The sequence below is a fragment of the Nuphar pumila genome, chromosome 5, assembly GCF_984573655.1.
Source record: "Nuphar pumila chromosome 5, dmNupPumi1.hap1.1, whole genome shotgun sequence".
In the NCBI taxonomy this organism is placed as follows: domain Eukaryota; kingdom Viridiplantae; phylum Streptophyta; class Magnoliopsida; order Nymphaeales; family Nymphaeaceae; genus Nuphar; species Nuphar pumila.
Window position 1 is genome coordinate 129911799 of NC_143253.1, and position 70758 is coordinate 129982556.

At 36.8% G+C, this 70758-nt stretch overlaps 1 protein-coding gene across 2 annotated transcripts; it reads right to left on the reverse strand.

Annotated features, from left to right (window-relative positions):
* Positions 1-8691: 8691 nt before the first annotated feature.
* On the reverse strand, positions 8692-55793 carry LOC149838703 (uncharacterized). Of its 2 annotated transcripts, XM_090006752.1 has the most exons (7): positions 55363-55793; positions 41488-41587; positions 41215-41389; positions 23860-23922; positions 15700-15899; positions 10429-10597; positions 8692-9220 (listed from the first exon to the last, which is right to left on the reverse strand). In XM_090006752.1, the coding sequence occupies exons 1-6, from the start codon at positions 55710-55712 to the stop codon at positions 10472-10474; spliced, it is 1014 nt and encodes a 337-aa protein (XP_089862878.1). In that variant the 5' UTR covers positions 55713-55793; the 3' UTR covers positions 8692-9220; positions 10429-10471. The 2 variants fall into 2 exon arrangements, with proteins under 2 accessions (XP_089862878.1, XP_089862877.1); XM_090006751.1 differs by lacking the exon at positions 8692-9220 and having other exon boundaries at positions 10281-10597.
* Between the last annotated feature and the right edge of the window lie 14965 nt (positions 55794-70758).

Below are 70758 nucleotides of genomic sequence, written 5' to 3' on the forward strand. Positions count from 1 at the left end.
CGGCACCGGATATCGTTTCCCCCAATAATAAAAAAATCCCCCGCTTTTCAAGATTCTTTGGAGCAGGTAGGTGCCGCGTCTCCACTCCTCTTCAAAATATTAAAAAACAAAAACCGGATTTTAATATCTCTTGTCGATTCCGAAAAATATAAAAAAATCATAAAACGAAGAAATTTCCCAAACCATCACTACCTCCCGTTTCCGGATATGACCAAAATGCCCTTATCCTTACCAAGGGGCAGCTTCGGTATAAAGAAAAAAGACGGAGGAAGCATATATATATATATAGAGAGAGAGAGAGAGAGAGAGAGATAGCGTCCAGCAAGGAAGGAATACATGTGCGGGCGTGATGAAGACACGTGGATGGGATTCCTCAGAATCAGTGGTTGAGATTCTCTTCGGGCAGGCTTCTTTTCTTTGCGTCCCGGATTCCTGATTGACAGGGTTGGATAGTCGACACGTGGCGTCGGCATCGTTTTTGAGATAAAGACAGAGTTTTCCCATTCGGTGTATTTTGGTAGAAAACTTTTGGAGATAAGGATTCCCTTCGTTGGTGGGGCCCGCGCCATCAAGGGGACAGAACTTATAGATGCTCCGCATCCGCAAAACGACAAGCGACTCACAGCCCCCATCAGATTCCCAGTATCTTCCCCGGTACGTTATTCCCTGTTGCCCTTTATTATCCATAAATGACTTTCATGTCCCTAATATTTTTTCCTCTACCAAAACTACCCTTCCCTCATCGTGGCTAGCCAACCACAAGGGAATGTGCAATATTTAGGGATCCAGATCCAGTTTCAAGCAAAGCAAAACATCGTCTTTTTCGGATCTGGGGCTCGAGATTTAGACCAACCCTTTTTTACATAAACATTCTCATGCATTGCCTTGCTTTGTCACGTTATTTTCAATCTAGAATTCGATTCAAAGGAGTTTTTTTTTTTTTTGCGGAAATTAAATCGGATCCAGATCTTTTTTGCCAAGATTTGGATGGATAGGCATCTCCAGACTGTTTTTGTCGCTAATTGGTCATTGGTTTGCCTTTTTGCAGTTTTAATAAAGTCATAGAGAAGCTTTTTGAGAAAACCACATACGCTCTTTTACGACGGTCGCTTTAGAAGCTTGCCGAAATTTTATAAGAATCTCAATTATTTTGAATAAAAAGTTTTTTTTTTTTCAGAGAAAGCTAAGGTTCGGTCGACCCCTACCGGTTATACAATCATACCATTGGGATTCGAACTTGCAACGTCCCAACAAAACATAAGGTGAAAAGCTTCTTTTTTTTAATCATTAAAAGTTTTTTTGATGTCGAAAACACAGTTTTCATGTTAGGAGAATTATTTCTTTTAAATAGTTACAAAAGCCAGCATGTAAATGACCATGCGTGACCAAGTATATAAAATTCATTTAAAAAGTCATGAATCCGCTTAACGTTTCATCAATGGCCAAATACGGTGGCCCGAGTTCTTGTTTTGTAGGGCTAACTTTGAATATATTGATATTTTTTCTGAAAAAAAAAATTTTTGTTTCATTTACCACGAGAATTTTCCTCTGAAAAAAAAAAAAAAACAGATTCTGCCTTGCAAGTGTGCTTCTCTGCAGGGCACGTGAGGTTCCAGCTTTTGCACGTGATTTGAGCGTGGGGGGGGGGGGGGGGGGAGTGGGCTGAGGGATTCGGGTAAGAACAAACGTGTCATGCACAAAAAGGACTCGCTGGTTGCAGTTTTTTTGTTAGACAGAGTTGTGAGCCCCCCCGCTGGATCAATTCTAAAAATACCCATCTTATCCCCAAAAGGGTATTCTGGTTATTTAAGGGAAGAAAGTTCGAAACCCTCACGCCTGGGGATAAAGGAGTAATTTCGAACGAAAAGTGAGGGTACGATCGTCAAAAGAGAGGAAGGTAAGGGCTAGTGGGGCGATTTAACGGGAACAAGGATGATATGGCGGGGTTCCACGCTACGCCGCATACGATCGGAGATGCTGATCTGGAGCACGAATATGGCGGGGCCCGCACAGGATTCTCTTCGTCACTGTCTTCATTCTTACACGGGTTTTGATTTTAACCTCAATCATCGGTTCATTTCTCTATTAATGTTTTTGTATTTTTTTGGTCCGAAGCTCACACTACTCGTTAGAAGAAAGAAGCGAGATTCCATAAAGAGTTTTATGTAATAGTTAAGAATATATATAATTTTATAATATGTATAAAAGTATAATAATAATTTTCTTAACAAAAAACTAAAAGCAGATTGAAAATAGATTTAAATAGCTTGAAGTTAGACCCTTAGACATGACCAATTATGGGTCGGTTTTGGGTCATGACAGTCACCGGAATCTTGTGCAATTTTGGGATACTCGATCATAGATAGCTTGATCTGAGCTACGTGAACTCTCTAGGGATGATGTAGAGTAGGTTCATTTTAACTTCGATACCGGATTCATTCTTCGCTTCATGCCCTCTATCTTCTATCCAAACGGGACGAGGTGGGGGCCTCGTTTCTCTCCTTAGCAATAAGGCCGTGGAATCCACGTGTCCCCTCCTTAATGCATCTCAACCTCCCCCGCGACAAAAAAAAAATATAGTGTGTCGTTTACCGTCGTCTTAATCTCAGTCGCTCTCACCGCTAACTTAATTCAATAACCCTCGGTTTGTTGGTTCCTATGTCTTGTCGGCCAGAAACCGATACGGTGGAGAGGATCGGTGTCTCGTATTGGAACGGACACTCGAGAACTCGTGAGGGTCCGGTTTTTTTTAATTTGGATCAGATACCCAATTTGGTTAGTAGGCATTTTGTTCACCAGCCGGGCCGAATCGGCGCCAACCACGGTCCCGATATCCGCGAGTCAGTGATACACTAACCCGATGCAAGCACGCGGGTGTAATTAGGGAGAAGCGCAGGGATACTTTGGGTAACATCGGAAAAGACAACGTATTAGGCGAGACGGCGAAGGCAATCGAGGAGAGGGTATTTCTGTAAAAACGCATTCGGAAGTGGACGACGTGGCCGTTCGATGATGCTGACTGTGACGTTTGAACAGGCCAGCGTCGTCCGTTTTGAACACGAAAATCAAAGAATTTGAAAAATAAATAAATAAATAGATCTGTGCAATCTTATCTGCAAACGAAAGGGATTTGACTTTTTCTACAGACGTTAAACAATCTTCTGCACACTCTCATGATTGCAGTTCTCTTGAAAAGATGGCCCTCTTTTTTTAAACCCCATAAATTTCCACTTTACACAAAGAAAAAAGTAAGTGAAAAACTTTATAATGTATTTTATCGCGTTTATATAAAGATAAAATTACCATATTTATCACGTGCGAAAACCATTAGGTTAGCTTCAAGGAAAGGTTGGTGAGAGAGAGAGGGAATCTTGGTGATGGACCTTGGATTGTGGATCTGGTGGGTGGGTTTGGTAAGGATCCCATGAGCTTTTTTTGTCATTTTTTTTTGGTCCGTTTTAGTGTGGACCTACTTGGAATAAGGTGGCTAATGGGTTTGGGTACCGTGACTGAACCTAGACCCATACTGCACTGGTGAACCGGATTTCATTGACAACCCCATTTAGGACTTTTTTTTCTTATTTCTTGCAACACAACATATTCAATCCCTCTTCCAAATTTTTGACATAAAGCAAGATTTTTTTTCCTTTTTCTTGTGATAACTTTTTATTTATTTTATAGCCGAGCTGGGAGGAGAATGGGCCTAACTGGGATTCGAACCCCAAACCACTATTTTATGAGAGTGGTATTGGCCATCGGGTCGGGTGTCCAACAGGCTGTCAAGTTACCCGATTACATAATCGAGCCTGATTCAAGCCAGCTCCATCTGGAAATTGCACAGGCCCTGACAAGCCCAACCCCTTAACTGGGACGGGCCTAAAGGGCCGATCCCAACCTAAGCCCGAGCTCGAATATAACTGGGTCTGGCCGGGCTGGTCCGATGGCCACTTCTCGTGTGCTTGTTATCCATCTATTTCATTCAGAACTTTGCCTTTCAATTTCTGTAATTCAAAAAAGCATACCATCTTTTTTAGATATTTACACGGACAAACCGCTCCCAAAATCATAGACCTAGCTGAATTGGCTCTACCTGCCATACTTATTACGGTCACTGTCCTGACAGCGTAAAACTCCATAGGCTTACCTCTTGCCCTTGGAGAGTCGCAAAAGCCCTTGGAGAGTCGCAAAATCATACCATGTTTAATACACTTTTTAATATAACTCTTATCATTTTCTTATTTTTGCCCCTACAAATGCTGCCTCAAGCTTGAATAATAGAAATAAATGTTGGTAACAGGTAGCAATTGACAGCGAAACTTTTGTCATATCTTATGAAATGAGTCACAAGGAGAGACAAAACATGGAGGTGACCTCACATAGCAAAGATAATGTTTGTTGTTGTTGCTGATGATGAGGAGGAGGTCCAGAATGTCAAGTGAGATTAGAGAGGGGATCCAAGGAGGGCTTAAGTGCCCCGGGTATATATATATATATATGTGATGCAACCAATCACATGACAGCATTCAATGGAGCCCACAGCAGCATATTGCTGGTCTCACATTGAATGCTGTCATGTGATTGGCTGGTCACATGCGTGGGGCACTTAAACGCTCCCTGGATCTCCTCTCAGTGAGATTATGCCCCTAATGAATAATCGGTAGGGTTCCTCCTATGTTTTCCATTCGTGTGATGCATGGCATTCCAAACACCATGTTTAGACTATATGCTCACAATTTGTTTTCAGAGCCATTGATGCTCTAAATGAAGCGAAAAAAGCATATAAAATGAATGATTGAAAACGGCATCAGAGGAATCCTTATTGCATTAGTGTCTAGGTGTTGCACACAAAGTCTCATAGAGCCTTGTAGAATAGGGCTGAGAAACAATCCTAGTCCGGCTCATGTTCAGCTAGTAAAGAGCTCATTCAATCTTGTAAAATAGGCTCAACAAGCTGACTATAAACAATAGGTATTCAGCTCAGCTCGACTCGACTAAGAAATATATTTTACGAGTATTGTTTTGAAATCCTATTGATTTCAGCTCTAAAACATTGCACTTTTCCTATAAACAAGCCAGCTCGAACTCGCCTCATTTAACTCAAACTGATTATGAGATAGAACTTGGCTTGTCTCACCACAAGAATGACCCAGCTTGAATACTCAAAGATTGTCTCATTCAGCTCGATTACCAACCGTAGAATTGAGTTACCAAACTTCATCTTGAAGGGTTGCCCTAAAGGCAAAGATCAGGTACTCGAGACTATTACCTCGGCCACCTATCCAGCCAATCCAAAGAGAGTTTCGAATGTGGGGCCCATCTAAACATGAGGCCCACAGCCAGCACATAGCAACAAGGATTGGTCGGATAAGTATTTGAGGCATCCCCACTTGCAAGGGTCTTGAGCACAGGCTTATTAGTTATTATTGGTAGGTAGGATGATTCTATGGTGGCAATGCGTGAACAGGACAAGCATGATCCTAGATTTCTCTAGAAACCAGTATTCGACTAAAGCCCTATTAAACTAAAAAAGTACCAAAATTAGTGGGTGTGTCCTTAACTTTATCATGGATGGGGCATGTAAGGCAAGATGCTTTTTAAGTGTGTTAACATGTAAATCTCCATTTTTTGCAAAAACAAAATTAAAGACATAACAAATGGGATTTTACAATTTTTTCCTAATTCCCCTCTTTTTCTTAAGTATTTAATATAAAATCTTTTTCAAAGCAAAAACTTTATATTCAACCTCATTATTGCACTACACATCTGACAATCCAGGAATAAATTTTTATAAAAGCAAGCATGTAAAACACATCCGGTTGGTCATATTTTAAGGAAAATATGAAAAAAAAAACTTCAAAAGCCCGGTAAGCTGGTAGTAGGCAAGCAGCTACCACCTTTTACAGACACACTTTGATACGGATGTATCATGGTTGGAACCATTTGTATGTCGATAGATTGATTGAAGTTAAGAACAAAGGACGTTTAAATACAATATACATTGGCTTGGCAGTGTCCCCAATGAGTCAACTAGTACATCGTTTGGAATAAAAAAGGATAACCATGCGTTGATGGGTCGCGGAATCACTTCCAGCTAAGAACGCACTTGAGCACCTGGAACGCATGGGACAAGATGCAGTTTTCTTTAATAATATATATACAAGTTGAATGATATATATGAGAGAGAGAGAGGGAATACTTGCCGTTTTGCACCATGAAAAATGTGCTAGTATGCGTTTGTTGAATCTAACCACCAGGAGCCAGATCTAGTTTCTTGGACTCATATGATATAGTTTAAGTTACTGCTGTAGTAAGTGCTAGATGGTGAAGGGATTCGTAACGCGTTAATATCGTCTGAAATTTTTGCTTTCTGTTCATCACAAACTGAAAGTTCACAGATTAAAGACCGATTACCTCTGACATACCTTACAAAAAGGGGGTTCAGATTAAGTTAACAATCTAAGATGAAGAGGTAAAAACAGTAATCAAAAATTTGGAAAGGCCTATCAAGTATGCCAAGACGTGACCTCATTTATTAGTGCTGCATACAGTACTGTCACCATACTAACCTGAGGCATGACCTGAGCTCTTCACCCAAGTCCCCTATCTACTAGCCGGGTTTATCAACCAACTGTTGTCATCACATTTTTTTTATCTTTATCGAGAGGAAATCCTGGTTCAGGTAGCGGAGCCCAGGAGAGATTGATGCTCTGCCATATACAGAGAGGATCTGGGGGATCATTTTACTGATCTCTTAGACACCTCCCTTATGTGACACCGGCATAGTGACAAAAGTTAAAAAAATAAAATATCGTTTTTCAAAAAACGCTCACGAATTCAAAATTTTTCATAAGTCTCGCTTTTTTTTTGGCAAAATCTAAGCAGTAAAAAATATTGTTTATAAGAAAATATTAATAACAATTATTTTAAAACAAAAACACAGTTTTGTCACAATAAATAGCTGTTTAAAACCTAAATATCGTGTTTAAATTGTGGTATTTATGTTTTTCATAAATCTCATGATATTTTGAAAATCTCACAAGAAATTGCTGTTTTAAACTTTCAGGCAATTTTTCATGATATTATCGCGATATTTTCATAAATCTCACAATATTTGCCACCATGGACACCGGGCGATCACATGACAGCATCGGGTAGACCCCACAGCAACATAATATAGGCCCCACTCAAAATGCAATCATGTGATTGACTGTGGCACATAGGGGCGTTTGATTTGCCGACTGGGAAGGACAAGGATACACCCGGCGTTAGGTGTTCATACTGTCATGTCCTTTCCTGTACCAGGGGGCAAGGCACAACAGAGTGGGACAGCAAAAAGTGTCCACACAGGATGAGTGGGATGCAGTGTCCCCATGCAGTGGGCATTCCGCGGAATCAAACACCCCATAAGGGATCAGTTAAGAGATCTCTTGATTTCAAATGCTGCCATATGGAACCCCTCAGGCAGTTAAAACCTCTTGGCAGATCTTTTTTGCCTGCCAAATTTGTTTTTTGTGTTTACCGTGTTGGAAGTTTACCCTTTTGTTTCAACGGGCTGTGAGGGAAGTGCCCTTCATATGAAAGGCATGCCCATCGAGAAAGCACCGTGCTCCATGGGAAATCATTCCATGCAAGGAGCCCTACGAAAGGGTTCTCATACGAAAATGTGCTATTAATATGAAAACATTGGCCCCACATGAGCCTAGAAGTGTTGTTTCACCCACATGTGACATTTTTTTATATTAAATGGAGGCCCTTAGCGCACCCATGTACAAATTTCCAAGCACCAAGACCTGGTTATGAGTAGCCTTAAGTCTTGTGCTACGAAGCAACCTGTCTGATATGTGGTTTTATCAGGCCAATGCCTACAGTGACCTACCTCCCACTGGGAATGCACAGTTTGGATCTGGAACAGCTAAATGCTTTGGGAGTTCGAATCGGAAACAGCCAAAACTTGCAAAACCTCAATCCTGAATCCAACCCATTTGCATCATTATTGCCCAAAGGACACCTATAAGATATGTGGAACCTGATCTCCTATCTGATCGTGTGCCTGTGTACATCAGATCAGGAACTTTGACAGTGTCATATACTATCCCCCTAACTAACCCGAGGCATGTTTTTGAGCCTCCAAGTCAAGTCGCCTAATTGAATGGAAACTTTTATATTCATCTGATACTTGACCAACTATTCTGTAGGCAGTTGCAGTAATATCTTAGAACGTTTATCCAACAAAATGTTTAGTTGGGAAACGGAATTATGCTCCATTTCCATCCCAATTCTGATCATGCTGGTTGCGACATCCAAACCATGGTTAACAGAGTAGGAACCCGGCAAGCTCAATAAAAAAAATCAGCACCTTTAAAATTTAAAAGGACTCAGGAAAAAGAAAAGCTAGAAATTAACGAAAAAGAAGTTTAGGAAATAAAGATTTGTGTGAAGATATGGAAAAACGGGAAGCAGATCAGGTCATGCTGTTTGCATTTTGGATGAATGCCACGTGGTTTTGTTGACTTTTGAGCAAATCGGATTGACCACGATGTCGGCATGAGCAAAAACGCTCATGTTCAGCATGACCTGATCTGCTGCATGAAAAACTTAGGAAAAAACTATTTGATATGTCGATGTCGTAAACTATAAGCCATTTTAAGATAACCTACCACACTTTTAAAAAAAATGAAAACAAGCTTGCAATTTTTAAAATAAGTTTATAAAATAATTGCTTCAAGAATCTCAAATTCTTAATTTAAAGAAACACGCTACTTGAATACAATGAATCAGGAATCCTCATATTAAGAATCAAGATTCCTTACTGCTATCTGCTCGGCATTCAAACTGAGCTTCCTGGAAAATGGAATTCCCACTAGGTGCTTCCAGTAACTATGGTTCAAACTCAACAGTTAGACAGCAACATCAAACATAAATACCTGCGGATTGAGGTCTTGCAATCATTCTTGTTGTGCTAGTAGAGCTGGCATTGCCTTGTGCAAAGGAAAAGGTTCTGCCTTCTTGCATCATATGGATGTGATCAAATGCCCTTGAACATACCTCCACATATCATCAATCATACTACCACCAAGACAACATGTGGAGTGGTGCTTTTCCCCTACTTATTTCATTAAAGAATCACGGCAAATGGCCATCACCAGGCACCACCTTTTTCTATAAGAGGGTCTTTAACAGAAATGCATCAACATCAACAGACCCTACAAAATTCCCCAATCTGGGAAAAAAACATCACATGACAATGGCATCATTTGAAAGTCCATTATCTGACTATGGAATCCAAATAAGAAACAAGTTCAAAAGAGCCAACTTGGTGGTCAGCATAATGTATTTTCCACCAAGCAGGACCAACCTGGATCATGTGGAGCACCTACTCCAGTTTTTGTGTTCCAGGAGGGTTGAATCAGATCAAATCCTTTAGGTTAACCTACTACCAACCACTAGCACATTCTTGTTTTTTTAAAGCTTGTTCACAATTACCACAAAAGGAAAATTAGGAATGAAATCTTTGAAAATTTGTATCCGCCCCCAACCAGCCAACCAATCGAGCGGTTGGTTGTTTTCAAAATTTACGTATATGACCTGAAAAATAAAACTTATCCAGCATTTTTTAGAAGTCTTGGTCATTCAAGTGTCCGAGGGGGTTGTGGAAAAAAAAAGATCTCATCACCCTAGATACTTTGATGAAATTATATAAAAAATAATCCTATTATGCTTTTCCTTTGTTATAGGCAAGCTGAGGGATCAACCCCTAGGGTTCAAACCGGAGAAGCTCAATTATGACAGTGTGACCTAACCATCCAGCCATCTCATTCGATTTCTAGAATACCTTATTATTCATCTTTTGCTAGGAACTGGATCATCAGACATTAAGAAGACCAGACCAAAAATGAGGACTGATTGCAACAATCCAGAAGGCCAGACAGAACCATTGGAAGGCAACCAAGGTGGAGAGTACCCATGGAGAAGTAGGTGAGCAAGGGGGAAGCACTCATTGAGTCAGAGCCATCCCCAATGTGTCACCCTCAACCCTAAACGGGATGTCTGAACCATAATGGTGGTTTCTACTCAAAGATAAAACTAAGGCAGAAGAAATGTAACCTATTAAATGGACGAGGACAAGGTCAACCTGCACTATATAATTCCAAAATTCTAGTAAATAGGTATAGGGCCCATTATTCAATATAGTGGGTAAAAGTCAGAGCCAGAAACATGAAAATGTTGAGCAAAATTGGGAGAGCATAAACAATTTTGCGTCAAACTAATCTGACAATCATGGAGAAGAATGTGTATTTTTTTCATTTCATTTTCTTTTTTCCCTTTTTTGTTTTCACATATGTGCCGCGGCCCATTGAACCTGAAAAAGATAGTAGGCAAGGCCAGAGCAGTACACCTACTTTCACAATCTCCAAAATACAAACTTACCAAAACTTTGGCTTTTGCCAGTAATTGGTTTCTCTGGAGCTCTTCAATGCCCTGTCTTGACAAAATGGGCAGAAAGTAGCTTTGGAACGGTGAAACCGGTGAAAGAATCGACCTCAAAGAGTTCCTTCAACTTCTCATCGCAAATAATTCTCCTCTTGTCAGCAGGATCCTTTGAAAAGGGACATTTTCAGAGAACGAAATAAATTCAAAACAAATAGAGGAACAAAAGCAACACCAATTAGTGGACAATAGAACTGTATAATGCCTAAGCAACCATCATAGTTTAGAAGTTCACCAAAATAAACAATTCAAAGCTCGTGTAATGAAGCAACAATTCCCAAATCTCCAAGGTTTCATAGCTGCATTTCCTTTCCTTTTTTACTGATGATGATTTACCTTTCCAATGGAATATAAACAATTAGCAGATTTTGGTCATCATTTCAGTTCTAAGCAATGCCCAGGCACTAACCCATGCCTTAAACCGTGTAGGTCAACGCACAAAAAAATGCAGTGGCATTGGCACTTAGCAGTACCAAATGAAATTCCTAGTCTAAGAAAACCTCCTCCTTAACGTTCTATCATAAACGATATGCTTATTGAAAATAGCATCCCATCCAGATAACCCCACAGAAAACAAAAGACTAGGTTCATAGTCCACCAACATAGGGTTGTCATATTTGTTCATCTTAAGCCAAAGACAACAATTTTAGCTTGGCTTTGACCATCCTATAATTGCCCCAGACACATCCCAATGAATTGAGTCAAGCAGTATGGAATCAATCCCATGGAAAGCGTGCAAATTCTTCTGCTAGTAGTAGACAGACGATAGCTCTGAGTTATGTTAGACACGCCACACAGTTGCCTTGCACCAACTTCATGTGTCATCATTGGAGACAGAACATTTGATACAAGCAAAAAAAAAAAAACCTGCCGAATATGCATCAACATGAAAATGATTGTAAGCACAAAATTGCATCACACTGGACATTTGGTTTAAAGGCTTTTCTTCTACCACAACATCTCACACAAATAAAACACATTCTTGAGAACTGAAATGGTCTCAAACTGCTTCAGACAATTGACTAACGTTTTTTTTTTCTAGACGAAGAACGCTGGGGTAATCTCCCCTATCAACTAACATTGTTCCTATAGGAATATACTGTAAATTTTAACCACTTTTCCAATAATAACTGTGATATTTAGTATGAACTTCTAACTGATCTTCATAAAATACCAATATTGGTTTATCATTCATAAATGTCAAAAACAGAAATCATATAATCTAAACTTAACTACTTCAATAGCTGCATGGAACTCTGCCCTGTGGAACAAATTATAATGTTAATCTCCTATTTAACACCGATGGCATAGCTAGACATGGTGCTTTTACTCAAGCATCTCAACATATGGATACATCCTTGCAGATTCAAGTTTGAACCACATTAGTCTATAGAGAATGTATTAGTCCCTTTCAATTATTTCAGTGTGCACATAGTGCGCTACTACATAAAACTTCCACAATACCTAGTCTGCTCTTAGATTTCCATTTGCACCCAAGTGTCTTGTTACTCATAATCAGTAACTTCCTCATATTTGTTATAAACTGAGAATCATTTTGAAAATGATATATCATATATTCAACTAACCGTCTCAACGATACTGGAGTAAAGAAAACGAAAACCACCATCATCCACATTGGTGACCAACATACAACAGCAGTAAGCAACATAGGAGCATAAGCATAAAAGCATTAATGCAGAAAGATTCCTAATAGTGTTGAGGCTACACCTGAAGCTCAGGTTGCTAAATCATTAGCATACACTGCAGAAACGCGATGAATGAGCTACTATCTTCTGGAATCTAGTATTTCCCTGCTTTTAAGTTTTAACCAACAAACTCTTGCTAAAAGTTCACCAAAAGGAGCTTCAATCAATTCACCTTATACAAAAGCTGTCTCTCCAACTTCCACTCCGCACTCCATTCATGATGATACAAGACATTTTAGGCACAATCAACAGCTAGCATGGTAAGAACACTTTTTCCTTGGTTACCAAATCTCCAACGGAAAGGCCGTATGTAAAAGCTATTTTCATGTATAGTTGCAAAGTGAAAACACAATGTGGTTTGGGTGTAAGCTGGAAAGTCAGTCACATGGATACGGATGCAGGAGCGGGACAAGATGTGAATTTATCTGGTACAATTTAATAATTGTCAATAATTAGGACACATGCACGCACATAAATGTATGTATGTATGTGTATGTATAAAGTAACAATTTTTTTTATGATGAGGAACCCTCGCCGAAGCAAGGAAAACCCCGAGTGGGGCCCCATGACCACCCTGCCTTTCGTGGCCCACCTCTGAAAGCTACGGACACACCCGTGTGCCAGCGGGGTTGGTGACAAATTTTAAAAGAAAAAGAATTCAAGTGAATATAAAATAAGTAAATAAGATCATAAAGAAAAATAGATAAAGTTAATGACACAATGTTTGATTGTCCATGAAGTGTCATATCATGTGTAACGCCCCAAAATCCCGAACTTGTAACTTTTTAAGAAAATTTTGAAAGCTTTGTAATGAATCCTTTTTCGGAGTTTAAAATGGCAGTTCAAGAAAGAATGGTGTTTGAAATAACAAGTCAACGGACCTTGGGCTCATTACAGGCGAACTTTTCTTTACAGAATAGTTTTGCATATCAGTATGAGCATTGAAACCACATAGATTCAAAACAAGGCTTTTGATAATTTAAAGTTTATACAAAAGAGAAATTTTCAAAGGAAACCCTTATGCAAAATTACAAAAAAACGTGCTTAGGAATGAAACGTCAGAGAAAGAGTAGGATCTTGATATCATCACGTCATCGCGCCATCGCCTGCCGTACCGACCTAATCATCACATGTACCCCATAAAACCAGTCAGACTTATAAAAATCGGGTAGGTGCATAGATATCAAAATTCAGAACAAAACTAACATATGTGTTGTTCATTTCGTGATGTGCAATTTAGAATAAGTAAAATAAGCATGATAATCATGTTTCGATATTAACTGTACTGAGGGTACGCACAGGAGAAACGTAGAAACAACTAAGACTGCATGGGGGTTTGTTATTCTATGTATTTTGATACCTCGGACAACTAGCTAAGTTTGTTCCTAAGAGAATTCCCTAGAGTCATTCATGGCAAAGAATGCATCCAACTTCTGCAGAAGTCCATGGGATCTACTACCTAGGATAAGTTTTGGTAGCCCCATCCACTAACTCCGATGACCGGGGACACCGAGTCAATTGCTACGCGAGGTGCGTAGTTAACAACCTGTCTATCGGAGTTTTTGTACCATCTCATTCTCCCCCTTGACGGAACCAAAGAGACGAATGGGTATGCCAGGTTCTATTTTAACTGATGACCCATTCTACATGCTCTGGTATTTCAAACCAAATCGAGCATTTTGCCTGTGAAGGCGATCATCACCATTTATGTGATTTTTCTTTAATCATCGTGCATTTTCACGCTACGAGGTTACCATAAACCTCTCATCCAATCATTGTAGTATTAACATGCCATGCATGTCTGATAGTACCACTACGATGAGAAGGATATCGGTTTCTCAGAAAAAAAAAAACCCAACATCATTTAGAAATTTAAATGTTTTGTGCTTTAGATCGGAGAATATCTGAGTCATTTCAGATACCAAAACAAAGGACTGAACGTACGTACCACTTAGGGCTACGTAGTTGAAGCCTTTCCGTTATGCAGGTTTAAGGCAACGACTCGGTTCTGAATACGCAAACGCAAAATACTTGTTTTTCCTTTTCGATACAACAAATTTTACAAGCTTTAAAATCTCGCATGTGAAAACCTTTTAAAAATAAAGACTTGGCGAGGATGCGCAAATCTATATCTTTTAATGCAAGCGTAATACAAAGTAGGCAAGAGTACGCAAAACAGAGTACTTCATAAAGTTATATATATAATACATAATAATACATATATATTAAAGCATAAGCATGTGTACATTACAGTGTGGCGACAAAGTAAATGACATAAAGCAAGACCCGATGTGTGAAACCACACATCGAGCTAAATAAACTGCATAAGCAATACACGATATACGAAATCGTACATCGGCTAATTAAACTGCGTAAGCAATGCACGATGTACGAAACCGTACATTTGCTAAATAAATAGCGTAAACAGTAGCCTGTGCACATTTCAGCGCAGCGGCAAAGTAAATGACATTAAGCAAAACCCGATGCGCAAAACCACACATCGAGCTAAATAAATTGCGTAAGCAATGTGCAATGTACAAAACCGTACATCCGCTAAATAAACTGCGTATGCGATGCACGATCTACGAAACTGTACATCAGCTAAATAAATATCGCAAGCAGTAGCCTATGCACATTATAGCGCGGCGACAAAATAAATGGCATAATTTAAATGGACAAGAATATGCAAAACTGCGTCCTTGAGTTAAAAGCATATAAATAAATTTGTGTGTGTATATATATATATTACGTATAAGTTAAAAGTATTCCGTCATTTGTTCTCATAAGCAACTTTTCCCTACCATCAGAGATGGTCGGATTCACTGACAATGACCAGCATCTGAAAATTATGATGTTGACCGAACAATACAAACTGCAAGGGTAGAGATAAGTGCTCCTAACAATCACTAAGTTTTCAACTATGATTAAATAGGCGTAACTTATGTCACAACGCAGAAATTCAGTTACAGAGACAAGCAACTAAGTTTGGCATTTTAAGCAAAAAATGTAAGATATAACATATTTTATCACAATTTGGATTGGATAAGACATGAACATGAGAAATGGGTGAAAATACTTGCACCCTGAAGGGTATGTACCCTATAATGTTAAAAATGAAAAGAGAAGACGCACACGGGCCTATAACGAGTAAGACACTTGATATTAAGATCAGTCTAATAGAAATCAATCAAACAATTAATATATCTTACGAATCAGCTCATAAATGCAAGGAAAGAGACTTAGAACACCTACTACCAGTAGCATAGACAAAACAACCTTACCTTTGCCTGTTGATAGTTGACAAGGTTAGTCATGCATATCTAGTATAAGCACATAATCAAAGAAAAACATATACTGAAAGCCATGGATCATCCATATACCTAGCATGATAGCATCTACACAAAAAATTGTCCAACAAGCTTCTAATATTACTTCAAGTATATGGCTAGAAACATTCAGCAAGTTTGTTCTAATTAAGCACTTTAAAAGAGAAACTTGAAACCACCTGCAGTTCTTTTTCCTTTATATAAGCCCAAATCCTCTTAACAACCTCCCCTCGTGATAAGGCATCTTCACCAGTACCAATGAACTTCACAAGAGCATCTGAAAGAGGTAGAGGAGCGAGCAAACCTGTACTTCTTCCCTTTCCAGCTTCTCCTTTCTCTTTTTTCAGCCGTTTTGCTTTTGGTTTAAACTCATCCCTACCTAAAAATGAAACATTACAAAAGGTTGAATCCAGCATGCAAACCGAAGATCATAACAAAAAATAGAAAGATGGGATGTAAACAAAAACGACAAAACAGGCCCAACGTGGTCATGGCAAGGGAAGTGCTTGTTGTATTCAATCAAGTGTTTCCTACATTTCCTGCTTGCAAACACATATATGCCTACTTGAAAAAGCTAAGTTAGAATAAAAATAAAGAAAAATGGTAAAGATAACCAAGAAAAGTTGAAATTCGTTCAATATTCACACACTATCTACATCATGCAGACACTTAAAGAAATGATACACACAACCATATACATGGACTACACAACATAACACCTGTTATTAAAAATAGTGACCTTCAAGATGGATCAGAAGTGTTAATCATGCCCAGCATGCTCATAGAACCGTCTTTATCAGATTGTTAACAGATTTATTTAAGATTCTTATCAGTCAGACATTCAATATGACATGAAGAATACAAAGTAGCTATGCTCAAGTTGTTTCTGTACAGTACCTAAAAATGCTTAATCCTATTCTTTAAGGATGATTCTAGAGTTATTGTTACTCATGTCTCTATTCCTTGGATCTGGTAGCAACCATAATTTACATGTAACTTTTGCCCACATCTATCATACAATATAAAAAAGTGGTGTATTTCTAAATCAGCATCTCCATAAGGTTTAGTTACTTTAGTACCATTTCTTCCATGGCTGGCACAAAGAATGTTATTTGTTGAGATTTTATCTGTTGAGATTTTATCCTTAAAAGAAAATCCAAGCGTTGCCAAATATTACTTGAAAGGTGAATGCATGAATCAGCCCACAGAGCTGAACAAAAAATACTTTATTGACCCAATTAAATGCAGATTTAATCCACACGCCCAGACCCACTCATAAATATACGTATATCAGTGATTACATACAATTTTAACAATATATGGGTCAGATATGCATCATGTTGCATCAAGCATGAACTCATTTCTCCATCTAACCTATCCAGTCCTATGACCTCTTGGTGGATCTGGGAAAAATATTTGATCTGTATAGAAAAGAGTTGGGTATTTTAGCAGTCCATTAAAGACTGAAATGTAATTTTTCTTTTTTCTTTTATTTTTAGTAATCATGTATAGCTGTTGGGGGCTGTCAGTCCAACTAGTCGTTGGACTGCACCTCCAACGGTCATAATTTTGAATGTTGGAGGCAGTCCAACGACTGTTGGACTGCCTCCTTTTGAGCATAAGTGAGGCTCCATAAATAGAGCCTCACTCTCTCTTGTAAAATATGTTTTTTGAGAAGCATTTTGAGAATATATAAAATCCTCTTTTATTATTTTAGGTTTTGTGCCTTTGTCCTATTGTAAAAGAGATATTTGTCATCTCCTTTGTGAGATTGTTGTAGGTCCATTAGTGACCATCTCATATTTGTGCACTTGTGTAGCCTTTCAGTGGCATTGTAATAGTGCATTATTGTTTCATTACATGGTATCAGAGCAAGGTTCTTGAAAAAGCTTTGTTGAGGAGACTCTTCTACACTTGTGGTGGTCCTCTTCAAGTTCATGTTCTTGAAAAAGCTTTCTTGGTGTTCTTACTTGTGGTGGTGCTCTTCACGTTCGTGTTCATCATTCTTATTTTCCTACTCAAATTTTTGCAAGCACTTTGAGAGAGACTTTGGAAAAATCTAGTGAATCCAAACTATCTTGTATGTGAAGACTGTATACTTGGAAAAATGCAAACGATTTCTTTTGGATCAAGAATCTCTTCATCTAGTGAAATTTTTGAATTGGTGCATTCGGATGTATGGGGTCCTGCTCCTGTCATATCAAAAAGAGGATATTCATATTATGTTACATTCATAGATGATTTCAGTAGACATACTTGGATTTTCTTCCTCAAGCTTAAATCAGAAGTTTTTTTGTGTTTTAAAATTTTTCATAACCTTGTTAAAAACCAATTTAAAACAAATATTAAAGTCTTCCACTCTGACTCAAGGGGAGAGTTTCTTTCGAATGAATTTCAAACATATCTAAAAACTGGTGGTATTATACACCAACAATCTTGTCTAAGGACTCCTCAACAAAATGGTATTTTCGAAAGAAAGCATCATCACTAGAACCCTTCTTATTTCAAAGGATATTCCAAAACAATTTTGGGTCGAAGCTACACTCACAGCAGTATACTTAATAAATAGAATGCTATGTCACATGGGTGCGGGTGTGGGTGCTGTTGCGGGTGCGGCGCAATTTCAAAAATTTTGGACACGGGGCCTCGGCTATATATATTTATATATATTTTTAAAAAAAGTGCACAGTCTGTGACTGTGCACAAAGCACATTCTGTGACAACTGTGGCACAGCACAGTTATATATATATATATATATATATATATATATATATATATATATATATATATATATATATATATATATATTAAAAATGTAAAAAAAAATAGTTTTTTGTCCTAAAAATGGACGAATATAGACTCGATCAACATTGACCGAGTCCAAAACGTGGACGGACTCGGCCCCGATGCGTTGACCGAGTCTGACTCTTCGTTGACCTTGTTTGCCCCGTGTCTGAAGCCGCACCTGTGTCGAGGCGTGTCAACGCGGGTGCATCGACCCCCTAGCCGAGTCCTTGTGACATAGATAGAATGTCTTATCAAGTTTTGAAAGACAAATCTCTAAGTGAAAAACTTTTTAAAATTTCTCTTGACTTGAAAAGACTAAGGGTATTTGGATGTAAGTGTTTTGTGCTTCTTGAAAAATATAACAAACTCTCTCTCAAAGCCATAAAATATGTCTTTTTTGGATATGCCGAAAATAAAAAAAGGCTATCGATTTTATGATCAAACAAATGACAAACTTTATGTTTCTAGAAATGTTACTTTTCTTGAAAAAGAAAATGGATTTGATTTTAAAAAATCCAAAGAAGAAACCGAGTATGGCTTTTTATTTGATTTATAAACTAAATCAAATAATAAAATTATTAATGACACTAGAAATTTTGAGTCTATTAATGACTCTAATGAAGAAAGAGAATCATCCCAAAATATCTTACAATATTCTAGACGAGATAATGGGGAGCATCCATGTGCCTTTGAAAGATATAATCAATCAACAAATATTGAGGAAACTAGTGCTAGAAGATCCAAACGAATCCATAGGCCTCCAACTAGATTTGTGGCATATGAATATTTCTCTCCAAACTATAGGGCTTGCCTTCTAGCTATTCATTCATACCATGAACCATCTAACTACAATAAAGCTAAAAACATAAAAGAGTGGGTTGAAGCCATGAAAATAGAATTAGGTGCATTGCATAAAGCTCATACCCAGACAATTCAACATCTTCCCAAAGGAAGGAAGACTATAAGGTGTAAATGGATCTTTAAAATCAAAACAAAAAGTGATGGGTTACTAGAAAGATATAAAGCATGATTAGTTGCAAAAGATACTCTCAGGAATGTGGAATAAATTATGAGGAGACATTTGCCCCAGTAGCCCGTATGACCACAGTTAATACTCTAGTTACAGTAGCGTCTATTAAAAAATAGCTTGTATATCAATTAGATGTTAAAAATGCATTCATAAATGAAAATTTATATGAAGAAGTGTACATGGATCATCCTCCTTGTTTGACTATTGAAAAGGGTATGGTTCTTCGACTTCGAAAGATTTTGTATGGGCTTAAGCAAGCCCCTAAAGCATGGTATGATCGGTTTAGTAATACTATATTGAACTTTGATTTTAAATCTTGTTACATTGACACCGCTCTATTTGTAAGATCTACAGGTACCTCAGTTATTATTCTTCTTTTGTATGTTGATGATATGATCATCACTGGAAATGATCGAAAGTAAATTGAAGAAATTAAAATTATGCTTAAAAAATTTTTTGACATGACTGACCTTGGTTTTTTGAGATATTTCTTAGGAACTGAAGTAGCTTACTCGCCAAGATGATACATTTTATCTCAAATCAAGCTTGCAACAGATATTGTTGCACGTTCGGGAATCACTGACACAAAAAGTACGGATACACCTGAAGTGATAAATGCAAAAATGAGAGTTGAAGACGGAGTACTATTAGATGATCAAACTCCTTATAGGCAACTTATCGGATCACTAATGTACCTTTCTATTTCTAGACTCGACGTTACGCATGTTGTACATAATGCAAGTCAGTTTCAACATGAGCCCACATCAATTAACATGAGTGCGGTGTTGAGAATAATTCAATACATTCAGAAAACTATTTCTAAAGGGTTATTCTTATCATCTTCCTCACCTTTAAATCTTATTGCTTATCCTGATTCTGAATGGGGAGGAAATCCCAATAACCGTCACTCAACTACATGCTTTTGTGTCTTTTTAGGTGATTCCCTCATTTCTTGGCAATGCAAGAAACAACAAAAAGTATCTTTCAGATATGGGAGTTAATATTTTTGAACCTTCAAAACTATGTTGCGACAACAAAAGTGTCATATATATTGTCAGCAATCACACCTTTCATGAGCGAACAAAACATATTGAGATGAATTGTCACTACGTTCGTGAAGAATATTTGAAAGGGACAATTACTCTGCCCTATGTTCAGTCTGAGTTTCATATTACAGATTTTTTCACCAAAGCTCTTCCTCTACCAAGATTTTTGTATCTTCTTAGCAAACTTTCGATGATCTCACCGTAAGTTTGAGGGGGGGGTGTTAAAATTGTATGTAATCACTGATATACGTATATTTATAAATATACATATATCAAGGGCATTATGGTTATTTTATGTATAGTATTTTAGCACAGTCCATTAAGGAGTGAAATATAATTTTTCTTTTTCCTTTTTTCTTTTATTTTTCATAATCATGTATAGCTATTGGGGGTTGTCAGTCCCACTAGTCGTTGGACTGCACCTCCAACGGTCAGAATTTTGAACGTTGGAGGCAGTCCAACGACTGTTGGACTGCCCCCTTTTGAGCATAAGTGGGGCTCTATAAATAGAGCCTCACACTCTCTTGTAAAATATGCTTTTTGAGAAGCATTTTAAGAATATATAAAATCCTCTTTTATTATTTTAGGCTTTGTGCCTTTGTTCTATTGTAAAAGAGATATTTGTCATCTCCTTTGTGAGATTGTTGTTAGTCCATTAGTGACCATCTCATATTTGTGCACTTGTGTAGCCTTTCATTGGCATTGTAATAGTGCACTATCGTTTCATTACATATATCCCATTCTCTCTTTTCTTTTCCTTTTTTGGGTAATGGAGGGAGGAGGTCAAGGGGGAACCTCCAACTGGTAAAACCCTTGATGTCCCCCAAGCACACTGAAAAAAAAACATCCAATTTTGATCATAGCCACTGATATCGTCAATATTTTGACAACATCGCGATCAGTGTTGTGAAAAGCGTTGAGGCGTAGCGAGGCGCTCCACCAAAAACCGAGGCGAGGCGTAAACCTCGAGGCGTAAAGCGTAAGCCTAAAAAAAATTGAAAAGTTTTTAAAAATTATAAAAAAATATCTAAAAATACAAATAAATAAAGAAATGCTTTATTGATGAAATACCAACCAATAATAAATAGAAAATCTCAAATAAGTACTAAAAAATATAAGATTAACATATAAAAGTAACTAAAAACTGATTACATAACTAAAAAATATATGAGATTAGCCTACAAAAGTTAAAATATATGAGATTAACCTATAAAAGTTAAAATATATGAGATTATTCTAAAAAATATGAGATTAACATATAAAAGTAACTAAAAAATTGATTATATAACTGGAAAATATATGAGATTAACTAATAAAAATTAAAATATATGAGATTATTCTAAAAAATATGAGATTAACATACAAAACCTAACATCAAACCATGACAGTATATCATACACCTAACATCAAACCATGACAGTATATGCTTAATATTTGTCGATTTTCTCTTTTGTTATTTGTGTTTGTTTTTTTATCTATCGAGTGATCGATCAAATTATCTCTTCGCTCTGATAGATCTGAGTTTTTCCATTAGATGATAGCCAAACCGAGGACTACAAGCCAGTATATCGGCATTGTGATTCGATCCATCATGCGCAAGCGATCCTAATTATCGATTGTGCTCATTCGTTGTTATTTCCACTTCGATGACGATTTGGATGTGCTTAGTTTTATATCTTTTTTTGGTTTGATTCTTCCACGGATGTTCTTGTTTAACTGATCCATCGAGTTTTCTTCTTCCTCTTGTTCTAACCTTCAGATGAGCTCCTCTTCTGCACCCCTGGCACCCTCCAGTACCTGAGCGGAGGCATCCTCTTCGAGGAGACCCTCTATCAAAAGACCGCCTTCGGGAAGCCCTTCGTCGAGGTGCTTAAGGAGGGCGGAGTCCTCTCGGGCATCAAGGTCAACAAGGGCACCGTCGAGCTCGCCGGCACCAACGGCGAGACCACCACCCAAGGGCTTGATGGCCTTGGCAAGCAGTGCGCAGAATACTACAACGTCGATGCTCGCTTTGCCAAGTTGAGGGTTGTCCTAAAGATCGGACCCAACGAGCCCTCTGAGCTCTCCATCCACGAGAATGCCAACGGGCTCGCCCGCTACGCCATCATCTACCAGGAGAACCGGCTAAAAGCCTAGAGGGAGACGTACCTGTTTCGGCTCCACCACGAGAGAGGTGTGCCTGTTTCGGCTCTACCATGAGAGAGACAGAGAGAATGTTGCAACTGTGAGAGCCAGGAGGGAGAGATTGTTGTGAGAAAAAAAAAAACAAAAAGAGAGGCGTTCGAAAAAACTAAAATCAACACATAAAGGGTCGGGGGTAGTATGTTTATGCCCTAATTTTTGGTCAAATGAGGGTTTTGACCCTCATTTGACCAAATGCTTTGAGGCGTGTACGCCTCAACCTAAGGCATGCCTCGCCTTGAGGCGTGCGCCTCAAGGCCTATGAGGTGTGCGCCTCAAGGCCTATGAGGCGAACGCCTCAAGGGTTTTGCGTTTTACACATGCGCCTCAATGCAAAAAGCCTCTCGCCTTGAGGCGAGGTGCGCTTTTTGCGCCTTGAGGTGCGTTTTTAATAACACTGATAGCGATGTTATCTGTTTTTCAACATAAGCTAAAATTATCGGCAAAATATCACTAAAAAGATATATCGTGATATTTTCCCAAGAATTTTGAAAAACATTTTTATATATTTTAAGCCTATGTTTTCTTTTTCTTTCTTTTGTATTTTAAGAACTTCTCTAGTTTTTCCTTATATTTTAGCAAGAAAAATTAATACAAAACCTTTATTTCTTATTTTTTATTATTCTTATACTTTTATTTTTTCAAAATTTGGAGATATTCTTGAGAAAAAAAACACTTGATAAAAGACTTCCAGAAACACCCTTGCTGAGAACAATACTGGTGACTGCATGAAAAAAGAAAGAAAAGATCAAAAAAAGATATCAAAAGAGAATAAACTGAGGAAGAAAAAATAAATAGAAGATTAAAACAAAGAAAAGGGTGAGAAACCTAAAGAAAAGAAACTGACAAAAAACAGAGAAGAAATAATAAAAAGGTTAACAAAGAGAGAAGAGGCACAAGGAGGAAGAGTTGAAGAGATAAAGGTAGAGAAGACTAGATATTTAAGATTTAGATGTAGCCAAAATTGTCAAAGTGAATATACAACTTTGATACCATGTAAATCTGGCACCAACACCAGTAGGAGAGGACAGAGCAAGGCAGAAGTCTGGTTGTGGCCCCTACCACTCGCAATAGAAAGGGACAAAGTACAACTGTTCCACAAGTAAAATAAAATAAAGCATCAAACAATATTACTTTTATAACCAATATTAACAGACTTCACAATCACATGTAAATCAGAACAAACGTTTTGCTTTATTATTATCTTTTTGTTTTTGTTTTTTCAGTCATCATTGTCTTTCTTCTTTCCATCAACACAAATTTTACCTCAAGTAATAGGTGCAAGAGGACTTACTTTTTTCCTTCATAGATTTCTCCATTTTCAGAGGCATTTTGTTTGTTACCAACTCCTCATTACCTGTAAAAACACAGGAAACACTAATAAATGTTCTAAATACAGGTAATACCACCATGTGGGAATAAAATAGTGCAAAAAGAAAATGAAAACACATCTATTTTAATTCAACCAGTATACAACATTTTTAACATTCCAAATGCAATAAATACATGTGGCAATAAAATAGTAAAACAAAACATATTACTTTAGTTCCACAAGCAACAGTTCAATGCTAATCCCAATGGTTCACATAAGCACAATTTATGAAATCATTTAATAGCATTAATGCAATGCAAGGAATCCCAGAAGAATATGTTGTGTCTTACAGAAGATGGTGAACTCATTAACACTAAACAGAGATAACACTTAAATGCTTCAAACAGGTTGCATCTCCTCTCTATCCAATCATGCATATCTACCATAGCTACCTAAGTAGCTGACAGACAGCTTAATTCAAAAGAACAATCATAATATACGTCATTTAGAAGACTTGATGACAAGAAAACTTCTCATTTTGGCATGACTTGGAAGACTTGGTGATCAACTATGAAACAACTCATTGTTCCACGAAGATAACTCAAAACCAAATCCCCCGGGTACAGACAAGTCTACAAATATGCTCCAAGATCTGCCACTTTTGTTTGCTAATTCTCTACAAGGCAAAAACAATGATAGAAAGTTAAGTCATTCAATTGGGAAATGAAATAGTTCATCCATATGGTCATACTAAGCTGGTTCAAGCAAAAAAACATCCACCAAACATTTGTATTCACATCTTAAGTTTAACTCCTTCAAAGTGAAGACTAACTATCCTGTGTCTTATTTTGGAACTTAACCGGAAACTTTGGGTTTCTAAGCAAAATACTCCCACAATGATTCCAAAATTTTGTGCATCTTGTAAGAGGTTGCTGTTAAATTATGTAATCAACCATGTAATCTAATATATATATATATATATATATATATATATATATATATATATATATATATATATATATTTTATATATATAAGGTAACACATATACATATATTATATATATGTATATGTATATGTATGTACTTATTATATATATAAAATATACATATTTCCTTATTTTAGTTATAGGGGTAGTTTAGTCATTTCCACTATTTTACGCACATTCATTTTCATGAATGTGATTGTAATTTATTCTTTATTTTCTTTTCTTTTTATTTTTTCTTTTCTTTTTATTTTTTCTATTCTTTTCCTTTTTGTACCAAAAGGTACCTTGGGGGCCCACTCAAATAGACGTTGGGCCCCTCCAACGGGCACATTTGTGACCGTTGGAGGGGCTCCAACGTCTATGAGTGGATCCCCTCCAAGGCTGCTTTATGGTGGTTATAAATAGGGGTTCTCCCCTTGTATCATGCATGGCTTTGGGTCAAAGTCAAAGTCCAAGCACTCAATAAAGCTTTTTTATTCTTTTAGTGCATTTGTGAAATTTGTTTGTGCTTTTGTGCATAAGTGTTCTAAGTGTTCATATTGTGCATGTGTGCACGTATTTGTTATCAAAAATATTAAGGTCTAGATCTTAGTATCTTGTTGGAGATACTTTCACATGGTATCATAGCCTCATTGAAGAAGAAAGATTGTGCATTTCTTCATTTTTTGAGTGCCTCGAAAAACGTGCCTTCAAGCTATTGGAGTTTGAAGTAGATCATCTTCTTCGGGCAATATTTTAGAAGTCTCTTTTGTCAAGAAAGACTTGAAAATCTTTTGAGGTACGTGTTATTTTTCAACTTCTATCATCTCTAATAGGCGAAAAGGACTCCCACTTCTCTCTTGGGTTTAAACTTAATAGTTCAAATTATCATGTTTGGTTTGGTAATATGGAAGCTCATATTAAAGGAAAGGGGCTTTGGGGACATGTTCAAGGTTCGATACCGGAACCTGAACCAAAAAATACAATCGTTGAAAAGGTGGATATTAAGATCCTTGAAGGAGAAGAAAGACAAAAGGCTCTTAAAGAGTATTCAAGAAAACATGACGAATGGGAGATGAAAAACTTCAAGATCTTGTCTTGGATTTTTTCATCCGTTAAAACCAAGATAAACGCCAACATCATTAAGTTCAAAAAAGCTTCTGAAGCTTGTTTATATCTTGAGAAAATGTATACTTCAAGAGATTTGTCACACAAGTACTATCTCCAAAAAAGGGCATTGACCCTCCAACAAAAAAAGATGACTATTCGGGAATACTTTGCCGAATTATCTTCTATTTGGGACGAGTTAGCCATGCTTGAACCAAAATAGAGTGGAGAAGCAATTGAATTAAGGCACAAACAACTAGACGAAGATCGGTTCTTCAATTTTCTAAATGGTCTTAGACCTGAATTTGAAGAAATTAGGTCATCCCTTCTCTCCGCCTTCACATCTCCCTCAATTGAAGATATAATCACTAAGTTAAGTGGTGAGAAAACCTGTATGGGGATTAGTAAGAGTAATCCTAGCATTCTTGCTATCTCTTTTACTCAAGAAGATTGTGAAGGGGTAAATGTCGTGTCAAGACCGGGAAATAATTTGAAGGCCTATAAACCTCCTCACTTCAAGAATCAAGGTCAAGGAGGAAACGATCGATATGGCAAAAGAGACTAGCAAATTAAATTGTCATTTTTGTAAAAAACATGGGCATATTAAACCCATTTTCCCTAAATGGAAAAATTTTATTGTGATGGCTATGACATCCCAATCGGAGGAACGACCATCATCATCAAATGGGTCTCTTTCTCTTCAACAAATAATGGAAACTTTACAACCTCTTCTCAAGGGAGGCATTTCCGGAGCCGCTATGTCAACTTCTTCTCCTCCTGGTAAGACATCTTGGCTTTTAGATTCCGGTGCTTCTTTCCACATGACTCCAAGTGCTTCTTCTCTTTCCGATTTTTCTAAAAATACACTTCCATCTTTTGTCTCAACGGCTGATGAATAGGCAATTTTGAAAAACAAGATTTCTTTGTTCCAAAAATTAGTCTTATACCAAAATTAAATTTAAATTTACTTTTGGTCTCTCAACTCTCAGATCATGGTTGCGATATAAAATTCTCGTCTAATAAATGTTGGATACAGGATCGTCGGTCCGAGAAGTTGATTGAGGAAGGCTCTAGGAGAGGAGACCTCTACTACGTTGATTTTCTCCAAGTTCCCAAGAATCAACTTTGTAATGTTGTTCAAAACAAAGATATTCATGTATGGCATAAGAGATTGGGACATCCCAACATTATTAAAATCTCTTACTTGCCTTTTATTAAACATTTTTGTAAAGGAGATTTCTTTTGTAATGAATGTATTCTTGGGAAGATGAAAAGTCTACCTTTTTCTCAAAGATCCATGCTTACGACAAAACCCTTTGAAATTGTTCATTCCGATGTATGGGGTCTGGCTCCTGTGATATCCAAAGGAGGATTCTCATATTATGTGATTTTCGTGAACGATTACACTAGGTTTTGTTGGATATACTTTCTTAAACATAAACATGAAGTTTTTTCAACATTTAAAATTTTTCATATGATGGTTTTAAATCAATTCAATGAAAGTTTAAAAATTCTTACTATGGAGGTGAATACCTTTCAAATGAATTCAAGGGTTATCTTGAAAGTTTTGGTATTCTCCATCAAAAATCTTGTCCAAAAACTTCTCAACAAAATGGGTTAGCTGAACGAAAGCATAGGCATATCATTGAAACAACTAGAACCTTGCTCATTTCGCAAAATATTCCAAAGAAACTCTAAGCTGAGGCAACTCTTACTTCAGTCTATCTCATAAATAGACTTCCATCAAAAAATTTACACAAGATTTCCCCCATTTGAAACATTATACGAAAAAGAACCTGATTATAGCAGATTAAGGGTTTTTGGATGTAAATGTTTTGTCCTTACTGATAAAAATGACAAACTTTCTCCAAAGACCATTCATTGTACCTTTCTTGGGTATTCTGAAACCCAAAAGGGTTTTCGTTGTTATGATGTTAAGAATGACAAATTGTATGTTTTCAGAAATGTGAGTTTTTTGGAAAATCTAAGTGGCTTTGAAAGTCTTGAATCTCATGATGAGAATGTAGATTATTCCTTTCTATTTGATCTACTAGCTAAAGACGATGATACTAGTGATGATGAGTCAAATCAGAATGACTCAAGTGATATTGAAACCGAGAAAATCATTCCTCTGATCTTTCCATCTCATCAACAAATTGATGAAGGACCACCTAGAGATCCCATCACCTATATTCATAGAGATAGAAACACCTTTAGAAATGCTCTTGAAAGATATGATAATGCTAGTAGGATTGTTCCTCAAAGTGAGGAGAACCTTCGTAGAACCAAAAGAAGTAGAAAAGCTCTCTCTAGGTTTGTCTCATATGACTCTTTTTCACCTAAATATAGAGCATGTCTTAGTGTCATTCATTCTTACATAGAACCTAGAAACTTTGAAGAAGCACGTAAGTGTCCTGAATGGATAGTTGCAATGGAAAATGAACTTGGAGCTCTGAGAAGAGTCAAAATGTGGGAATTTCAATATCTTCCTAAAGGTAAGAAAACAATAGAGTGTAGATGGGTATTTAAGGTTAATACTAAGAGTGATGGATCTATTGAGATATATAAAGCTCGATTGGTTGCAAAGGGATATAGTCAAAAATATGGGATTGACTATGAAGAAACCTTTGGTCCTGTAGCTCGAATGGTCATTGTCCGATGTCTTATAACTATTGTCTCAATCAACAAGTGGAACATCTATCAAATGGATGTTAAAAATACATTTTTAAATGAAGATCTAAATGAAGAAGTTTATATGGATGCTCTACCAGGAATGGAGACTCCCAAAGAAAAAGTGTTTCGTCTTCGAAAAGCACTTTATGGTTTAAAACAAGCCCCCAAGGCTTGGTATGATAGGTTTAATTTTGTAATGATAGAAAATGAATTTTCTTCCTATTTTACTGACACTGCTTTGTTTGTTAGAAAATCCAATGCAGGGATTGTGATCTTACTGTTGTATGTGGATGATATGTTCATCACTGGTAGTGATTATGACAAGGTTAAGAGTATAAAATCAATTTTGAAAGATAAATTTGAAATGTCTGATTTGGGTTTTAACTTATTTTTTGGGTATTGAAGTAACATACTCTCATAGAGGGTATTTCTTATCTCAAACTAAGCTTGCTTCTGAGATCATTGTTCTAAGTGTTCATATTGTGCATGTGTGCACGTATTTGTTATCAAGAATATTAAGGTCTTGATCTTAGTATCATGTTAAAGATACTTTCAGAGTTGCTTGGATGCACCCATTTATCTAAAAAAGTGGGATAAAATAGGCAGGCCCATGCTACTGGTGCAAGAACTCAGATGATTTTTCTAGTGACTTTGTAAATATTTGTAAACATCATTCTATTTATGATTATAACTAATAAGCATAAATACATCCAAAAAAGGCACTACTGTAATTGACCTTGACTTTTTGCTAAAAAGCTACGAATGTGAGGGAAGTGACAATAGTTTCTTGTTATGGTCAAGGAGTAGCTGGGAAATAAAGGTTCAATCTTGTTCACCAGCCATTTCGCGATAGGCATTGAGCAGCACATTTTAAAAACCTAGGTTCAATCTTTGGGCAATACTCTAGGTCCCTAAATTGGCATTTTAAAAGAAGAAAGAATAAAAATATATACATATAAAAAGAAAGCAACCCAAATTTTCATATTTGAACTGCAAGCAATTTTAACTCTAAATAAATTTTGGATTCATCCACAAGAGGATAGAAAATACCAAAAGAAAAACCAAAAGTCATGGAGCCAATAACCTTATAGACTTGTCAATAGATATATCCCAATTGACTCAGTTTGAACACTTGAACATTGGCTGACACTTATCAATTTAGGAGTTAGGCCTGAGGACCATGATCTCTGCCTCTATGTAACACGGACTCTTCTAACAGGGCATTGCACCCACACCCAAGCGGGTACGACACTTGGACACAACTTCCTTTGTGTTAGGTGAAGTCAACCACATTGAAGTCCATTTATATCCAAAAGTAGATTCAGTTAACCCTAATCAAGTCCATTTTTATCTGTATTATATACAAATACATAAATGCACACACATACATGTAGTGTTAACTTAAAACTGTTAACAATATATATATATATATATATATATATATATGTATATATATACATATATACCTTTCCCGCACCTCCCCACCCAAATTTTTTTAAAGTACCGCACCCGTACCCGCATCCGCACCCACACCTATGTGACATAGCTGCCTATATTACTAGCAATGGCTTGCCAATATCACCTCTTCACCATTTAGTTTTCTAGTAGTGTGCCTGGCACCTAAGCGTTGATTGGAGACTGATGTGTGTGTGTGTGTGTGTGTGTGTGTGTGTGTGTGTGTTGTTTTGCCTAGGGAGGCATCTAGGCTTGACTTTTTCTTTCAACAGAGAAAAGAACTAAATCCAGCAAGAAATATGAAAGAATAATGTAAACACCAGCCAGCCAACACATTTCAGAGCAAAACAACAAAAAAAAAGGTCAAAATACATTATGAAATAGATCTGCAATTTCAATCTGGCATACGACACTAAGAAGTTTTCTTGTGCACTTAGACGGTAATGGAATACACAATCATGAGCATAGCTTCATAAAGCATGCAACATTATGTTCAAGCCATTAGTACCGCCAAGCCACTTCAATCATACTTATATCAGAACCGTAGTTACCAGAGACCAGCATGGGGTACTGGTACTGGTACTAGTATGCATGAGCTTCCAAAGTTTCAGGTATGTTTTAATTGAAACAAGCTTTTAAAATCTTTGATACCACTTTCCAACAAGTATTGGTATGAGTTTCAGATACACAATTTTGTGAACATTGATACGAACTACCAAGGAAACTAATATCCAAACACTAACCCTAAGTCTTTATCCATGCATTCCTGTTTTTCAGCAATGTGCAGTACCTTAGTGATAGTCTGTGGTCAACTTAATAGACCCTATAATAGTTTAAAATTTAAATCCCAAACAAGTAAAATGACGCTCTCGAATCACTAACCACTCTCTAGCATAATAGCCAAACTCGTCCTCGGCAAATCCTCATAGATAGCCCTCATCAGCAATCAATCACAGCATGCAATTTAATTGACAAGTCATGATTAATCAGTAAAATTATAAATCGTGATTAATCGGTGAAACAGTGAATTTCACATCAATATTATAGACTGTTGAATTTTAAAGCATATAAATAAATAAATAAAATCTATCTGTGCTTAAAATTTAGAGCATATTAATATCTAAATTATGTGAAATATTGTAAAAATTTTGCTATATTTTGATACATATTAACCAAAAATAGTAAATTTCAATATATATATATTATCTTTTTTTATCTTTTGTCTTTTGTAAATTTCAATGCAACTGGAGTGCTGTGCGATCGTAGAATGCCATTGCGGTTGAAGGGAAAGTTTTATAGGACGACTATTAGACCCGCTTTACTATATGGTACGGAATGTTGGGCTGCCAAGAGACATCATATTCAAAAAATGAGTGTAGCTGAGATGCGGATGCTTAGATGGATGTGTGAAAATACAATAAAAGATAAGATTCGGAACGAAGAGATACGTAAGAAGGTAGGTGTTGCACCCATTGAAAATAAGATGCGAGAGAATCGTTTACGGTGGTTTGGACATATTCGGCGAAGGCCTAATGATGCTCCAGTTAGAAGGTTGGAGAAATGGGAAAATATATTAGTTAAAAGAGGTCGGGGTAGGCCTAGGAAGACTTGGATGGAGATGATAGGAAACGATATGAATGCTTTGAACCTCACCGAGGACATGGCATTGGATAGAAATGATTGGAGGAAAAGAATTCATGTGGAAGACCCAAAATGAATTTCTTTTTTGGTTCATATCGCTGACCCCAATTGTTTTGGGATGAAGGCGTAGTTGTTGTTGTTGTTGTTGTATCTTTTTTATCTTTTGTCTTTTGTAATGCCCACTAGGGGCAATTTAGTCTTTTTCTTCGTTGTCAAATATGCATGTGAATTAGGATTATTTTTTAGTTTCTTTTTTATTTTTCATATTTTTGTTTTTTACTTTTTAGTTAATCATTGTAAGGGGCACACATTAGAGCTGTTGGGATACCCTCAACGGTCACAAATGTGACTGTTTGGGGGCTCCCAATGACTCTATGGGAGCCCCCCTAGGGTCCCATTCTTTGTATAAAAAGGGGTGAGTCCCCCCTTTCATTCTCAATGCTTTTTCAAGTATATTACAATACATTCTGACTTATATTTTAAGTTCTCACTTCTCACTTTGTGGTGGTGTTTATCCTTTGTGGCTAGTGACATACTTGCTTATGCATTTGTGCCTCCTTGTAGTCACTTTGTGACATTGTTTTTAGCACTTGTATCATATTACATGGTATCAGAGCCCCTAGGTGTTTCAACACTATTGGGATCTCTTTCTTTTTGTTTTTTTAGTGTGATTAGTGTCCTTCAACTCTTCCACGATGGCCGACAAAGATGCAAAAATTGATCTTTTATTCATATTGAATAGGACAAAGTTCAAACTATAGAATGTGGGCGGCAGTTATGAAAAACAACCTCAAAGGCAAAAAACTTTGAAGATATATATGTGGCATCGTTCTGGAACTACAATTAAAGCTCACCAAGAAGAAAGGAAATGAAGAAAAAACTTTGGGTGATGAAGAAAAGGCCAATGCTATTAAAGAATACCAATCCAAAGTTGAAGATTGGGAAAGTGAATATGCCAAAATATTGGCATGGTTCATGAATAACGTGTAACTCAAGATTTGCGTTAATCTAGCCAAATTTAAGAAGGAAAATTAAGCATGGTTCTTCATGAAAGGTATATATACTCATAAGGACCTTGCTAGGCATTTCTTTTTACAAGAAAAGGTAAAATGAACCAAGAAAAGAGACATGAGTATTAGAGACTATTATAGTACTATATCGCCTCTATGAGATGAGCTTGATCTCCTAAAACCTTAATGGAAAGGAAGTGTTATTGCCAAGAGGCAAGAGCAAATGGAGAGAAAGATTTTTTCAATTTATCCATAGGGTTTGTCCCGAATTTGAACAACTAAGAGGATCCCTTCTTCATAGGGCTTCTACTCCTCTTAGTGAAGTTCTTACCGATTTATGCCAAGAAGAGACTCGCTTGGCTCTTAAAAAAGACTTTGATGAAGTCCATGTTGTATTTAAACCGAGAAATAACATCAGGACATATAAACCTCCTCACTTTTGAAAAAATAACAAAGGAAGAAAATTTGTTTGTCACCATTGCAATGAACCGGGATACCTTAGACCCAATTGTCCTAAACTTAAGAAGGTGGCTCCATTTGGAGATAGTCTAAGCAATTCAAGTGAAGAATCAAGAAGAGATGGAGACATAAAGGACATCATTGCTCAACTTACGGAAACTCTCCAACAATTCATGAGAAACAACTCTTTCATACCTTTCACCTCTGGTGCCACAGTCTCATCAACTCCCGGAATGCCCTCTAGGATCCTTGATTCGGCTGCCTCCTTTCATATGACTCCAAATGCATCTCTTTTATCCAAAGTCAAGTCTTAACTCTTTTAAATCATTTGTTTTCACAGTTGATAAAACATCTTTAAATGTTAAAGGAATAGAAAATCTTGAAAAGTTTTTAAGTGAAGACAAAAACTAAAATTATTCCAAAACTTAATTAATTTTTTTTCGTTTCACAAATTACCGATTTTGAATGTAGTCGCTTTTTCACCTACCAATTGTTATGTGCAGGATCTCCGGTACGAGAAGCGGATTGGGCAAGGCCATAGAAGAGGAGAACTATATTATATGGATTTTGTGTCCTTGTCATCCAAATCATTTTGTAATCATATTCAATCTAAAGATATTGTCACTTTGCAGAAAAGGCTTTGCCATCATAGTGTCTCTAAGTTGTATTTTTTTTAAATTTGTAATGAAAAATAATTTACATGCATTGATTGTATTCTTGGAAAAATTTGTAATGAAAAATGCATTCTCTTCTTTATCCATGTAACAACTTTATTTCTAAAAGACCATTTGAATTAGTGCATTCGGATGTATGGGGACCGTACCCGTTATGTCTAAAAGAGGATATTCATATTATGTTGTCTTTATTGATGATTTCACTAGATACACTTGGGTTTACTTTATTAAAAACAAATCTTATGTTTTTTTCTATCTTTAAAGAATTGCACACCCTTATTCAAAATCAATTTCAAAACAATATAGCAATTTTTAGATCTGAATCTAGAGGAGAATACATGTCAAATGAATTTCAAAATTACCTTAAACAAAACATTATTATTCATCAAAGATCTTATCCTAAAACTACTCAATAAAATGGTCTTGCCCAAAGGAAACATAGGTATCGTATTGAAACAACAAGAACTCTTCTTATTTCTAAAAATGTTTCAAAGAACTTTTGGGCTGAAGTCACTCTTTCCGCAATTTATCTTATAAATAGGATGTTATCCCCATCCTTAAAAAATGTTTTCCCCTTTGAAAATTTGTTAAACATATCTTCGGATTTCAAAAGATTAAGAACTAAGTCACACGGACACGGGTTCGGCTTCGAACACGGGGCGGACACGGTCAACTAAGTGTCGGACTCGGTCAACGCACCGAGACCGAGTCTGTCCATATTTTGGACTCTGTCAACTTTGATTGAGTCTATTTTTGTCAATTTATTAAAATTAATTTGGACTCAGGTCGGGTCTGGACCCGACCCAAATCCAAGACGGTATCGGGGTCGGGGCCCGACCCTTAAGAGGCTATGCAGGGGGAGGGGCAGACGGCAGACCCCTCCCCGCTGATCGCTCCCTCTCCCCCACCCGTCCCTCGCTCCTCGTCCTCTTCAAGCTCATCGGCAACCCAGACCTCGGCGACCGTAGCCGCCGGCGACGCCAACCACCGGCGACCCCAGACACCGGTCCTCTCAGGTATATCCCGCCTCCCTCTTTCGTTCCTCTTCCTCCGACAGAGGGCGGAGCCCCCTGCCTCGTTTGTGTTTTCCGGTAGGGGCAAGACCCTTGCCTCAATTTCTTTTCCGGTAGGGGGCGGAGCCCCCTACCTCGGATCTGTTTTTCGGTAGGGGGCTCTACCCCCTGTCTCAATTTGTTTTTTCGATAAAGAGCGGAGCCTCCTACCTCCCCTCAATCGCAGTTTTTCAGCAGGGGTGGAGGCCCCTACCTCGAATTTGTTTTACGATAGGGGGCTCCACCCCCTTGCCTCAATTTGTTTTTTCGGCAGGGGGCGAAGCCCCCTACCTCCGTTTGGTTTTCCGGCAAAAGGCGAAGCCCCAAGCCTTAGTCGCAGTTTTTCGACAGGGGGCGGAGCCTCCTACCTCTGTTATTTTCTGTCAGGCACACAATGAGAGGGGTGGAGCTCCTATTACTATTTTTTTTGAAGTGTTTATTGACTTTATTTATATATTTTGGTGCATACTCATACGATTTTGTGTTCAGTTTTCAGTTTCACTTTTCTTTTCAGTTTTCAAATATAATGGCGAGTTCTAGTGACAGTGTCAATAAAGTTGGTTCAAGTTTTAACTCTGAATTAGAAGTTTCTCAACCACTTTGGAGGCTTGTGACAAAAGGGATAAAAGCTAGTGGTGGTGGTGGGAATGTGCAATTTCTTTGTAATCTATGTAAGACTGCTTTCACGGGTTCTTATACGCATGTGAAAGCACATCTTTTGCATATTCATGGTCAAGGAATTAGGCCATGTTCTAGGGTTGACAAAGACTTGTTAAAGCAATTAAAGAAAGAAAATTACAGACATGAGAAGCGTCTTGATTAATCTGCCTTTTGCTATTGCTAGTGATGAACAAGAAGAGTTTTTGAAAAAAAGAAAGATGGAAAGCAATAAAACAATACAAGGGTCATTCAAAAACATGACAAGAGCATAAATTGATAAAAAGATTGGTCGATTCTTTTACTCAAGCTCAATTCCTTTTAATGAAGCTAGAAGTCCATAATGAAAAGATACGATTACATCTTTGGCTAATTGTAATTTGAGTGATTATGTGCCTTCTAGTTCAAAAAACTAAGAACAGTCATTCTTGCAGAGGAAAAAAATAGAATTGAAGACTTGTTAGAGACCTAAAAATTTGCATGAAAACGACATGGAGTGTCTATTGTTTCTGATGGGTAGACTGATATACAAAGACGACCACTGATAAACTTCATTGCTTACTCACTTAATGGGCCAATCTTTTTGAAGATTGTTAATGCATCTGGAGAGTATAAAGATGATGAATATTTAAAGAGATTATTTGTTGAAGTGATAAAAGAAGTGGGTGAAGAAAGTGTGGTGTAAATCTTTACTGACAACGCTCCAGTTTGCAGTCGTGCAGGAATGAATTTGGCAAGTGAAGATACATATTCACATATTTTTTGGACTCCTTGTGCAGCACACAGTTTAAATTTGGCACTTAAGAGTATATGCAATCCATCAAGAATATTATATCTAAAGGGTTATTTTTATCCTCTTCATCATCTTTAAATCTCATTACTTATACCGATTCCGATTTGGGAGGAGATTCCAATAACCGATACTCAACCAAAGGTTTTTGTGTGTTTGTAGGTGATTTCCTCATTTCTTGGAGATGCAAAATAAAGCAAAAAGTGTCATTATCCTCTGCAGAAGCTTAATATAGAGCAATACATGAGATCCTTACTTTCAGACATGGATATTGATGTTTCAAAACCTTCAAAGTTATACTGTGACAACAAAAGTGCCATATATATATAGCAAGCAACCATACATTTTATGAAAGAACAAAGCATGTCGAGATGGATTGCCACTATGTTAGAAAAGAATACTTAAAGGGGACGATTACTTTACTATATGTTTAGTCCGAGTTTCAGATTGCGAACTTCTTCACCAAAGCTCTTCCTTTACCTCGATTTTTGTTTCTTCTTAACAAACTTTTGGTGATCTCACTGTAAGTTTGAGGGAGAGTGTTAAAATACATTGTATATGTATATATACACCTGATATATGTATATTGTATAAATATACGTAATATCAGGGGTATTTTGGTCATTGTATATGTTGTAATAAATATAGTCCAATAATGTAAAAACCCATTTAAAATAAAAGAATTTTTTTTAAATCTCTCGAACCCGACCCGGATCCGTAACCCGGTAGGGTTTTCTTTTTAAAAGAAACAAAAGGGGGAAACGTGTAACCATCTCCCCCCATTTTCCCCTTTAAAGCGACGCCGAGGGAGAGGAGGCCCTCACGCACAGCCTCTTCCTCTCCTTGTCGCCTTCCCCTCCCTGGTTGCGGCAGCCAACAATGTCGACCGACGACATCGATCGATCCAGGTATGTCTCCTTCCTTCTCCCTCTCTTCTCTCCCCCTCTCCGTCTCGAGGTCGCTGGGAGGTCGGCAGGGAGCCGACAGCCACCTACTGCGACTCCCCCCCCCCTTTCTGTCTCAAGGTCACCGGGAGCCGACGGCCCCTTGTTGCGTCTCTCTCCCTCTTTTTTTGCACTGTGTTTGCTGGGAGGTCGGTGGCCCCCTTGCTGGTTCTCTCTCCCCTTTTTGTTGCCTCGATTGGGGTGGCTGGGAGACCGGCAGGAGGTAAGTGACCCTGTCGTGTCTCTCCCCCCCTCGTTGTGTTCGCCGGGAGGTCGGCAGGAGGCTCCTGTCATGCCCTCCCCCTTTCCTTTTCATCTTTTTGGGGGGCTTGCAGGGGGTTGTCAGGTGGCCAGCAACACTCTGCCACCTTGGCCACCCCTCATGTGGCCGCCACGGGGTCGATAGGTGGTCGGCGGTGCCTCTGCCACCCTGGCCACCTCTACCTTGGGGCCTTGTCGCCCTTTCTTTTTCCCTTCTGTTCAGGCCAACAGGCAGCCCCCCCCGCTGCCTGATTCTGTTTTTTCGGGGAATGCCGACAGGGTCTCCGCTTGTCGGGTGGAACAGCTAGTGCACGTCACCTGGTATTGGGGTGTTTCAAGTTCAAACCCCATGGTATATAGTTGTATAATCGGTAGGGATCTGCCTGCTTTTCCTTTTTGTCGGGGAAGCCAATGAGGAACCATAGTCTTGATTGATCCTTGTGGCGCAGTGCGTTGCAGCTGTGGTACCTCATACGTCGCTGCGGCACATGGTTCGCACGGTTGCAGTACTAGTGGTTGCGGTTGCGTGCACTTGATGCGCACGGTTGCGACACAGTGCACAACAGTGGTTGTGGCGGCACATGTTGCTCTCTGTGACGGCAAATGGGGGCTCAGTTAGTCCGGCAGGAGCAGTGGGTGCTCGTCACCCTGTATTGGGGCGTAGCAAGTTTAAAACCCAATGATGGGGTTGGGTAGCAGGTCCGCGCCTGGTGGCCGAACCCGCACACGTTGTTTTCCCTGTTCTCCTCTTTTCCTTTCGTTTAATCTTTTCCCTGTTGTGACCTCTTTCCTATGTTCGGCAGACACCTCCGACGACGTTGATTGAGTCGTTCCTCATCATCAGCATCCCTGGGCTTTTCCCCAAGCATCGAATTTTAAGGTACAAGACTTCTTTTGATATATGTGAGAAATTGAGTATGGATAGGTTTCATGTTCGATTTAGCTGGAATTTTAGGTTGTTTAATTTGTTGCGAATTAATTCATTCACAGTAGTTGTATCACTGTGTGTATTTGCATTTCAAGTGAAGGTAAACATTGAAAAAAGAAAATGATGCAAGCGATGTATGTGTTTTTACAGTTATATGAGTATTGATAAAATATGCATTTGTGTGTACATGTAAAGTTAACGAGAGCATGCTTTGTTTTATTTTACATCGTGTGATTAGTATGAATATGCACACTTGATAAGAATATGCACTCACATGAGCACATACTTTCAAAAAGAAATATATGTTGGCATGAATGCGTGTAAGTAGAGGACAGAAGGCACTTGACATAGTTGCATATGAATTAATTAAATTACAAGCTCATGGATATTCCTGGTTCATACGCATGATGAAGGGTTGTCTTATATGAATATGCATGTGGAGCATGTGGTTTATGCCATAAATGATATATTGCTTTGGTTTTTGCATATGGTGCATCGATGATACAAGTGGATCATCACAGGCCTGGAGAGCCTTGAGTACGAGATATTCATTCTTTGCTTATTTTAATGCATCATAGAAATCATATTTACTTTTAATGCATTGTATTGCACTATTCTATGTGTTTTCACAGGCAGGAGTCCCATGATGGTTCTCGCATAGGTAAATGTGAACTTTTGCTTTTGCTTTTGCTTTTGCATGCGGAATTGCAAAACTCAATAATTGGCTTTTAATAAAAAGATAATAAATAAGAATGATATAATATACGTTCTAGGATCTCTCATCGAAAGAATGAGAATCTTAGAGATTCGGTCTTGGGGAGACCGCGAGGATACAAAAACTCCATGTATTTTGCTTTATCCCCTGAACCCGATATTGAGGTTCTTTCTCCTGATCACGGTTTTAGGGAGAGTCCGTCACTTGACCTGGGGGTGATGTGTTTGACACAGCTGTTGTTTTGTTATACCAAGGAAGTGACACTTGTGGGCGTGAGGTGTCCCTTGTGTCTCTGATATTAGATGTGGAGGTCTAATGTTCCGAAGGTGATTCGATCGAGGCCTAAGTTTGAAACTCAATAATAAAATACAATTTGTATGCTAAGCTACCCTGAAAACCTAACTTGACCTCGGGAATTGTACCCGTTTGGTATATCCGCAGGCAACGGTAATTAATTAAAAAGAGAAACTTTAATCGTATGTATCTAATAGGGCATGCATATGAAAAAGAAAGACTTAAATGAAATATAATAAAAAGTTCATGCATTACACATAAATCATGCATATTTCTGCTATACATTAGAACATGTGTATTTACTGGTTTCCTAAATTATTGCATAATAGTAGATGCGTGATATTTTCCTTTCTAAAGCATGCTAAAAAGTCTTGCCTACTTCAATATGTGATCCATGTTGTGCTTAATGATTCTTCTTGCTTAGAATTGTTCCCTGTTATATGAATGCTAAATTGAAATTTATGAACCGTCATAATTATTTTCCTCTAAATCACTGCACGTAATCATATCTGTATTCTTGATCTCACCTGTTTCACTAGAAGTATTTGTGTTCAAGATTTCGGTTCTGACATCCTACTTCTGCGCAAGTGATCAGTGAAATGACTAGCTTCTGGAGGGTTACGGGATCACACTTGTTTCAGACTGCTTCACTTATGGACAGAGTGGCTCGTCTTTTGTTTTTTTGAGTTCTTTTGTTTCCTTTAGTTCTTTTGTTTTCCTTGAGTTGTTACTCTACTTTGGGTATGAGGTTGTCATTTTAAACTGATATTGTTTATTCAATAAAAAGTTTGGTTTGGATGGTTATGGATGATAATTGTAAATTCAGTTGTGGTATGGTTGGTTATCCAATTGGGAATGGAACTGTAAAGGCCCTGGTCTCTGGGAAGTTTTCCGCAATGGCAAAAAAAAAATCCGCATTTTCAAGGGGTATGAGTTGGGGTCGTTACAAATAAGGACTGTATTGTCCTTTTTTTTCTTTTTTTTTATTTAAACTGTTTTTGAATTGTTGGAAAGCAATCCAAACTAGTCGTTGGATTGCTCCCAACGGTCATATTTCTGACCGTTGGAGGCAGTCCAACCATCTCAGTCCTTTTTGTTGTATGCTATGCTCTATATATATAGAGCCGCTTGTAAAGTATTTAAGTATGCTTTTTAGCATATTTGTGTGAATACAAAAAGCATTTATTTTACATTGTGTTCTAGTGAAGTTTGTTATCTCTTTTGTGAGATTGTATTCAGTCCATTAGAGACCATATTGCGATTGTGCACTTGTGTAGCCCTTTGTTGGCATTGTGATTCTGCACTTCTTGTTTCATTTCAGTTGCATACATTATTCTCCAAAAGAGAGTTATCCACTAATGGCCCAGAATTTGTTTTAATTAGTGCAAGTCACACTCAGATCATGGGAACTTCCACTGTCACCTTCATGACTTCCATGCTTCACGTTTTAATAAGGTGTACTATTTCACCAACAAGATTGTAAAAGAGCTTGTCTGCGTTAGTTCAATAAAACTGACTTAAAATAGTTACAAGAAAAGTAAACAATTAAAAGAAATGCAAAATAAGAAAATGACCAGATTAACAGAATTCAATTAATAATAGTTGCAATATTCATAAAATAACCATTGTAGCTAACAAACGGTTGTAACAATATGATAGCAGGCTAGGACTTCAGATTATTCAAGAAAAACTCATACTACAAAAAAAGTTACCTCCTCCTGGAGACAATGGAAAAATATGCTTTGACAAAAGTTTGTTCATTTGAAACATGTTGACTGAATCAACATTAAATATGGTGTGCAACGACTTATCACATCTTATATTTCGCCTATTTTCTGGATCTTGCAAATCATTCTCACGAATATAAACCCAGAGTTGTTGAACAACCTGTAAAAAGAAAGTGAAAAAAAAACAGAAAGAAAAATAGTCATTAACTTCTTATAAATCTGCTAATCAAGAAAATACTTTGGCGATGGTCTTGCAACCTTTGTACGAGGTAGCTTGGAAACACCAAGAATTTTTTGAAGCTCAGGAGAAAGGCCACATAATTTGGTAAATCCACCACCTCCTGCTTTCTTCTTATCTCTGATAAGATTTTGAAAATGAACAAAAGCACTTAAAACTTTAATCCATAAAAAGATTTGAAAGCACACATTATTGATGAACATGATCATGCAGAAATTTTCGTAAATTTATGCAAACTCCAAGGCTCTCACTCTCCACCAAATCTGATATGCTTAATTTGGTACTTTTAGGATAATCATGACGCTAACATTCCTGCAAAGTGCTAAAACCTTTTAAAGGTCAACAAAAAGAATACAACCATAGCCACATATAATATAATATAACTATATAAAAATATATCAACAATGAGAAAAACAGTTCACTGAATAATTGGCTTTGTAGGTATATTTATGACAACTTTCTTACACGTTCCCAAAGATAAAGCAAAGCTGCAATTTGTTCCTGAACACACTTTAATCCAAATTGATGCTTGCGATTGTGCCAAACTTGAGCAGAGAATGGTTGGCAAGGAAAGCTGAAAACTTAACTTTGCATCCAGATTTATGGTATTATAGAATTGGTTGGCAAGGAAAGCTGAAAACTTAACTTTGCAACCAGATTTATGGTATTATAGAATCGTGTGGTAAAAGATAATGAACTAAAGATTGAATTCCTTGCAAACCAACTTGCTGTTAAATTGTATCTCACATTTGTATCTCTCTCTCACACACACACACACACACACACACACACACATATACATATATATATATATATATATATATATATATATATATAACGAGATACATATACATGCATATTTCATATATATGTATATGTATCTAGTTATTTATATATATATAGATAGATAGATATAGATATAGATATATATATATAAATATATATATACTCTTTCTATTGTAATACCTACTAGGGGTAAATATGTCTTTTCACCCTTTCATGCACTTTTCTTTTCTTTATTTTTCTTTTTTTTCTTTTTCTTTTGTTCTTTTTATTTTTTCAGTTTTCTTTGTCTTGTAGCCATGGAGGGGCCCACCTCATAGGAACGTTGGGCCCCTCCAACGGTCAAAAATATGACCGTTGGAGGGGCTCCAACGTTCACATGAGGGAGCCCCTCCAAGGGTCCTCTCTTGTTATAAATAGAGGTATTCCCCTTTGTAAATCTTTAAGCTTTTAGGAAAAGCTCTTCACTATTCAATAAAGATTATATTTCATTTATATGCCTTTGCGCATTTGTGATCTCTTCTATCTCTTGTGCCTTTAAGTACACTTATTTCAAGTGTTCATTTTGTGCCTTTGTGCACACATTCCGTATTGAGCATTTAGTATTTTTGTACACTTTGTCTCTTTGAAGACATTTTCACATGGTATCAAAGCTTGGTCTCTAAGAAGAATAGCTTGTGTATAGTATCATCACGGTGGTCATCTCAAAAGTCGTGCCCACATTTCATTCTTGTGTTTTGGCATGGAGAGCTTTTGCAATCTGCATCTAGTGAAGACACACTACAACAAGTAAGCATAAAGAAGACTCGTTGTGGTAAGTATTATATTTATTAAAGGCTTCTCTTTTCTCTCATAAAAAGCCTCTCAAATGGCCGAAAAAGACTCATTTTTTCCTTAATGGATCAAACTATCATGTTTGGGCCGGTGATATGGAAGTTTACATAAAGAGTAAGGGACTTTGGGGTTACATCCAAGGTACAATTTCAGAACCCGAACCAAAAATTACTATAATTGAAAAAAGAGAAATAAAGGTTCTTGATGGAGATGAGAGAGCAAAAGCATTTGAAGAGTACAACAAAAAGCATGAAGAATGGGAGATAAAAATTTATAAGATTCCCTCATGAATTTTTTTTTCGGTTGAGACTAGAATCAATGCAAATATCTTAAAATTTAAGAAGGTGTCTCAAGTGTGGGAATATCTTGAGAGGATGTATACCTCAAGGGATTTGTCTCACAAATATTATCTTCAAAAAAGGGTTTTGACCCTTCAACAAGGCAAATTGACTATTAGAAAGTATTTTGCCGAATTATCCTCTATTTAGGATGAGCTTGCTATGCTTGAACCAAAATGGAGTTGAGAAGCCATTGAGCTTCGACAAAAGCAATTGAAAGAAGATCGATTTTTTAATTTTTTGAATGGGCTTAGACCCGAATTCGAACAAATAAGATCTTCTCTTCTATCTTCTTTTACTTCACCACGAAGATGTTTATACCAAGCTAAGTAGAGAAGAAACTCGTATGGGATTGAGCATGATCAATCCAAGTGTTCTTGTGATGCCTTCAAACAAAGAAGAAAATGAAGGAACATATGTCGTTTCTAGACCAGAGAATAACTTGAAAACATACAAACCCTCTCATTTTAAAAATCAAAATCAAGGAGCGAGAGAAAATGGTAACCAAAACGGAAGAAGAGATTATAGCAAAATTACATGTCATTTTTGTAAATAACCAGGACACATTAAATCGGTGTGTCCAAAATGGAAGAAGATAGTGGCTATGTCTGCTACATTTCAACCACATATGAAAGAAGGTTCATCTACTTCCACTAATGAAGTTTTATCTCTAAGTCAAATTGTGAAAGCGCTTCAACCTCTTCCCAAAGGATCAATATCCGAAGCCGCCATGTCAACCTTTTTTCCTCCCGGTAAGACTTCTTGGCTTTTAGATTTGGGTGCCTCCTTTCATATGACTCCAAATATTTTCTCTCTTTCTGAATATTCAAAAAATGTATCTCCATCTTTTGTTTCAACCACGGATGACACTTCTCTTGAAATCAAAGGGATTGAAAATTTTGAAAATCAAGAATTTTTTATTTTCAAAATTAGATTTATACCAAAATTAAATTTAAATTTGCTTTCGGGCTCTAAACTCTCGGACCATGGGTGTGATATAAAATTTTTATTTAATAAATATTAGATACAGGATCGTCGGTCCGGGGAGTTGATTGGGGAAGGCTCTAGGAAGGGAGATCTATACTACGTGGATTTTCTTTAAATACCAAAGAACTCTTTTTGTAATATTGCCCAACATAAAGACATAAATGTTTGGCACAAAAGACTTGGGCATCCCAATGTCATCAAGCTTTCTTATTTACATTTTGTTAAAAATCTTTGTAAAAGTGATTTCACTTGTAATGATTGTATTCTTGAAAAAATGAGAAGCTTGCCTTTTGAACAAAGATCTATGTTTACAACCAAATCATTTGAACTTGTTCATTCGGATGTATGGGGATCAGCACCCGTTATATCAAAAGGAGGGTTTGCATATTATGTTATTTTTGTTGATGATTACTTTACATATTGTTGGATATACTTTCTTAAACATAAAAATGAGGTTTTTGCATCATTTAAAGCATATCACATGATGAATAAGAATCAATTTAATGGAAACTTAAAGATTCTTATAACTGACTCCGGAGGTGAGTATCTTTCAAATGAGTTAAAAAATTGTCTTCAAAATTACGAAATTGTTCATCAAAAGTCTTGTCTTAAAACACCCCAACAAAATGGTTTAGCCGAAAGAAAACACAGACATATTATTGAAACCACTAGAACCTTACTCATTTCTCAAAACATTCCAAAAAGATTTTGGGCCGAGGCGGCCCTTGCATCCGTTTATCTTATAAATCGTCTTTCATCCAAAATTTTAAATAAAATTTCACCTTTTGAAATATTATATCAAAAAGAACCCGACTACAATAGATTGAGAATTTTTTGATGCAAATATTTTGTTCTTACGGATAAAAATGACAAACTCTCACCAAAAGTCATTCCTTGTGCATTTCTTGGATATTCCAAAACTCAAAAAAGGTTTTGATGCTATGATATTAAGAATGACAAATTATATGTATCTAGAAATGTAACCTTCTTGGAAAACATTAGTGGTTTTGAAAAATGTGAACCTCATGAAGAGAATGTTGACTATTCTTTTTTGTTTGAATTATTGTCTAGAAATGATTATGTTTCTAGTGATGATGAATTCACATATAATGATCTTAGTGATAATGAAGTAGAAGAAAGGTGATTTGATTTAAAACTATGTCAAACCTTTAAATATATATATATATATATATATTGAAAGGCAAGCTGGGGTTAGGCAGACCTCCACTAGTTATTATTCACCATACCACAACTGGGTTTTGAACCTGCAACGACCCTCCTACCAACTACAGCAACGTTGGTTCCAAATCTAAATTAAAACTTTTGATTGGGGCAAATCTTTTTTCTATATGAAATTTAGTATATTTAAAGGTTGATTGTTTCTTTATTCATCACATACTGCACTCCCTATGCAATTTTGGATGTAATTAATTTCTGTCCATCATGCATTTCCCATATGTTGCAACTTTTTTATGAGAAAGTTTGGGAAAAACCTTTGTATTTGAACCCAAAACCCTCTCTTATGATAGCGCGGCCTTATCTTCCAAATATCTCATTTCCTTTTGAAAAGAGTAAAAAACAAAACAGAAAATGAGTAACATGGCTGTGAAATATTGGACATTTAAAAAAATACTTACATGATTTGCAAAATTTCTTGCATGGAGAAAATTATTCTTTCTATGACCAAAATTTTAATCAATAATTTTCTTGGATAAGTTTACCCTTACACTAAAAAAATAAGTCATTTAGGTTAGAAGGTTAAGAAATATGAGATTTAGTGTCGTCTATTCTTTAGACATTTAAAGTAGTCTACCATTTAGATGATATGGTATTGCACATTTTTTAGGTGAATTTAAATTAAAGAACATATGAGTGAAAGCAACTTAAATAATGAATGACTTTGTTTGACTCTAATTTCATAGAACAAATAAGCAGCTTCATCAAAAAGTCATTCTTTAAGTCAGTTTACTCATTACTCATATTTGAAGCAAATCTAATTGGATGTTGCAACAATGAGTTCAGCATGCACCACATGTTCCCATATCCTCATATATTTATGACAGCATCCCACGTGGTGAGTGCTTCTCAATAAAGCGAACTCTCTAGAATGGGCTAATTTAAACAATCAAGTAAAACAATGCAAAGATATTTTTTTTAAAGGAAAGTAAAACCATACAAGATTGCCTTGTTAAATTCTGCAAGTTGACTAAAGCTGCTTACACCTTGCTAGGCAAGTTGGCTTAAAGTTAAAAAGTGACACTCAAGTGAGGAGAAAGTTATTGAGAAAAGATAGGCACACAACCAACCAATCAACAAACAAATAAAGGGGAAGAAGCAAAAGAAGAAATCAAGCACGAATAAAGATTCACGTGGTTCGACAAAATTTGCTTACGTCCGTGGCTGCATTGAAACCTTGTTATTCGATTCTGAAATACCTTATAAAAGCTGATGCCATTTTTTAAATAGAAGCCAAAGAAAAATTTACAAAATAATCTGCAGTGTAACCTGGATGTTACAAGGATTCTGCAAGACTTGTAATCTGATTAAAGAAAGACTTCTGTAGTTTGATTCTACAAAATGTTTAAGATAAAATTACAAAACTAGCTTCCAAAAAAATAGCGAAAGTATAAGATTAGTATATAGTTAGAGAACAGGCTCCACACTCCACCAAAAACCTCTCCCAAACCCTCGTTTGAGGACCACAGCTGGCTGAGACCAAAGAGGGTAGTTGGCCGACAAAGGATCATCTCACTTGTGAAGCCACAACTTATTTCTACTCCGATGGAGGTTTTCCTAGAACGGATGACCACCTATCAAACTCTCCAGAATTCTCTTTCAAGGGAGCTGATATCCAAGGAAGGCCTACCATTGGGAGGTGGGGAGAGACACCAGCGAATTGAATAAAGAGGAAGGGAGCAACAAGCCATCATGGGAAAATGTGGTCAAAAGAACTGGCTCATCTACAAGAACAAATATTCCACCAATTGCTATACTTGAGAGAGATGACCGGACGATCACGATCCTAGTGGCAACGTATTCTCATTTGCTCAACCCCTTCAAATGGACTCTTCTTGCAGGCTTTCCAGGAGGGAGCAGTAACAAAAGACCAGAGTATAGCCATGCCTTCATGAAGCTGAAGTAGTAGTGTCCCTTGTTGGTCCAACCCATAGTATGACCCGGTTTGACACTAATGAGAGGGTTAGTGGGCAGTTAATGGGAATTAGTGGGTAGGGGTTACGTGAATGTGAAGGGGTTCACATTCTGTAACCACCCCTTTATCCGCCATTATAAATAAGAAGCTTGACTACATGATGAGGGTAGCTTGTAGCCTACTGAAGCCTATTGCCCATGTCCTCGTAATTCCTATTTGGGTTCAAGGTCCTGATACCTCTTCACATGAGATAAATCCTCGAAGAACCAAAAGGAATAGAAAACTTTCTTCTAGGTTTATATCCTATGATTCATTTTCACCTAGATATAGAGTTTGTCTTAGCGCCATTCACTCGTATATGGAACCTAAAAACTTTGAAGAAGTCAAAAACAGTGTTGAATGAAGAGAAGTTATGGATAATGAACTTAAAGCTCTTAGGAAAGCTAAGAGCTAGGAATTTCAAAATCTTTCTAGTGATAAGAAAACTATAGGGTGTATATGGGTTTTCAAAGTCAAGACCAAGAGTGATGGATCTCTTGAAAGATACAAAGCCCGCTTAGTTGTCAAGAATATGAAATAGACTATGATGAGACATTTGCCCCCATTGCGCGTATGGTTAGTGTTAGATGTCTCATTACCATTGCTTCAATTAAAAAATAGAACATTTATCAAATGGATGTCAAAAATATTTTTTTGAATGGTGATCTTAACGAAAAAGTGTATATGGATGTCTCTCCAGGTATGGAGATTCCCAAAGATAAAGTGTTTCGCCTACGAAAAGCCTTTTATGGTTTGAAACAAACTCTCAAGGCTTGCTATAATAGATTTAAAAATGTAATGTTGAAAAATGATTTTTCTTCATGTTTTACTGACAGAGCCTTGTTTGTCAGAAAATCCAATGCAGGGATAGTAATTTTATTATTGTATGCTATGTCACATGGGTGCGGATGCGGGCGCGGGTGCGGGTGCGGGGATTCGGCACTTCCAAAAAACCCGGGTGCGGGGGTGCGGCAAGGGCAAAAATGTAATATATATATATATATATAAAGGGGGTCAGGGGAATAGGCGGGTTTTTTTTTATTTTGCAGCTGTCAGCTGCAAAATAGTATTAATGGACCTTAATGATCCTGTCAGCTGCATAATTTTTTTTTAAAAAAATTTCGAAGCCCATTTGGGCAAATTTTTTTTTTTAAAAAAATGGACCTTAATGATCCTGGGTGCGGTCAACGCACCCAGGATCGGGTTGACCGCACCCGGTGCAGCACCCGCACCCGCGTCGAGTCGCGTCGACGCAGGTGCGGCACCCTCCTAGCCGAATCCCTGTGACATAGATTGTATGTTGATGATATGCTAATAACAGGTGATGATACTAAAGGTGATGATACTAAAGGAATTAAGAGCATAAAATTTATTCTAAAAGATAAATTTGAAATGTCGGCCTTGGGATTCCTAACATATTTTTTAGGAATTGAAGTTGCCTATTCTCATAAAAGTTATTTTTTATCTCAAACTAAACTTGCATTTAAGATTATTGATAGGTCAGGAATTACAGATGATAAAATCTGTGAAACTAGATCTGATATTCCACGTGTTGTTCATATTACAAGTCAATTTCAACATGCGCATACATAAGTTCATATGAGTGAAATTATCCCGATCTTCAGATATATAAAGGGATCTTTGAATAAGGGAGTATTTCTATCTTCATCTTCTGAATTAAATTTAATACCTTATACTGACTCTGACTGGGAAGGTGACACAAATAATTGTCACTACACCACTGGTTTTTGTGTGTTTTTAGGAGAATCATTAATCTCATGGAGATACAAGAAACAACAAAAGGTGTCCTCATTTACTGAAGCCGAATATTGAGTCATAACAACTACTACCATAAAGATTGATTGGATTCGTCAGTTATTAGAAGACATGAGGATTCATGTTCAAGGGCCCACAAAGTTGTGTTGTAATATCAAGAGCGCAATCTATATTGCCAAAAATCACATATTTCATGAGCGCACCAAGCATATCGAGAGTGATTGCCACTATGTTAGAGAAGAATATTTGAAGAGAATTATAGACCTTCCTTACGTAACATTGAAATATCAACCAAGGCATTCCGTTCTCCTATATTCAACTTTCTCCTTCGCAAACTTTCGATCATTTCGCCCTAAGTTTGAGGGGGGGTGTTAAATTGTATCTCATATTTATATCTCACACATATACATATATACTCATTCTATTATAATACCCACTAGGGGTAAATATGTCTTTTCACCCTTTCATGCACTTTTATTTTCTTTATTTTTCTTTTTTTCTTTTTTTTATTCTTTTTATTTTTTCTTTTTTCTTTGTCTTGTAGCCATGGAGGGGCCCACCTCATAGGAACGTTGGGCCCCTCCAACGGTCAATAATATAACCATTGGAGGGGTTCCAACGTTCACATGAGGGAGCCCCTCCAAGGGTCCTCTCTTGTTATAAATAAGGGTCTTTCCCTTTGTAAATCTTTAAGCTTTTAGGAAAAGCTCTTCACTATTCAATAAAGATTATATTTCATTTATATGTATGTGTGCATTTTGTGTTGTGCCTTTGAGCACACTTACTTCAAATGTTCATCTTGTGCTTTTGTGCACACATTACGTATTGAGCATTTAGTGTTTTTGTACACTTTGTCTCTTTGAAGACGTTTTCACACTTGCATGTTGCTCAACTTTGTCCTCAACCAATGTGCAATATGTAACATGGGTGCGGGTACGGGTGCGGAGCAATTTCAAAAATTTTGGACATAGGGACACGGCTATATATATATATATATATATATATATATATATATATAACAATAATAAGATTATAAATTTTAAAGCAATAAGTTGACCGGTCAAAGTTGACAATATATATATATATATAACAATAATAACAATAAATATATATATATAACAATCATAAATGGACAAAAATAGACTCGGTCAAAGTTGACTGAGTCCAAAATGTGGACGGACTCGGCCCCGGTGCATTGACCGAGTCTGACACTTAGTTGATTGTGTCCGTGTCTGCACCCATGTCGAGGCATGTCGACGCGGGTGCGTCGACCTTTTAGCCGAGTCCGTGTGACTTACCCTGAGTCAGGTTTCAGGTTGTAGATAATTAGACCTATGCATTTGATACAATTACAAACCTACCAACCCGGGGTAACTCCTAGATCCCAACATAGAATCCAAATTCAGAACTTCTCCAACAACAAATTCTTTTTATTTTTAATATTTGTGCTTTCTCTTGTGAGAAAACATCAAGAATTTTCAATTAATTGTTCATTGGGTCATTACAGGGGTGTTATGGAGGACGATGAGCATGGTTGCTCATTGGACTTTGCGGCTTGTCAAGGCCCAAAAAATCTATGCGCTAGGTAGAATCATTTGAACCAAAAAAGACTGGTACATGTGGAAGGCCAAATTGTGGTGTTGCCACTGTGAAAAGTAAAGAAACCAGTAACCATGGTACAGAGTGAAGGTAGCATCAAATACCGAGCCTGGGGTAGGGCTCGTAAACGAGCCAAACAAACCAAACAGTGTATGTTCGGGCTCGGCTCGATTACCAGTGGACTAAGCTCGTGATTCGAGTCATGTTCATGTTTAGCCGAGCCGAGCTCAAGCTCGGTTCATTTCTGAATGAGACAAGCTGAACACGAGCTAGCTTGTGTAAAAAAAATCCATGTTATTTATACATGATATATATATATATATATATTACACTTAAGAAATATATATTTTATATATTTCACTTGGTAGTTAATATTTTGTGTATGTATTTTCCATGCATCCTTTTCTTTGTATATATTTTATACATTCTTCTTTTTATATATTACACATAAAATATATTTTTTTATCTATATGAGCTTTCCTGAACTGAGCCGAGCCGAGCTGAACACCTTGTGCTCATGCTCGACACATTTAAGCTAAACAAGCTGCTCATGGCTCAGCTCGCCAGCTATACGAATCAATCATGAACGAGTTTGTGACAAGATGAACCGAAATGAGTCATGAGCTGCTCAGTTCATTTACCAGCCCTAGCCTTGGGGGATAGCATTTAGTAGGAAGGGTGAATCTTGAAGAATCAAGCCATGATCAATGTGCAGCAGAGAGCAGCCCAGACAAGGCAATCCAAAATGTGCTATCCCTCGTTTTCCAAGATACTGTCACTGAGTGCCATATCATACAAAGGTGGATAACTATCATGGAGAAGCATTTAGCTACAGGGAAGTCATTGAAGGATTTTCCATGACTTTAGCTAGACTTAGCCATGGTTTGCAAGAGAAATAGGCTTTCCATTAGGAGGAGGCAGGCATAGTGACAAACACTTAGAATGGCAGAATATCAGTTGCCAAATTCTTGTGAGAAATTGAAAATTTTCATATGTTTCATGTTCTTATTAGCAAAATATATATAATTTAATAAATAAAAATAACACATACAATTAGAATCACCCTTTTCATGAAAAAACATAATATCATGATAAAATAGTGATTTTACATCTTAACAAATAGTGATTTTACATCTTATTTGTTCGCCAAATCTTTTTAACTTGATTTGGCGAACAAATAAGATGCCTAATGAGTGGAGGAAGAGTACTTTGGTGCCTTTATATAAGAATAAGGGTGATATACAAGATTGCACAAACTATCGTGGTATAAAACTCATGAGTCATACTATGAAACTTTGGGAGAGGGTGATTGAGTCTAGGTTGAGGAAGGTTGTCATGATATCGGAGAATCAATTTGGTTTTATGCCTGGAAGATCAACTATGGAAGCTATACATCTTCTTAGACAACTTATTGAAAGATATAGAGAGAGGAACAAAGATTTGCATATGGTTTTTATTGATTTAGAGAAGGCATACGATAGAGTACCTAGGGACGTTCTCTGGTGGACAATGATGAAGAAAGGTGTTTCTCTCAAGTACATTAGTATAATTAAAGATATGTATGAAGGAGTAGTAACCAATGTCCGCACTTGTGGAGGAGTGACAACCAATTTTCCGATAACGGTTGGGTTACATCAAGGATCTGCTTTAAGCCCTTTCCTATTTGCGATAGTGATGGATGAGCTTACGAGATCAATTCAAGAAAATGTACCGTGGTGTATGTTGTTTGCTGATGATATTGTTTTGATTGATGAGTCTAGAGCTGGGGTTAATGCTAAGTTAGAATTATGGAGACAGACATTGGAAGCTAGAGGTTTTAAGTTGAGTAAGAGTAAGACTGAATATATGGAATGTCGGTTTAGTAAGCAACGAAGTAGTGATGGGAGTGTAGTGAAGCTTGGTGAGCAAGATATACCGGTGAATGATTATTTCAAATATTTGGGATCCATCATTCAAAAGTATGGAGAAATTGATGGAGATGTAAATCATAGGATAAAGGTTGGGTGGATGAAATGGAAAAGTGCTACTGGAGTGCTGTGCGATCGTAGAATGCCATTGCGGTTGAAGGGAAAGTTTTATAGGACGACTATTAGACCCGCTTTACTATATGGTACGGAATGTTGGGCTGCCAAGAGACATCATATTCAAAAAATGAGTGTAGCTGAGATGTGGATGCTTAGATGGATGTGTGGAAATACAATAAAAGATAAGATTCGGAACGAAGAGATACGTAAGAAGGTAGGTGTTGCACCCATTGAAAATAAGATGCGAGAGAATCGTTTACGGTGGTTTGGACATATTCGGCGAAGGCCTAATGATGCTCCAGTTAGAAGGTTGGAGAAATGGGAAAATATATTAGTTAAAAGAGGTCGGGGTAGGCCTAGGAAGACTTGGATGGAGATGATAGGAAAGGATATGAATGCTTTGAACCTCACCGAGGACATGGCGTTGGATAGAAATGATTGGAGGAAAAGGATTCATGTGGAAGACCCAAAATGAATTTCTTTTTTGGTTCATATCGCTGACCCCAATTGTTTTGGGATGAAGGCGTAGTTGTTGTTGTTTGTTGTTGTATCTTTCCGTTCATGACCTAAAATATCACATCTTTTTAATGATAGTTTCAAAATATCACTGATATTTGTCACATTAGAGGTGGGTGTTCTATGTGACTATAAGATGATGAAGCAATTGCATATTAATGCACCAAAGTTTGCCTCTTTAACTAATGGGTACAAGTTGGTGGTGCTTCTGTCATAGATGGATGCAGAGACAAGCCATTGAAATATGTGTCATGCTTTCATATTCCATCTTTTATTTATTTCCATATATACTTTCTCTTTATTATCAGTTTCCCCTTAAACCTTTAGCAAAAAAGGTATTCCCACTCAGCTGAATACCTTCTCTGCCCCGTGAATATATAGATGTCACTTCAAAAGGTCATCTAGTCATTTCCAAAAAAAGACAACGGTTGGAAAACAACTACCCCAATGCCAACTTACCAATTGTTTTCTAAGAATAAATGCACACACACATATTCCTTTCAAAAGTTGCCATATAGGATAGCCACAACGCCTTTCTTCCATTTTTTGTACAGATGGATATTCATTTAGAAGAATAAGGAAGAAACGAGATTGATTTTCATCCCATTGATAAGTGTTTGTTAGATACTTCAACTCAAAAAGGTTCTAAATGTTTCCACCGACTCAAGAGAGAGAGAGATGATGATGATTCTTTGGTAAATGTATGTTTTCTTCAGTAACATGCAATCAAGATGACTCACTCAAGAGAAATGATGCCACAAATGACTTATCTAGTTTTTTTTTGTTTTTGAGGGAACACAAATGACTTATCTAATACCACTAGAACCTTCCATGATCAAGAACATTTCAAGGTGATGCAACATTAAAACACACATTACACCAATCAAAAAATGTTCTTATTCCACAACCCAAATATTTGCTGAAATTTTTTTTAAAACAAATAAAGCTAATTTCCATGCATATAATTTTTCCAACTAAGGATTCTTTAGATAAACCAATTATATTCACAGACGTCCACCTTTCAGGCAGCACCATATGCCTGTCCCAAGTATGCTCTATGTTATCAGTGGAAACAAAGCATACCACAATCCAGTATATAACATTGATCAACCACTGCACCGAAATTTTACCTCAATGGAAACATACTGTGCTGCAGTAGCACATGCATAAGGAAAACCCCTAAGACACTGAATGAGAGAGAGGTGAATGACAGTTGTTTATGAAAGATCCATTCAAGCATGCCGGCATAAGAAAACTAAAACAAAACCCCATCAAACGCAACCAAGGCAACGAGTCAATCGCCGCTCTCAGCCCTACAATGAACACAAAATGTGCCTTCTAGCAACCAGCAAGTAAAGATCCAATTACCGCATCCGATAGACAAATGCATGTTCTTATCTATCGAGCTACGCCAACAGAAATTATCATCGCCGAGATTGCTCAATCGCTGCGTTCTCGGTTGGTTACTTTAACAGATAGGGTAGAGCATACAATGGCACAGGAATATGGTGCAAAGCTGAAATGTGGAGGTCTGAGAATATAATTATTGTTCAAATGCACACAGAATGCAAGAATTGAACTCCAGCAATCGCGGGAAAAGAAAAAGAACACTGAAAAAAGGAAGCTAAAGGAAACCCCTATTAACCTAGACTAAAATCAAGAGCAAAAACTCCATTAATCCACGAAAAAATTATCAAAATTTGTGGAAAAAGAAACCAAAAGGGTATCAATTCATCAAACACCGAGACTTATCCAAGCGAAAAAGAAAATAAAAGAAAAGAAATCAGCAGAGCAGAGAAGAAAAACCGAAAACAGGCGAAAGAAGAAAGCAACGGTAACGACTCTCACGTTTTTCTTCGACTCCCTCCCGCGGCCTCTTTCTCTCCATCGTCGGCATCGTCTTCGTCGTCGTCCTCCTCCTCCTCCTCATCGCCATCGTCTTCCTCCTCCTCCGACCCGGGACCGGCTGCGACTCCGTGGCCGTCGTTGCCGGCGTCTTCCTCGTCGTCCCTCTCGTTCTCCTGATGGCTCTGGAGGTAGAGGTCGACCTGCTCCCTGATGAACGCCTTCTTCTCCGTCAGGTCCACCTGGAACTCCTCCTCCAGCTTCCTCCGTACAATGGCCGTCGTCGTGGTCGACAGGTCGGCCGTCCTCAGGAAGTCCCTCAGGCGCTCGATGAGCTGCGCGTCGGAAACCATTTTCCCACCTTTCCTCTTCTTCTTCGTTTTCCTTTCTTTTGTTTTGCTCTCTCTTTGGCTTGTGAATGAGAAAGGCAGAGAAGGGATGTTAGGGTGAGGAGGGAGCGGATTTTTAAGGAGGGCGTTCTCTTTCCGAGTTTAAAGGAAAATTATTAGGAGTGTCACTGGTCGGGTTTGGTTCGGACTTAGGTGGAAACAGACATGTATCAGATTTTCGGGTATGATATCGGGTCCGAACTGGCGTCTAATCGGGTTTATTATAAGAGAAATTATACCCGAACCTGATAAAAATTACATGAACCAGACCCGGACCCTGGCAAAATAATATTTTTTGTCATTTTTACATTCAAAAAATGTGTGTACCCGGGTCCATGTATTAATTGGACCTTTGGGTCCGAACTTAGGTCTTAATAGAATATTCTTATTTATCACCATACCCGGACCCTATAGGATTTGGACCAGGTCAGGTCTGGATAAACCCAACCCTTTGACACCCCCTAAAAATTATAAGATAGTTATAGAAAAACGGAACTGATATTTCTGTGATTACATTGAACCACCAGTGTTATCTGAATTAATGTCAGAAATATGGTACTAGGGAAAATCTTTCCATACTTTTAAAAAAAAAATGTAGTTTATGGAAAAAACTCAGGAAACGTTTGTATATATAATAATATAATAAAGGAAGCTTGGCGACTCTTGGGGTCGAGGGATAAGCCCTCATAGAATGGACAGAGACCGTTGTACGGCAGGCTGGCCCAACGCGGGGAGTTTTTTCAAGTAAAAATTATATATATATATATATATATATATATATATATATATATATATATATATATATATATATATATATATATATCTTAAATTCTAAGTAAAATATATATATAATAATATAATAAAACTCTAAGTAATACAATAAGTTCACAATGGCATCTTCTATCCTGCTAATATCAATGATAAAAATGTAATTTATTATAAAAAAAATTGTTGAGTTTTTGGAAAACATAAAGTCAAAATATGCAGCCGAATGTAATAAGAGAAATCCTTGCGGTTTTTATGTAAATATATTATAATTTAGGTGGCTTTTGTAAATGATCTCAGTTTTTTGTTCTTTTTTCCAAAAATGGGTCAAGAGTTCATCCCTCGTGCCCCGCCGGGTCTTGACCATTGGACCTTTTCAAACAGCCTCAGTGTCTCTGTCACAGGTTGGATCCGGACCCAGTCCATGTACAGCCTTACAGTTTTATTTTTCTTGAAAAAAAATCTCAATAAAATATCAGCATATTTAAAATTCTATAATCCTAGGGAAACATATGAGAATACAAAGAAAAGCATAAGAAAATATTTTGAAAGTGTTGAAAATATAGGAATAAAACAGAGATATTTTCATGGGATTTTGATAAGATCATGATACTTCTTTGATCTTGCGACAAAGGACATGCTCTCTGGTTTTCTAAATAAAAAAAGACTTTTATTGAGGTGCAAGACCATAGAATGGACATTTGGATCTTAAGGTGTATAGATCCAACCCAAATACGGATATGTCCTATCACCTATGTACCACGGACTGGATCGAGGGTGATCACATGGGATGGGAAGACCAGATATTAGATACGGAATCCACAAGTAAATGGGGGAACCCAACAGAGACAACTCGGTCCTGGTTCAGTCAGTATGATACGTGAATGTGCGTACGGTCAAGGCAAAATGCTGCGGTTCTGCCATTGCGTACGGTCCAGGGTTACTTATGCAAAAATTTACAGATGGCGACGTCACATTCAGCTACTTATTTACAGCCTGATTTCGTGTTTCGGACAAACTTATTTTCTTTTTCTTGTAGCAAATGGGCTTCAATGGATTTGGACCATGTTAGGTTGAGGCCGAGGCTTGGTCGGTCCGTACGTTAAAGGAAAACTGCGCTGCACCTAGTTTCTGGGTCCGTTCAGTTAGGGCTGAGCTCCCCGGCCTGGCTTGCTTATTTGCATGGCAGAGGCAAAAATTTTGTGATATCCTGAAAATAACGCGTTATTTAGTTCACTGTCGCATTATTAACGCATCAGTTATTATAATATGCTAAACTCATTTCCTTTTATAGGGGACACATCAAAATGGATAATGACCCATTAAAACCATCAAATCTAGTCTCTCTCTCTCTCTCTCTCTCTCTCTCTCTCTCTCTCTATATATATATATATATATAGAGAGAGAGAGAGAGAGAGAGATAAATCTGGGTTAGACCGACCCCTACCACTTATACAACCATAACATTGGGATTCGAACTTGCAATGTCCCAACACAAAGTGACGTGCACTAACTACTCCAGGAGCCCCCCATCTCTCTCTCTCTCTCTCTCTCTCTCTCTCTCTCTCTCTCTCTCTCTCTCTGAAAACTGCACATGTCCATCTCTAATTAGTTTAATCACTTTGACCGTTTTACTGTCCAAATCCATGTATTCATTTATCTCTGTTATTTCTTAATAGATCATTTAATCTGATAATGTCTCTCTATTATTTCTTAATAGATAATTTAATCTAATAAAAAATCAAAATATTGCTTATTTTAAGTTTAACCAGATGGTCGATTTATGAGGAAATTCTATCAAACTATGAATTATCTAAGAAAACAGGAAATAAATCTCAAATAACAAAAAATTCAAGAAAATTATAGAAAATTACAGAAAATTAAATAGAAACAGGAAATGACTGAAATATAATGAAAATAACAATGTTTGGAATCCAAACTTAAGTCTCAATTATCATTAATCCTAGATATTCTCTATATTTATAGGAAAATAATCTTAATCCTATTAAATATAAACTATCATTTTTTATAAGCATTAATTAAAAAAGCAAATCATAATTCTATTAAACTGCTAAAATGAGATATGAATCAATTACTCAAATTCAATATCCGTTACACTGATCCAAAACAAGAAAACATCCAAACTAAAATAATATGAATCTTAAATGATCTAATGAACCAAGTAGATGCATAAGCAAAGAAGCTACAATATGAGTCTATAAGTGTAAAACCTATAAATTTTTTGAGTTTATAAATAAATAAATAACCCTTTTCTGGCTTTTTATGTTCATTTGCTCATTTCTAACTAACAAGGGTAAAACTAGTATTTTTAAAACTTTTTTGGGTAACTAACAATTAATTATACTAATTTATAATCAAAAACATATTTTAATGAGGTTTGTTAGGTAATGGAGTGATCGCACTGAAATTTGAAGGTAACTGGATGGATTTAGTCATTAAAACCTTCATTTTTAACCTAAGGGTATTTTGGTCATATATTAATTAAATAGCTATTTTAGTTAGATAGAATGCCTAATAAAATATTGTTAAAATAAATATTTAACGAGAATTTTATAAGTCCTAAATACATTTCAAGGTTTTAGAAATGAAATTGGATCTCTAATTTGCAACTTGTTTTCCAAGTGAGTTCAAACCCAATGGGTCGACCCAAATTAGGGTTTCTATAAATTTGAAATAGGTAAATAAATTTATATTTAATTCTATTTTGGAACTTTAAATGTCATACATATATATAGGAATATAATATGGTATATTAATATTTTTAGTTTAATTTTTTTGTAGTAAAATCGATTTAAGGTTTTTTAGGCAAATGGGATCCAAACCAAACCCGATTGGAACCCAGCTTGAAAAAGACACACAAGAGCCAACTAGGGTAGAGCCCACTAGGGCACTCGACCTCCCCTATCCTTCTTTCCTTATTGCTATTCCCTAAAGGCTAATAGAGTTATTCTCTATTTGCTCTTCTTCTCCTTCTTCACCCAAACTGTGAACCCCTCTCCTAGTTTTTCTTTTCTTCTTTCTTGAGAATCATGCTAGCAATAGGACCTTGGCATTCATGCCACTGTTGCAGCCTTTTACAACCCTCTCTTCACCCCATTTGTTGAGTTCAATCTCCTCCTCCCTTATCTAGATTCACATCTTCTTCTATTTAAAGAGAGTTTAATTTCTTTTTTTCATCTTTTGTTGCATTGGGTTTTATGCAAACCCTAGCTAATACCTTACTTGGGTTTTGTGCTACGATTTTTGGGGATTGATGCTACCATTGATGCCTAGGTGAGCATCTTCTTCTTCATTTCCTTCCTCTTCATCAAAACCTCTTCGATTTTGAGCATTTCTTCTAGCTGATTTCCTTAAATATGAATTTTCTTGGTTCTCAACCAATTCTCATCCATGGGAACCATGACATGCAATATGGACGCCATCTCCATCATCGGCATCGTTGACACCTTGTTCATCTTCTATTTCCCTTCATATTGATCAATTTTCCCAAGGAAATCAAGTTCCTCTTAGAAATCGAGCATTGAGAAGCGTGTTGCGGCTGTTGGAGACACCTAGGATTACATGTAGAGAGAGGAGAATGGTCAGCCACAGTCATCTAGCCCAGCCCCTTGTTGTTTTTTGGAGTTATTGGGTCGATTTTTTAGAAATTGCCCTACCTAATTTTTGTTTGGTATCGAATTGGGCTCCCAACACTTATTCTATCTATGTAGATCCTTGTAGCACACTCTCCATCAGTGGGAGAGCGCTCCAGCATAGCCCTACATGTTGTTTTTCTCTTGGTGGTGCACGCGCACACCAACTGTTCAGTGAATAGCCAAAGTAGCAATTTGTGAAGTTTTTTGCAAAATTTCTTGGTTTTTTGGGCTTCACAATGTTACATTTTTACATCTATGAAGGTAGAATCCCTAAACTAAACTTGTTGAATGTGTAATTAGGTTGTTTGGATGCAATCTAGTGTGTTTTAGCACTATGTTGTTTGATAAGTGTAGTGTAGTATCATAATTATCAAATTTGGTTTTCGAAATGCTTAATTAGATTATTATGTTATAATTTAATTATTTAGTATAAGAAGCATATAATTGAAATGATTAAATTAGTTATTTAATTTTAAAATACATGTTTATAATTCTAAAATTTTAATTTATGCCTTGAAAATTGTGTCAAACACTAGGTGTTCGATAAAATGCCTAAGTGAGTAATTTTCAAAATTAGAAGCGGTTTTAAACTGGATTTAAAACTAATTTTCAAATATGAATCATGTGTATTTAAAACAGGTTTTTGAAGAAGTTTTATATATAATTGCATCATGGTTATAATTATGTGTGAAATGCATCATAAAAATGATATGAGTAAGTGTGAATGTGCATAGTTAACTAGGTTAACATGCACATCACAAATACGATTTGCACATGTGCTCATCCATTGTTTATGTTCACTATTGAAAGTGCTTAAGGGTATATAACAATTCAATTTAAAATTATATAATGCTTAAATGTGTATACCATGTGAATATGTGAAATGTCATGCAGGTATTGCAAATAATACAATACTTAATACTAAGTATCATAAGCAGCTAAAAAACCAAAGTGCATCATGGTAAGTGAATATGATTAAAAAGCATCATAAAAAAAATGATTGAAGTTTGGAGATCATACTGAGCATGATTTGAATGTATAGGAATACAAGTATTCTTTTATTGTGGTTTAGAAGATTATGCTTGACATAATTTTAGATAGCGGAATATGGAGTGCTTGTGCAGGTACATGTGTACATATGCATGATTGAAATGAATGTTGTATGAATGATGTGAATGCATAGTTGAATTATATGTTTGTGCAAATGATTGCATGTGAAGCCTGTCATGTATGCAACGAATGTATCATGCATATGAATGTAAATGAATGAATCATGTGTGTGGACATGGATAAATTATGACATGTATCATGCATCACATCATAGTTAAATGTGTCACGTATCATGCATGAGAGCATGAATTAAATATGTTATGAACCATGCATAAGGGCATGAAAGAGTTATCCTATGAGATAATTGCAGTGGAACGTGACCTATGACTTTAATAAAAAGATAACCCTAAGACTGCGGATCCAAATGAGGCCCTAGTGAAATCAGGCTCTCAAAGATGGTTGATTTGTCATGATATCATGTTTTCTTTTGAGAAGGAAAGGCGATACAAACCTCGTGGGGTATTATGATGTTGGAGGACCACGTGTGTCTCATCCTCGCTCCACGAAGGTTATGTGGACAGACTTACTCAGGGATTCAAATGGTGGGGTCAAAAACTCTGCAGAGTAATGGATGACATTCTCTTTGTTTTTAGCTAAAGCCGCGTACGTGGGCATAGGCCGATAAAAGGACTTTGTGTCCATCTCCCAATCACTGCATTGTTGGATCGGCTACCTAGGAAAAGACTCAATTAAGTTATAAGAAAAAAAATTAAAATGCATAGAATAATAAATATTCTTATAGTTGTTTTTGGGTGGCTATGTCCTCTATTATAGATATGCGTTTTGAATAATCAAGAGAAACAATGCATTAAATTTGTAAAATCACAATTATCATGTGCATAAACATATAGAAATAGAGATATAGAATTTCTAATGTTTACATTATCATTGCATATGAGCATGCATTTGAATGAAAAAATACATGTATAGGGTCATATGATTGACCTGATAATTAAAGTCATGAACTTGATAGATATGCACATGAGGTGCATGTGTCTATGAGACACACTGGAAATGTAGACAAAAAGTACATATTTTTCATATAAGAATAATGCAAAAGTGCATAAATGGTTCTAAGAACGGACCTAATGTTTACATAAATGTAAGAGATGGATATGTTTATGCTCGTTTGAGAAAAGAATATGAATGCCTTCATTTTTCATAAACTTGTATATCTTATTTACTTGAAAAGCATGCACGTATAAAGTATGCTGGAATGGTTAAATAGAATTTTGACTTGTCTGTCATATGAAACTTTATAAATACATATGTTATGTTTGAGAGTAACTCTTATGTCTTGACCTTTTTGAAAAGCATGGGCGTGTGTTTCATGCTTGATAGGGTCAATGAGAATTGACCTACTTAATGAGAATTGCTTGAATGTTTATTCATTACTCCAGATGAATGCCATAGTTATGAATGAACAAATAAATGTATATAATGTGATTGAATGGTTGTTGTGGATTTCCTTGACTCTCATTTTAATAAATGATGTTCATCACACTTTAGTTATAGTATTACAAACTTGATTTTTATTTTTCAAGTGTGATTTTGGGTTTTCTACGGGCACGTTATTAATGTTCTACCACATTACAGATATCATCCTTGAAGATTAAAGTGAAGAACGAGTTTCTGCGTACTCTGAAAGATACTCTTACCCATTACAATCTCTGGGGGATCCAAACTTTATTTTTTTTAATTATAAATATTAAACTTTTATTTTGGATCATTACCATTTCAATGACTTATAAATATTTTAAAATAAGATAAACTTGTGGATGTTGTCCTTTCTTTTATGCAATAATTAAAATATGATTACAAATCTCAACTTTTACGTAACTCCTCAATTGTCTTAACCCTTAAATGAATTTTTTTCTGTATTTTTATATGAGTTTTTTTCTAGAGTAATAACCTCAATTAGATTTTGTCTACGAATGGTTCGTATTGTATCTGATACTGAGAGGCTAATATATGCTCGCGTGGATCATCCAATATTTTGAATAGTTGAAATATAATCATAGATGAATTCATTGACACATTACTCTCGTGAGTCATATAAAACTTCATAACAAATAAAAAACAATGAATTTTCTCAAAAATTTGGGTTTTGAGAAAAGTTTTAAAATATTGATTTTTTGAGGAATGTTTCAATAAGAGATTCAGTTTAGTTTAGGGTGATTTGAGTTTGTCTTTTTAGATTTGGATATTTGTATCGTGCAATGGATTAATCTAAGATTCAACTAGGATTAGGGTTTCTCATATTCCTTATAAATACTTATTATAGGGATTGTTAGGAAGACACTTGATTGATTGAAATTTAGTTTTTTAAAATTTTATGAATTATTATATTAGTGAATTTCCATTATTATTATTTTCCATGGTTTAATCTGCATAGGAGTAGGCTAACATAGATTATTCTGCGTCCTCAGATTTGAGGTTACATCAGTTGGTATCAAAGCAAGAAATCATCGCTTCGATCCTATTCATGGGATGATCCTGTTAGATATTCAAATTCATCAAGTGCAACGCAAAGAGCAACATCAAATGATCATGTCAGGCATCTACCGGAATCGACACCAAGCATAGCCACTGATAAGCAACATCATGTGGCAGTCTGATTATTCAAAGCATCATACGGTAGCACATCACCCATAGTCACCGTCCAACAACACCTATGGTTCATCTTATGAGAGCTATTCAACGACACCTTCTCTTCCACTTTATCCAGCAACATATCACACAATGGAAGGGGACACCAATGACAAGAACCGAAGACCTTCCCTTGACCATACAAAATCCCAAGTTTGTATACCTCCCAAAGATCCATTGTTGCAGGCACACCAACTGGTCACTAGTAGGTCGTTTGGTGTCTGGGTTGTGTTTAGTGAACAGTCGTCGGCTAACCCAGTTCACTAGTGTCCTTGGTTGCCAATGGCTACCTCTCCTTCTTTCCTTACCTCCTGTTGGCCTTCTTCTACTCCACCCCCATCTCCTCCTTACCCACCATCACAATCCTTGTCTTCCTTTCCTCCACCAGCACCACCTGTGTCTGGGAGGCCATATGATTCCCCCATTTCTTCCCCCTCTTCCTCCTACTTCATCTCTTATCTGACAAACTTTGGCGAGGTGTAAGCCAATGAGGATCCCAGTAGTTGGTGGATGTTAGCCACCCATGACCAACGACACCTTGGTTTGTCGATCATTGTCCTCCCATGGATGGTGGGAGATGAAGGGTTTCCCAACCCTAGCCACACCACCCCTTTCCTCACTCACCATTGTGAGGATGGGGCATTTGGAGTGAACTGGTTCAGAGCCATTACCCACCCTCTCTTGAAACAGGTTCCTTGGTTCATAATTGGGTTTCTATAGTTTTGAACCTATGTTTGACCCATAACAACCTTATTTTTTACCTTAACCCATCCCAAAACACATATTCCTACCTGAACTTGACTTCAAACCTTATAAACCCGACCCAGTATTACTCAAGTCTCCAAAATCCCTAACACATGGTCAAAAACCTTATTTAAACCAAGCAGGTTAGAATCAAACCCAAAATTTTAGTCTTGACCCTACCCAATATGGATCTTATTGGACCCAAACATAACCTCAGTTTCAATATGAATCAAATCAAGTCCAGACTCAACAATATTATGGGTCTAGATCAGGTTTAACCCAAGCTTATCATTCTCAAACCTTGATCTAGAACCAATCCCAATTAAATATGGGTATACTTACATGTTATTATCTTGATCCTATCATGATCCAATCAGGTTTTATCCATGCCCATTCACCATCCTATACAACCCAATCAGATCCTACCTATATCCAATAATTTGAATGCCCAATACAAATGAACCTTACTGAAACTCATCTTCCTATCAATCCAAGCTACAATCTCACCTAAGGTCCAAATTTGATCCCAACACATTCTCTTGTCCAAAATAACTCACAAGTCTCACATCCAATCTCACATCCTTAGAACTAGGGGTGGGCATCGGGCCGGCCTGACCTGTTTAGAGCTCAGCTCAGCCTGGTTATGGCCCGACCCATTTACTAACGGGTCACGCTTTGACCCGATTCTTAATGGGCTCGGGTTTGAAGAGCAACCCATGACCTGACCCATTGGCTAAATGAGCCAATGTGAAAAGGACCCGGCCCAACCCAGACCCAACTAATTAGGTAAATAATTAATAATTAAAAATTTCTCATGTACCCAACAAATTATCTTTTTAATTTTCATAAAATTAATGCAACTAATTAGGTAAATAATAGTATTTATCAAATTACTATATAATTAATTATTTTTAAAATTTTTATATTAATAAAAATTAATAAATAGCTCAGGCCCATCGGGCTGGCCCGGTAGCCCGCGAGCCAACTCGGACCCGGTCCACATATATTATGGGTCGGATTTCAGCCCGATAACTAATGGACCTGGGCATGAAACATTTACTCAAACCAGACCCATGGTGGGCTAAGTTGGCTTAACCAATCAGACCACCCGACCCGTTGCCCATCCCTATTTAGAATAAGTTATTTAACATGTATTGGATATTGAAGCAAAGTTGAGACAAGAAGAAAAAAGACCCCTACATGTCCTTAAAAGTACATATACCAAAGTATAAGAGACTCATGTGAAGTCCAGTTCCAAGAAGCCTTCCATAAAACCTCTCTCTGAACCCATCCCAAGCCTAGATCCAATTAAAGAAGATTTGAATCCAAAATCATGTGAAGAGTCCAAATCTATTTTGTTGGATCTTTCTAACACAACTTGGACCATCATATCCCCATATCCGAAAACCCTATCATAAAACTAGACTTTAGTCCATTTGATCTCGAGACTGTCTTCTTTGATGGGGGGAAAATAATGTAGGAGCAAAGCAATTACAATCTGGGTCCATAAGAGATCCATTTGCATCCAGTTTAGTTTATGACGATTTGAGTTTGTTTATTTGGATTTGGATATTTTTATTGGATCTATCTAAGATCTAATAAGGATTGAGGTTTCTCGTATTAAATACTTATTATAGAGATTGTTAGAAAGATGCTTGATTGAGATTCCAGGTATTTTTTAGTTTTATAAATTATTTTATTAATGAATTTTCATTTTTCTTATTTTCCATGGTTTAATCTGCATAGGAGTAGGGTAATGTAGATTTTTTCGCATCCTCGAATTCGAGGTTACATCAAATCAATATCTATGACTCGGTCATGTTATTGTTTTTATTATAGCAACATATTTAAGCTAATCTCATTTATCATATGAACGAGCGTTCACTTTAATTCAGCAATTCCCATAAAAATTGTAAGTTACAGCACACACGCACATTAGTTTGAAACCCATTTAAAAAAAAAAAAGGTGGTAGTGAGGAAAATCCAATCTAACAGCAGCCTAGTTTGATATGACAGAGATCCCTTGCATCTTTTTTTGCTAAACTCTTGCAAAGGTTAGCAAAGGGCCGTTGTCTCCAGGTGGTGATCTTATAACAAAAGGGAGAACATGTTGAATAACAATATTTTGAATCCCCCTAGTAAATAATGTTTACTATGAACCAAAACTGTGTACCCTGATGTGCTTTCACTTGGATTGGAGAGGGCATCTTTATGGTCAGTTACAAGTTGATAAATAAATCATCAACTGTTTTATATATATAAAGAGAATCAACAACTTAGAATAATCTGTTCTTAATTTATTAAATATTGACAATTTATTGGCAACGATATGCACACATACATAAAGAATGGTTATTATTGCTGTTTGATGATGTCCTAAGGTACTTCGACTAGTGCTTAGCGCTATGTTGGTTAATATTGGAATCAAATCATGTTTTTTGAACAAAAAAAATATGATCTTTTAATATATTTTTTAAAATTTGAAAATTTTAAACCATTGATTTTCAGACCATAAAAAATTGACCTTGCATGTTAGAATCAGATGATTCAAAACTCCATTCCCACTTATAAATCAGCTGTGTATAAGACTTCTGGAACGCTCAAGTTTTTAGAAAGCTAAAAAAAAAGGCAGAAATAAATATGCACTCCAACCCCAGGGCCGGCTAGCCTCTTTGAGATTTGAGGCCACCACCTAGGGCCTCCTATTTTGGAGGGGCCTCAAATCTCATAAAAATTGAAAGGCGAGATACGTGTAAAAAAAAAAAGCAATTGGAGTGAACTTTATTGATGTCTATTACATGAAAGGAGTTTACAAAGCTAACTTGCCTTTCACTCCAGGTGTATACAGGACATTTTGCCTTTTTCTTACTGAAATAGGAGAAAAGAAATTTTGTTTTGTGTGAGTTTGTTCATCTAGTTTGATGGTGTCTATTTACACTATATGAATTGCAATGTATTGTAAATGTTGTTCTGATAATGTGATTTTAGGAAAAGAAAGCACTATTATCCCATTACATGATTTTAAGTCTTTTAGAGTCTGTTTTTTCAATTTTATGATCCAATCGACAATTGTTCCATTTGAAGTGTGGTTTTACCTTCATAACAGATGTTCAAATTAGTAAATATGGAGGATATTAAGAAATTAAGAAAAAAAAGGTGCAACCTCTTTAATAAACAATAGATTTTTTGTGAACAATGAAAATACACATATATATATATATATATAACCCAATAAGTAAATATGAAGGATATTAAGAATTTAAGAAAAAAAAAGCTGCAATCCCTTTAATAAATAATAGAATTTTTATGTACAATGAAAAAAAAATTAAGGCCTCATTTGGAGGGTTCGCCTAGGGCCTCAACTTCTCTTGAGCGGCCCCTTCCCCCTCATGCACCTTCATAAATGGAAAAACAAATTAATAAGTGTTTCCTTTGGTTGCATCTGATTTTGAGACGCTAACCTTGGCAAGTAGTGCTTGATGCTGCAATGCACTAGTAGGTAATATGATATATCCTTGGCAGATATAAAATTCCACCAGTAATGATACACCGGTACACTAACTGCATTAGTGTCAGGTATTTGAAGATAAATTCAGTTGAAGCTCGCTTGTTCATGCACTCCTTCCCAGTTCCCACCATGGGTGAAACAAACACCCAATCAAGGAATACCGCAGGAAAAGTCCACGCTGACCCATGTAGGCTCTAGCTTTTCTCACCTCCTCTTCATTTCACATGAAAATCCGTTCACACATCCTCCTATGCGAATGAAATTTTCATAGGAAAGCTATGCTGGTTGGGCTTTTGAGAAAACCCATGCTCTTTCCCATGAAAAGTTGTTCACAATTCCATCAGAACAAAACAACAAAAGGATAGGCCAGAGAGAGAGAGAGTGGTGAATTCTACTGTAATACTAATTACTAAAAAGCAAGCTTGACTGTTCACATGAAACTTGGAAAATCACGTAAGATAAAGAAGGTATTGCACCATTGTTTTTTTTTCTTTTTTTCGTTTCCTCGTAAATCTGAAGGGATCAAAGCCCCAAAGGTGCAATATCTTATATCCTCAGGTAATTTATATATAGGAGTCTAACGTACCTATGGGAATTTTTCCTTAGCCACCTTAGGTTTCAAATACTTAAGATAGATGCTTAACCAAATTTAAAGAATTACTCAAGTGACCACTTGAGTTATTTTTTTCATTTACCAAAAAATGACGTAGATGGTATTCACCATAGTGACAAACATTTTTTTCGATAAAATTTATTTTTTCAAAAACTCGTGAGAAATTGAAAAAATTTCATAAATCTCATGTTTTTATATTTTTTATAAGAAAATATTAATAAAAATTATTTAAAAATAAAAATACATGGGGTTTTCGCTATAAATAGTCATTTAAAACATAAATATTGCATTTAAATCACAATATTTGTGTTTTTTCATAATTCTCAAGATATTTTGAAAATCTCATGAGAAATTGCCATTTTAAACTTTCAGGAAATTTCTCACGATATTATCGTGAGATTTTCACAAATCTCATGATATTTTGAAAATCTCACGAGAAATTGCTGTTTTAAACTTTCAGGCAATTTCTCGTGAGATTTTCATAAATCTCGCGATATTTGTCACTATGGTACTCGCTTTGGGCACCAATCTTTGTTTTGGTTGAGGCTAGATAAATATGTCAAGCATGAACAATTCACTAATAAAAAATGCCAAACAAAGCCACTTGATTTTTTTGTTGACAATTTTACCCTTTTGTCGCCTAACAAATTAGAAGCTTTGGTCATGTAATTGTCGTCTGAAAAAAAAAATCATGCACCATGCATGTTATTGTTGCCTACAAAAATCAAGCCCCATGTAGGTTGTTGTCTGAAAAAATAAGGTGACATGTAAGTTATCGCCCGAAAAATCAAACACATAAATTTTTATGCGACAGAGGATAAAAATTCAAGTAAACAATAAATTGGCCATGTTCGTTATATTTTCTAACTTGCAGTTAGCAATGGTATTTCTAATAAAAGCGAGGGCTATCTGAGTTATTATCCATTTTATTTACCTAAATCTAGCTAACTTTTAAAAATAACTTTAATTTTTTTTCTTTAAATTACTGAATGTCACTTTTGCAGTTATACTTTGGGGTAAATAGCAATTTTAGTGAGAAAATGCAGATCAGGTGTGCCATCTGAGCAATTTCTTGAAAGGTTAAGCATCTATGTTAAATATTTGAAACATGAGGTAGCTAAATTTCCTCGTTTTAGTCATCTATATATAAAGTTACAATGGAAGCGTATCTTGCCACATCATGGCAGCAATTTTAGGTTTGCTCACAGAAGGCAATCGTAAGACAGGATTAGGTCGCGCACAAGGGCTCCCTTATCTTGTAGGGGGAACTTGTCACAAGTTCAAAACCTATGGCGGGCATCCCCAAGGTTGAATCGGGGGGGGGGGGGGGGGGTGGGGGCTCCGCTTGTCTGGTAGGAGCAGCTAGTGCACCTTGTGTTGGAACCTTGCAGGTTCAAAACCCAATGGTATAGTTGTATAACTGGTAGGAGTCTGCCTAACCCCAGCTTGCCTTTCAAAAAAAAAAGGTTGAAATCGGGTGTACTTCTTAATGGCAGGGGAGTCTTCAAGGGTTTTACCAACCAGAGATTTGGGTGTGTTTAAAATTGGCCTATCCGGAAAAGGAAAAAAAAAGATTTGGCTAACCATCTTGCTTGAGCCAACCTGACCTGATCCCACTTGTTAAATTGAGTAGAATAAGCACCCACATGAGCAAGGGCAAACCTATATAAATAGAACTGGGTTCTATGGGTCTAATTCTTGACTAGATCTGGCCTACTTACATAAGGTCCAGTTGGATCCAGATCCAAGATTTAGCCCCTTCGTGCTTGGTCCCATAGAGATCCGAAAATATCACATTCACACATAAGCCTGTTCAACACGGAATGTACAAATTACATATACAAATACTTATTAGGTGTGCACTATGGAAATAAATTGAATGCAACTTGCTTTGTTAGAGCTACCATTGGATCAAATCCGAGTTAAATGCAGCGGGTCCACAAAAATATTAGGGGCTCAAACACT

Bases quoted from the DNA above. Each gene is read 5' to 3' on its own strand.
- LOC149838703 (XM_090006752.1), bottom strand. From the start codon at position 55,712: ATGGTTTCCGACGCGCAGCTCATCGAGCGCCTGAGGGACTTCCTGAGG. The intron at 23,923-41,214 runs GTAACTTTTTTT...GTGTTTTTACAG, and splicing joins TCCATTGTCTCCAGGAGGAG to GTAATGAGGAGTTGGTAACA. The intron at 15,900-23,859 runs GTAAGTCCTCTT...TTTCATTTTTAG, and splicing joins GAAATCTATGAAGGAAAAAA to GTAGGGATGAGTTTAAACCA.